The 71,411-nt window shown below is 46.2% G+C and overlaps 3 protein-coding genes across 7 annotated transcripts; 1 reads left to right on the top strand and 2 right to left on the bottom strand.

The window, feature by feature from the left end:
* Positions 1–46,259: 46,259 nt before the first annotated feature.
* On the bottom strand, positions 46,260–49,007 carry LOC123080137 (amino acid permease 3). Of its 2 annotated transcripts, none has more exons than XM_044503026.1 (4): positions 48,874–49,007; positions 48,064–48,207; positions 47,394–47,936; positions 46,260–47,299 (listed from the first exon to the last, which is right to left on the bottom strand). In XM_044503026.1, exons 2-4 carry the CDS (start codon positions 48,182–48,184, stop codon positions 46,515–46,517), a joined length of 1,449 nt encoding a protein of 482 aa, XP_044358961.1. In that variant the 5' UTR covers positions 48,185–48,207; positions 48,874–49,007; the 3' UTR covers positions 46,260–46,514. The 2 variants fall into 2 exon arrangements, with proteins under 2 accessions (XP_044358961.1, XP_044358960.1); XM_044503025.1 differs by having other exon boundaries at positions 48,064–48,204.
* Positions 49,008–51,820: 2,813 nt separating this feature from the next.
* On the top strand, positions 51,821–54,942 carry LOC123080136 (uncharacterized). Of its 2 annotated transcripts, none has more exons than XM_044503023.1 (4): positions 51,821–52,075; positions 52,191–53,508; positions 53,617–53,701; positions 54,573–54,942. In XM_044503023.1, exons 2-4 carry the CDS (start codon positions 52,247–52,249, stop codon positions 54,576–54,578), a joined length of 1,353 nt encoding a protein of 450 aa, XP_044358958.1. In that variant the 5' UTR covers positions 51,821–52,075; positions 52,191–52,246; the 3' UTR covers positions 54,579–54,942. The 2 variants fall into 2 exon arrangements, with proteins under 2 accessions (XP_044358958.1, XP_044358959.1); XM_044503024.1 differs by having other exon boundaries at positions 51,830–52,075; positions 52,226–53,508.
* Positions 54,943–56,032: 1,090 nt separating this feature from the next.
* LOC123075167 (uncharacterized) lies at positions 56,033–61,566 on the bottom strand. 3 transcript variants are annotated; one of them, XM_044497833.1, is made up of 11 exons: positions 61,499–61,566; positions 61,311–61,382; positions 58,858–59,475; positions 58,711–58,785; positions 58,550–58,624; positions 58,184–58,354; positions 57,759–57,830; positions 57,596–57,670; positions 56,767–57,058; positions 56,590–56,664; positions 56,033–56,488 (listed from the first exon to the last, which is right to left on the bottom strand). In XM_044497833.1, the coding sequence occupies exons 1-9, from the start codon at positions 61,523–61,525 to the stop codon at positions 56,885–56,887; spliced, it is 1,359 nt and encodes a 452-aa protein (XP_044353768.1). In that variant the 5' UTR covers positions 61,526–61,566; the 3' UTR covers positions 56,033–56,488; positions 56,590–56,664; positions 56,767–56,884. The 3 variants fall into 3 exon arrangements, with proteins under 3 accessions (XP_044353768.1, XP_044353769.1, XP_044353767.1); XM_044497834.1 differs by lacking the exons at positions 61,311–61,382; positions 61,499–61,566 and having other exon boundaries at positions 56,035–56,488; positions 56,767–56,896; positions 56,984–57,058; positions 58,858–61,156; XM_044497832.1 differs by lacking the exons at positions 61,311–61,382; positions 61,499–61,566 and having other exon boundaries at positions 56,037–56,488; positions 58,858–61,156.
* Between the last annotated feature and the right edge of the window lie 9,845 nt (positions 61,567–71,411).

The following is a 71,411-nucleotide window of genomic DNA, read 5'->3' as shown; positions in this document are numbered from 1 at the left end:
GGGCATATCTCCAACAGTCTCCCACTTGCACTAGAGTCAATCATTTAGGCATCGTATGCCCGTGGAGCTCATGTGCGCCTCATGCTTCGGACGTGGGAGAGGCTTCGTCAATGGATCAGCAACATTTGCATCCGTGTGTACCTTGCATATGTTTACATCACCTCTTTCGACAATGTCGCGAATAAGGTTAAAACGCCTGAGTATGTGTTGGGTTTTATGATGGTTCCGTGGTTCCTTGACTTGCGCAATGGCACCACTATTATCACAATAGAGGTCCAATGGATTAGACGCGCCCTCAACCACACCAAGATCAGAAATAAAATTATTCACCCAAACACCTTCTTTTGCAGCTTCAGAAGCCGCAATGTACTCGGCCTCTGTTGTAGAATCAGCTACCATATCTTGCTTGGAGCTCCTCCAGCTCACTGCTCCTCCGTTCAGAATGAACACAAACCCAGATTGCGATCGACTATCATCCCTATCTGTTTGGAAACTGGCATCGGTGTAACTATTTACAACGAGCTCATCCTCACCTCCATAAACCAGAAACATATCCTTAGTCCTTCTCAAGTACTTAAGGATATTCTTAACCGCTGTCCAGTGACTCTCCCCTGGATCAGCCTGGTATCTGCCCACCATGCTAAGAGCAAAACTAACATCGGGACGAGTACATACCATAGCATACATGATGGAACCAATAGCCGAAGCATACGGAATCCCATCCATGCGTCTTCGCTCATCAGGAGTCGTAGGACTCTGAGTCTTGCTAAGACTAATGCCATGTGACATGGGCAAGAAACCTTTCTTGGCATCTTGCATGTTGAACCACTTCAACACCTTGTCAATATACGCACTCTGGCTTAATCCAATAAGCCTTCTCGATCTATCTCTATAGATCTTGATTCCCAAAATGTAAGTTGCTTCTCCCAAGTCCTTCATAGAAAAACTATTTTTCAATGAGTCCTTGACAGATTCAAGCATTTGAACATCATTTCCAATCAATAATATGTCATCCACATATAAGATCAGAAATGCAACTGAGCTCCCACTGACCTTCTTGAATACACAATGATCATAGTCATTCTTGATGAAGCCAAACTCTTTGACAGCTTCATTAAAACGAATGTTCCAATTTCGAGATGATTGCCTTAATCCATAAATGGATCTCTGAATCTTGCATACCATGCTAGACTTCTTTGGATCGACAAAACCCTCGGGTTGTGTCATATACACATCCTCGGTTAAATTTCCATTAAGGAAAGCCGTTTTGACATCCATCTGCCATATTTCATAGTCGAAATATGCTGCTATAGCAAGAATGATCCGAATTGATTTAGGCATCGCTACCGGTGAGTAAGTCTCATCGTAGTCAACTCCTTGAACTTGTCGATAACCTTTAGCAACAAGTCGAGCCTTATGGACTGTGACATTTCCGTCCATATCAGTTTTCTTCTTAAAGATCCACTTGCACTCAATGGCTCGAACGCCATCTGGCAGATCAACCAAGTTCCAAACTTGATTGTCATCCATGGACTTTAATTCGGATCTCATGGCCTCAAGCCATAACTCGGAATCAGGGCTCTCCATCGCTTCCGCATACGTAGTCGGCTCATTGTTCTCCAAGAACAACACATTGCAGTCATGCAAATTGCGTAACCTTTCCGACCTCCGTGGAACCGGTGTCGACTCCACTACGGGTTCCCTGACTAACTCCGGTGTGACAGTATCACCTACCGGAACGTCCCCGTGTGGTTCTCGAATTTCTTCTAGTCGGACCGTCCTCCCACAAGCCTTCCGATTGAGAATCTCTTTCTCAAGGAAAACTCCATGTCGAGCGACAAACAATTTGCCCTCTTCACGGTTGTAGAAGTAATATCCCAAGGTTTCCCTTGGATATCCCACGAATATGCACTTGTCCGATTTGGGTGTGAGCTTATCCGACTGGAGTCACTTGACATATGCTTCACATCCTCAAATTTTCAGAAAAGACAAACTGTGACTCTTCGCAGTCCATATCTCATATGATGTCTTATCTACGGACTTAGATGGTACCCTGTTAAGTGTGAAAGCTGCAGTTTCTAGAGTGTATCACCAAAATGACAAGGGTAAATCCGACTGACTCATCATCGATCGGACCATGTCCAACAGGGTCCGATTCCTTCGTTCTGACACACCATTTCTCTGTGGCATACCCGGAGGAGTCAGTTGTGGAACTATTCCACGATTCTTCAGATGATCATCAAACTCCTGGCTCATATACTCACCGCCACGATCAGATCGTAGAAGTTTGATTTTCTTGCCGAGTTGGTTTTCCACTTCGTTCTGAAACTCCTTGAACTTTTCAAAAGTTTCTGACTTGTGCCTCATCAAGTAGACATATCCATATCTACTCAAGTCGTCGGTGAAAGTCACGAAGTATTGGAAACCACCTCTGGCTGCCGTGCTCATTGGTCCACATACATCACTATGTATAACTTCCAACAACTCGGACGCCCTCTCGCAACTCTTTGCAAAAGGAGTCTTAGTCATCTTACCAAGTAGGCAAGACTCGCATGTCTCGAATGATTCAAACTTAATCGAAGTTAGAATTCCATCATCATGGAGCTTCTTCATGCGCTTTTGACTAATGTGTCCTAATCGACAATGCCAGATGTAAGTCGGATTTATCTCATTAGGCTTATGCCTCTTGACATTAATGTTATAGACTGATTCACCTTCAAGATCTAGGATAAATAACCCATTTACAACGGGTGCAAAGCCATGGAACATATTATTCAAGTAAATAGAACCACCATTGTCCTTAATACTGAATTCATAACCTTGTCTCATCAAACATGAGGCAGAAATAATGTTTCGACTCAAAGCAGGAACATAATAACAATTATCAAGTTCTATTACAAACCCTGAAGGTAAATTAAGTTGCATAGTGCCGACGGCCAATGCAGCAACTCTTGCTTTATTCCCGACGCGAATGTCAACTTCTCCTCTTGCGACATTCCTAGTTCTGCTTAGCCCCTACATCGAGTTGCATATGTGAACAACCGATCCGGTATCATATACCCAAGAGCTACTAGAAACATCAGCAAGATAAATGTCTATAACATATACAACAAGTGTACCTGAAGAAGAAGTCATACTTCCAGTCTTATTTCCCTTCTCGGCAAGCCACTTGCTACAGTTCCTTTTCCAGTGTCCGGGTTCCTTGCAATGAAAGCAAATACTCCCCGAAGCCGTCCCTGACTTAGGCGCAGCGGCTGTAGTTGGAGTTGCCTCCTTCTCTTTGCCCTTTGCCTTAGCCTTTTTCTTGGACCAGCTCTTCTTGAACTTAGCCAAGTTCTGCACCATCAACACTTGACGATGTGTACCTTTCTTGATATCCTGCTCTGCCACTTTGAGCATCCCATGCAATTCAGTGAGCTTCTTTTCCATCCCATGCATATGGTAGTTCGAGATGAACGGCCCATAGCTGTCCGGAAGAGAACCCAGAATTGTATCTGTGGACAACTCATCCCCAAGTGGGAAGCCCAGCCTATCCAGAGCTTGCATGTACCCGATCATCTTGATCACATGCGGGCTCAGTGGATCACCCTCTTTCAGCTTACAATCCATCAAGGATCGCTAGACGTTGAACCTTTCGGTCCTAGCCTGCATTTGAGACATGCTCTTAAGGTTCTCGATCATATCGAAAGCCTCAATATTTTCGAACTGCTGCTGCAGATCGGGCTCCATAGAAGCCAGCATGAGACAGCTGATCTCGTTTGATTCATCAACGAGTTTCTGGTAGGCATTTCTGGCTGTGGCATTAGCATTATCGGCAGGTTCCTCTGGAAGCGGATTCTCTAGAACTTGTTCCTTTTTCCCATGCCTAAGAACAATTCTTAGGTTTCTATACCAGGTGGTAAAGTTTGTTCCATTCAATTTATCTTTTTCCAGGATTAATTTCAATGCAAAAGGGGTAACTTGAGCAGGTGGTGCCATTGATCTACAACAGAAATATGCAAAACACTAAGACATGTATTCATGAAGAGTAATTCATATTAAACATTTTAATAAGATCGTTACTCCCACTAAAATCAACATCCCTCGGTTGATACTTAGTGATTCAAGATCCAAGATCAACATGTCAACTAGTGAGCTTTTGCATCACCGCTAGAGGACAAGATCACTCGGTAAGCAACTCTTGCTAATCATATCTCCATACGACTCTTGTTGTTGGGGACATCTCATGCCTCGCCAACTCCTATGCCTCGTAGCCCAAAACTGTTTTGATAGCCACGACAAGTCAACCAATGCTCCGCGTGTAAGTGTCCGACACAAACCCATCACTTCAAGGAGATCTAGTGGCACCCTAATTTCATAGGCCCGCCACTAAATATACTTGACATGTGAAGGTGCAGCAATTGGGGAGGCATTTGTACTTGACATTCTTTGAGGGATCACCCTACTTAAAACATCTACCATGCAAAAGGAAGGGTGCATAAAAGGGATAAACTTTCACAGGCAGGTTATGTATGTGTCATATGGTATAGCCCCTTTTCACAGCGCGTGGTGATCTCCATCTCCATGTGCGCAGTCTGCCCATGCATGGTTGTCCTCGTGGTGATCTCCATCTCCACGCCATGGTGTCAACCGCCAAGTGTTACATAAGATACTATGCTATTAAAAACTAATAGCTACTGAAAGTAAATTACATTACATGGCTTCTCATGCTGACACGCGGGTCATTAATACAATAATGGGACAACCATATGGCTCCTGCCGGTTGCCACACTCATGACACGCAGGTCATGAAATAATAATATACAAGCAACATACATGGGCTATACCAAATCACAGTCATTCCCTGCAAAAACGAGTCAGACGTTCTACCGCCGAAGATAAAACCTCCTGAAACTCTATCTTCCAAGCGGATTTTGGCCTAGCCAGAAGCGCCGAAATCCTGTTCTAGGATTTCTCCGCTAATCCAACTTTTCGTTAGCTTCAGTTTGTGTAACATCCCAATTTTTCAATTTGGTATGTTATACATAGATCATCATTGCATATCATATTTTATTGCATTTTGACAAATCCTCGATAAATCCTAAGCAACTCAAGGACCCTCGGAGAGAGTTGGGGATTTTCTCGAATTTTCATATTTGATTTCTATCAAATAATAAAACGAGCATTTTGGTTTTAATTATTTTCTCTCCGGGAAAAATATTTCATTTAAAAATAAACGAGAGGAGAAAATATGACTTCTCCAAAACAATTGAAATATTGGAGGACAAGTGTTAAAATCATTTATTGGATTTTATTCGGAGTTTTGTTTGCAATTTTAATTGCATTAAAAAAATATAGCATGTAAATATTTATTTTGTGTCAAAAAAAATGTTCACCCTGTTCTAAATATTCTAACTAGACGGGAAAATTTGTTTTATCTTTTTTGGATTTTTATTTATTTTTCTACGAATTTTTCGGCGGAACGTTTTAAAAAAAACCCGCCGCGCCCGACCGGGCCGAGGCCCAGCCGAGCCGCCGGCCCACCCCCACGTCTCCTCCCCGCGTACGCCAGCGCCGCCACCGCGCCCGAGTCCGCCTCGAGCACGGCCGCCGCCGCCTTGCCCCTTCCCCACGCCACCAGCCCCCCCTCATAAATACCCCGCCGCCGTCGCCGCCCTCCCTCTCACCCGAGCCCGCCCGAGCCGCCGCCGCCCCGCTCGCCGCTCGCCGCTCGCCGCCGCCGGAGCCGCCCCGCCGCCCCGAGCCCCACCGCACCCCGCCGCCCCTCGCCGGAGCCAGCCGAGCCCCGCCGGAGCCCGTCCCGACGAGGTATTACCTCGCCGTCGTTTGCCAGTTTTGTTTTAAAAAAACCGTTCATTTTAAAAAAAACCTAGATCGTTTTTTCTTCGGTTTTGTTATTTTGTGAACGTTCACCGACTCGTTCGTTTTAACGAACGCGTTCATCGGATTTTCTCTGTCAACGAACGTCCGTTCTTTAACCATTCGTCCGTTTTTCTTTTTCGTCGGATTTTTCCACGATTATCTCAGATCTCGATTTCTGATCGAATCTTCGTTTCTGTTTAACTTTTCGCTCGTTTATCGGAATCAGGCGATTCAAGCGCCTAGAGTTTCATCTCGAAATTCTCTTTCCGTTTAACCTACTCAAACAAGTTTTTGCTACTGTAAAATTTGACCTAGATCCAGATTAGTAAACGAAGCTTGTTTCTTTCGCAGTTTGACTTTCGTTGCTTCGTTCGAGTTGATTCTTTTTGCAAACCGGAGTTCTTAAGTTGAACTTTCTGGTTGGATCTTTCATTCGAGTTTTACCTGTGCATTAGATGAGTACTAATTGTTTGCTTGTTTGATTGCGATAGAGTACCCGGAGTGTGCCGCTTGTTACTTCGAATCGCTAGGTTTCGCGGATCATCAGCAAGGCAAGTAACACTTTGATCATACTTTCCATACCCAGTTTTATTGCATTAGATCTATTCCTCAAACAATTGCATGATTAGGATCTAATCAAATTGTGGGATTTTGGGAAGTAGTTGAGGTAGTACCTATTACCTGTTTTCTTATCAAACCCTTGGGAGTTACTTCTACGTTGCTATTATATTTCCATGCTATGCTCGTAGACGTGGATTGGGTTTGAGAGATATTCATGACAGATGTGAGATTGTTAATAATGGTTTACCTAAGGTGGCAACTAAAACTCACATCTAGGTGGATTGAGGCACCTGGAGAATCCAGTGTTGTCTGTTTGTATAAGGACCGTCACCCAGGCTCAAAGGGATCATAAGATTATTCAAGCTAGAAACTTCCGTGTGCAGCCACAAGCTATTATGGGCTCTAGCATAGTTGAGTAGGTTACATGATCTCTTGAAGAGGTGGGCTAGCAGATGTAGGGGAAAGTAGGTGTACCGGTCCACCCGGAATAAAGAGTGATTGTTCCTGAAAGACTGTGTCTCGGTCATCCGTTTCTCAAACATCATGCAGTGCGAGAATCAAGCGGAGGCGATCGAGTCTTGTGGGGAAAAGTGCGCAAACCTCTGCAGAGTGTATAAACTAATCATGGTTAGCCGTGTCCCCGGTTATGGACAATTTGGGTATCTAGTACCTGGATTATCATTTGAATCTCATCACCATGTTACTTTTAATTAATTTTGTTGGGTAATGATGACTTTTAATTGGGATTGAGATGCTGTCAACCATCTCAATGTTTCACAACCACCATGATAGTTAAATAAAATTTATTCCTTTGAAGTAGGGAAAAATTGGCTTTTCGCAAAAACTTAACCGTAGAGCTTTCCACCAGCCATATATGCATGTAGTATAGCATTATTATTGTTCATTATTCTCTATGTGTTACATTGCCAGCATATTCCATGTGCTGACCCGTTTTCGGGCTACAACGTTTCATGTTGCAGACTTTTCAGACGACGAGTAAGGTGCCTTAGGTCGTGGTCTTATACTCAGTGATGCCGCTGGAGTTGATGGACTCACTTATCTTCCAAGTCTTCCGCTGTTATCGTTTTAGATGGCCTTAAGCCATATTTATCATACTTAATCTCTTTGGAGATATTCGATGTAATAAGTGTGTGATTGCTACTCTGTTATAAATCCTCCATTTGTACTGTGCGTGTCAGCATTACTGATCCAGGGATGACACTGGTGCACAGCAGCACAGACCATTTGAGGTCTGGTCGCTACAAAAGGTGGTATCAGAGCACACGCTGACTGTAGGACACGACCACTAAGCTTAAGCCCTAGAACACTTCTCTCTTCTCATTTCTGACCCCTCTCCACTTTCTACTCTTTTAGGAATGGCAGATGCAAGGAGCAAGTTCATGCAACCATATGAGGACACGCCTTTTGGTCGACACTTGAAGGAAGTCATCAAGTATTTGAACATAGGAATACCAAGCATCACCGGAACCTACAACGCCACATTACCCGAAGAGGAGAGCTGGAAGATTCAAGTTCACATTCCAGGAAGGACGTTTGTGCCAGTTACTGAACCCATAAGATTGGTTTTCGAAGCACCAACCTGGAGTTTAGGGAAGAGCATGGCCGCTCACATCGCTATGGGACGCATTGGAGAAGTCTACCACCAGGAGCTTAAGGATACAATTTATCAGATTTGCGGACGCCGAGACGCGCAATGGGAGATGATCAGAACCAAGAAGGATGGATCAATTGCAGCTTTCATCCAGGAGCAAAACCAACACATTCGTCGCCAGGAGAACCAGATGTGCACGGACAAGGAAGAACTGAAGAAGGCATTAACCAAGATCAAGGAGCTGGAGGAAGAACTCAAGGCTACACGCGAGGATTATATGGAGGAAATCATCGCACTAGTAGGGAAGAATGACGACCTGGAGAAGAAGATTGGAGTATTCATGGGAAATCCAGTGCCAAAAGCAAAGGATGACGAATGCACTTGTCCGGATAACTACATCATCATCGATGACACTGACTCGGAACCAAGTGAAGATGACTTTGTTGATGAAGCTGGAGCAGACATCATGGAGTCTTCAACGGATCAGAATTTCTAGTAGACCACCATATCAGTAGTAGTTTTCCCCCATTTAATAGTATAGTTCAAGCACATTGTAACGCTAGTTAGATCGATTGTTATGCCTTGTTTGAATTGATTGAGTGATATTGATTGTATTTGTCTCATGAGCATATGGGTAGTGTTTTCCCTCTAGACCTCATTCTATTCTTAACTCTCATCTTTTCTAACCTATCAGATGCCTCCGAGACGTGACACCGGATTTGTTTTCCCACCGGAGATCACCCAGTTGATTCAGCAACAGAATGCCCTGATGCAAGTGTTAGTGCAGAACCAAGGCAACAACAACAACAACAACCCACCACCACCACCACCTGTTGACCACTTAGCCCGTTTCTTAAGGCTAAACCCGCCGGTGTTTTCCAGTAGCACCGAGCCGATTATTGCAGATGATTGGCTCCGCAAAATTGGAAGGGAGTTGACCACTGCAGGATGCACAGATGCGGAAAGAGTGCGTTTTGCCGCACATCAGCTTGATGGACCCGCAGCATCATGGTGGGAGAATTATACAGCCACGCACCCTATTGACACTGTCACATGGGACCAGTTTCAGCAAGCTTTCAGTACAGCTCATGTTTCAGCAGGAGCTATGGCTATGAAGAAGCGCGAGTTCCGCAACCTACGCCAAGGAGAACGCACCGTAGGCCAGTATGTGGAGGATTTCAGTAAGTTAGCACGTTATGCACCAGACGACGTTGCTACAGATGCTGCCAAGCAGGAGAAATTTTTGGAAGGACTGAATGATGAACTGAGTATGTAGTTGATGGTAGCAACCTTCAACAACTACCAGGAGCTGGTAGATAGAGCTCTCATGATTGAAGGGAAGCAACAGCAGATTGAAAATCGTAAGAGGAAGTATGGACAAGGGAAGTACAATTCTGGAGCTCAGCAGAAGCCACGATTTGCCCCGAAACTGGGAGGACAGTTTCAGCATACCCATGGAGGAGGTAGTTCGCACAACCATAATGGCTCCAAGAATGGTAATGGGAATGGAGGAAGCAACGGACAGAACCATACCAACCCATCTACCCCAGCCAAGAGGGATCTAAGTCATGTTACTTGTTTCAAGTGCCAGAAGAGTGGACATTATGCAACTGATTGTCCTGAAGCCCAGAATGGAAATGGTAATGGAAGCTCTGGGAAGAAGCCGAACCCGTTCAACAAAGGACATGTGAACCACGTGAGCGTGGAGGAGGTTGAAGCTCAGCCTGATGCAGTAATAGGTAAGTTTTTGGTTAAGTCATTTACTGCAACCGTTCTTTTCGATACTGGTGCATCGCATTCATACATATCAAGGGGATTTGTGAATAAGTTTAAGCTGTCCACCCAAGTTCTCAAAACCCCTATGTTAGTAACCTCGCCAGGAGCAGAGTATATGGCAAGCCAAGGATGTTTTCAGATACCATTGGCCATTGGTAGGCATGTTTTCCCCTCAGACCTCATAGTTTTGGAGTCGCAAGGTTTGGATGTGATTTTGGGAATGGATTGGCTATCGTTGTATGGAGGAAACATCGATTGTGCCAGCAAGACGATTTTGCTTACCACCCCGGAAGGAAAAAGGATCAAGTATGTATCCAGGCATATGCCGAAGAGGACCCAAGTAAATTCCTTATCAGGAGTTGTACAGGAGGAAGTACCAGTGGTGAAGGATTATCCGGATGTATTTCCAGAAGAGTTGCCAGGCATGCCACCAGATAGAGACATTGAGTTCTTGATTGAACTTTTGCCAGGCACAGGGCCAATATCTAAGAGACCGTACAGGATGCCCGCAAAAGACTTGGAGGAAATTAAGAAGCAGATCAAGGAGTTACTGGATAAAGGCTATATTCGCCCAAGTTCGTCACCTTGGGGATCACCAGTACTTCTAGTGGAAAAGAAAGATGGATCACTAAGGATGGTTGTTGATTACCGTGGATTGAATGAAGTGACCATCAAAAACAAGTACCCACTGCCGATGATCAATGATTTGTTTGACCGCCTACAAGGAGCTAAAGTATTTTCCAAGATCGATCTACGATCAGGATACCATCAGTTAAAGATTCGAGAGCAGGATATACCTAAGACGGCTTTTACCACCAGATATGGATTGTATGAGTATACCGTTATGTCATTTGGTCTGACTAACGCACCTGCCTATTTCATGAACCTGATGAACAAAGTGTTTATGGAGTTTTTGGATAAATTCGTCGTGGTGTTCATTGATGATATTTTAGTCTTTTCCAAGAATGAGGAAGAGCATGAGGAGCATTTGCGATTGGTACTTGAGAAGCTCAGAGAACATCAGTTATACGCCAAGTTCAGCAAGTGTGAATTTTGGCTGAAGGAAGTTGGATTCCTTGGACATGTTATTTCTGGAGAAGGAATAGCAGTAGACCCTGCCAAGGTTGATACAGTGACAAGTTGGGAATCACCCACGACAGTTGGAGAAATCCGGAGTTTTCTTGGACTTGCAGGATACTACCGGAGATTCATCGAGAATTTCTCGAAGATTGCTAAGCCCATGACTGAGCTATTGAAAAAGGACACCAAATTCAATTGGACTGAGGAATGTGAAGCTAGTTTCCAAGAGTTGAAGAAACGATTGGTTACATCACCAGTGTTGATTCTGCCAGATCAACGCAAGGATTATGAAGTTTATTGCGATGCTTCATATCGAGGACTTGGAGCGGTGCTTATGCAGGAAGGAAGAGTTGTGTCATATGCTTCACGACAACTTAAACCCCATGAGAAGAATTATGCTACGCATGATTTGGAGTTAGCAGCCGTGGTGCATGCACTGAAGACATGGAGACATTTTCTCATCGGAAACCATTGCGAGGTGTATACGGATCACAAGAGTTTGAAGTATATTTTCACGCAGAAGGAGTTAAATCTCAGACAGAGGAGATGGTTGGAGCTCATTAAGGATTATGATATGAGATTGCATTATCACCCAGGAAAGGCTAACGTAGTAGCAGACGCGTTGAGCCGCAAGAGTCATGTCAACACCCTCATGACAGGAGAGTTACCTCAGGAGTTAGCCGAGGACCTTCGCGAGCTATGTTTGGAGATAGTCCCAAGAGGCTATTTAGCGACATTGGAGATTCAGTCTACCTTGATGGAAAGGATCAGAGAAGCTCAGAAGACAGACAAGGAGATTGAAGAGATAAAGGAGAAGATGAACAAAGGAAAAGCCAAGGGATTTCGTGAGGATGAGCACGATACCTTATGGTTTGAGGACCGCGTATATGTGCCAAATGATCCGGAGATCAGGAAGTTGATTTTGCAAGAAGCCCATGATTCACCGTACTCGATTCACCCAGGGAATACCAAGATGTATTTGGATCTGAAAAATACTTTCTGGTGGACCGGAATGAAGAAGGATATTGCAGAATATGTAGCAGTTTGTGATGTATGTCAGAGAGTGAAGGCAGAGCATCAGAAGCCAGCAGGATTGCTACAACCATTGCCGATACCCGAATGGAAGTGGGATAAAATAGGCATGGATTTTATCACGGGATTACCCAGGACTCGTTCGGGCTATGACTCAATATGGGTTGTAGTCGACCGTTTGACGAAAGTGGCTCATTTCATTCTAGTGAAGATCACTTACACCAGTGCTAAGTTGGCAAAGATATACATGACCAGGATCGTATGTTTGCATGGAGTTCCGAGGACCATTGTATCAGACAGAGGAACCCAATTTACCTCGAAGTTTTGGAAGCAGTTACATGAAACATTGGGAACCAGGCTAGAATTTAGTACAGCTTTTCACCCACAGACAGATGGACAGACCGAGAGAGTCAACCAGATTTTGGAGGACATGTTAAGAGCTTGTGCACTAGATTATGGATCTAGTTGGGACGACAACTTTCCATATGCGGAGTTTTCGTATAACAACAGTTATCAGACCAGTTTGAAGATGGCCCCTTTCGAAGCCTTGTACGGAAGGAGGTGTAGAACACCGTTGTTATGGGACGAAGTTGGAGACCGTCAGTTGTTTGGACCAGATTTGATTAAGGAGTCTGAACAGAAAGTAAGGTTGATTCGCGATAGGCTCAAGGTAGCCCAGTCCAGGCAGAAGAGTTATGCTGATTCTAAACGAAGGGAGACAGTTCACGAAGTCGGGGACCGAGTTTATCTTTGAGTATCACCACTTCGAGGAGTGAAGCGCTTTGGCGTTAAGGGAAAGTTAGCGCCCCGTTTTATCGGACCATACAGAGTTGTGGAACGTATGGGAGAGGTTGCCTACAAGCTGGAATTGCCCGAGGGATTGTCTGGAGTTCATGATGTATTTCACGTTTCCCAGTTGAAGAAGTGCCACGCAGAGATGGCTGAGATACCACTGAGAGATACTGTGCCGCTGGAAGCGATTCAGCTGGAAAGTGATTTGACCTATGAGGAGAAACCAGTTAAGATTCTTGAGTATGCCAGCCGAGTTACCCGCAGTAAGGTTATCAAGTTTTGCAAAGTCCAGTGGAGTCACCACACGGAAGATGAAGCCACCTGGGAGCGAGAGGAAGATCTATGGAAGAACCACTCCCACCTGTTTTCTAGCCAACCCGAATCTCGAGGGCGAGATTCATCTTAAGGGGGGTAGGTTTGTAACATCCCAAATTTTCAATTTGGTATGTTATACATAGATCATCATTGCATATCATATTTTATTGCATTTTGACAAATCCTCGATAAATCCTAAGCAACTCAAGGACCCTCGGAGAGAGTTGGGGATTTTCTCGAATTTTCATATTTGATTTCTATCAAATAATAAAACGAGGATTTTGGTTTTAATTATTTTCTCTCCGGGAAAAATATTTCATTTAAAAATAAACGAGAGGAGAAAATATGACTTCTCCAAAACAATTGAAATATTGGAGGAAAAGTGTTAAAATCATTTATTGGATTTTATTCGGAGTTTTGTTTGCAATTTTAATTGCATTAAAAATATAGCATGTTTTCAAAAAATTTATTTTGTGTCAAAAAAATGTTCACCCTGTTCTAAATATTCTAACTAGACGGGGAAAATTTGTTTTATCTTCTTTGGATTTTTATTTATTTTTCTACGAATTTTTCGGCGGAACATTTAAAAAAAACCGCGACGCGCCCGACCGGGCCGAGGCCCAGCCGAGCCGCCGGCCCACCCCCGCGTCTCCTCCCCGCGTACGCCAGCGCCGCCACCGCGCCCGAGTCCGCCTCGAGCACGGCCGCCGCCGCCTTGCCCCTTCCCCACGCCACCAGCCCCCCCTCATAAATACCCCGCCGCCGCCGCCCTCCCTCTCACCCGAGCCCGCCCGAGCCGCCGCCGCTGGGAGCCCGCGCCTTGCGCCGCTGCCCCGCTCGCCGCTCGCCGCCGCCGGAGCCGCCCCGCCGCCCCGAGCCCCGCCGCACCCCGCCGCCCCTCGCCGGAGCCAGCCGAGCCCCGCCGGAGCCCGTCCCGACGAGGTATTACCTCGCCGTAGTTTGCCGGTTTTGTTTTAAAAAAAAACCGTTCATTTTAAAAAAAACCTAGATCGGTTTTTTCTTCGGTTTTGTTATTTTGTGAACGTTCACCGACTCGTTCGTTTTAACGAACGCGTTCGTCGGATTTTCTCTGTTAACAAACGTCCGTTCTTTAACCGTTCGTCCGTTTTTCTTTTTCGTCGCATTTTTCCACGATTATCTCAGATCTCGATTTCTGATCGAATCTTCGTTTCTGTTTAACTTTTCGCTCGTTTATCGGAATCAGGCGATTCAAGCGCCTAGAGTTTCGTCTCAAAATTCTCTTTCCGTTTAACCTACTCAAACAAGTTTTTGCTACTGTAAAATTTGACCTAGATCCAGATTAGTAAACGAAGCTTGTTTCTTTCGCAGTTTGACTTTCGTTGCTTCGTTCGAGTTGATTCTTTTTGCAAACCGGAGTTCTTAAGTTGAACTTTCTGGTTGGATCTTTCATTCGAGTTTTACCTGTGCATTAGATGAGTACTGATTGTTTGCTTGTTTGATTGCGATAGAGTACCCGGAGTGTGTCGCTTGTTACTTCGAATTGCTAGGTTTCGCGGATCATCAGCAAGGCAAGTAACACTTTGATCATACTTTCCATACCCAGTTTTATTGCATTAGATCTATTCCTTAAACAATTGCCTGTTTTCTTATCAAACCCTTAGGAGTTACTTCTACGTTGCTATTATATTGCCATGCTATGCTCGTAGACGTGGATTGGGTTTGAGAGATATTCATGACAGATGTGAGATTGTTAATAATGGTTTACCTAAGGTGGCAACTAAAACTCACATCTGGGTGGATTGAGGCACCTGGAGAATCCAGTGTTGTCTGTTTGTATAAGGACCGCCACCCAGGCTCAAAGGGATCATAAGATTATTCAAGCTAGAAACTTCCGTGTGCAGCCACAAGCTATTATGGGCTCTAGCATAGTTGAGTAGGTTACATGATCTCTTGAAGAGGTGGGCTAGCAGATGTAGGGGAAAGTAGGTGTACCGGTCCACCCGGAGTAAAGAGTGATTGTTCCTGAAAGACTGTGTCTCGGTCATCCGTTTCTCAAACATCATGCGTGCGAGAATCAAGCGGAGGCGATCGAGTCTTGTGGGGAAAAGTGCGCAAACCTCTGCAGAGTGTATAAACTAATCATGGTTAGCCGTGTCCCCGGTTATGGACAATTTGGGTATCTAGTACCTGGATTATCATTTGAATCTCATCACCATGTTACTTTTAATTAATTTTGTTGGGTAATGATGACTTTTAATTGGGATTGAGATGCTGTCAACCATCTCAATGTTTCACAACCACCATGATAGTTAAATAAAATTTATTCCTTTGAAGTAGGGAAAAATTGGCTTTTCACAAAAACTTAACCGTAGAGCTTTCCACCAGCCATATATGCATGTAGTATAGCATTATTATTGTTCATTATTCTCTATGTGTTACATTGCCAGCATATTCCATGTGCTGACCCTTTTTCAGGCTGCAACGTTTCATGTTGTTGACTTTTCAGACGACGAGTAAGGTGCCTTAGGTCGTGGTCTTATACTCAGTGATGCCGCTGGAGTTGATGGACTCACTTATCTTCCAAGTCTTCCGCTGTTATCGTTTTAGATGGCCTTAAGCCATATTTATCATACTTAATCTCTTTGGAGATATTCGATGTAATAAGTGTGTGATTGCTACTCTGTTATAAATCCTCCATTTGTACTGTGCGTGTCAGCATTACTGATCCAGGGATGACACTGGTGCACAGCAGCACAGACCATTTGAGGTCTGGTCGCTACAGTTTGACAGGTCGTGGAGCAAAATTGGAGTTCGTATGCAAAAGTTACAGCCGTTTTACCGAGACCGCTCCAACAGATTTCAGCACCGCAGAAATCACATTTCCAAGGTGTTGATCTATGTTCTGATTCGATCAATCTCATTGATCTTCGCGTGCTGCATCCGGATTTACGTTCCACTGTCTACCCCGATGACGGACAACCGACCGGTAGGGGTAAGTCGTGTCACGACCTCTGCATCACGATCACGGAAACAAGATCACGAAACCAACCTTCAACACTGACATTCGTGACCGGTCTCATCGACCCGCACCTGAACTGATCTACATATCTCATATGCATATCATCGAATCTATTACCACACAGCGGAGGCTCTGATACCACTGTTGGAACACGCGGTACGCTACGCTAGCGCCAAATAAAATTTTCTACCGATTCCCGGAACCATGATACAGATTCCCGGACTAGGTTAACACTTAACCCAAGTCGCATGGCCATGCTTTCCGAATCTGATCACTCGAGAGGGCCCAGAGAATATCTCTCCAAATAGGAGGGGCAAATTCCATCTTGGTCAACCAGGTCTCGCGGCATGTCTCACAACTCACCTGAAATCTACCTTTATAACTACCCAGTTATGGAGTAGCGTTTGATAGACCCTAAGTGAGTCGATCCTCATCCCGAGAACATGCGAGAACCTCAGGTCTAGGACATGGCATAGACATTGCACTTGAGACTAACAGATGACTATATCTCGCTGCGTCTCAAAGTGGGTCTGTCCGGCTTGGTGATCTCCATCCCCGAGCCCATACTATCGGTTTAGCATCTCCATGCACATGACTTGTGAAACATAGTCATCAACCGAGTCGTATACTAGTCAAGGATATGTGTCCGCATAACCTTATCAACTAGGGACCATTAAAACAATCATCATACAATACATAGTTCCACAAACAAGTCACATACTTATTGATACATATCATTGATGATGTTCAAGGACAATACAAAGGACTCATGAATACATATGGAAATATCATCATCACATGATTGCCTCTAGGGCATATCTCCAACAGTACGCCGCACTAGAGCCAGTCCACCGTCGTCGTCGTACACGGAGCCTCTTCCCCGGCACCGTCTTCCACGGTCTCGGATCTGCTTCCCAGAAGCCGACGCCAAGCGCAGAAGCACCACCGTCGTGGACAATGAACTAACTCCCGTTGCCGACCATGACTCACAGAGGCCGCCGCGACCATCGTTCTCCTCCTCAATTGGTAATGTGTGTATTGAATCACTTAGCAGTACATGTGCAGTTCCAATTTTGTTCATACCTACCCTTCAAATTTCCTGGGTGCTATTGTTCCCGTAAAAGTAATTTGTTATAGCCTCCATTGTCCAACAGAATATCAGCTTGTAATTGTGCGTCGCTCCTGTATCGCGCTATGCTTGGGTAGGTATTTCATCTGCAGCCAGTAGTGTGGCAAATGATGGATAGTTTTTTAGAACTAGCAAGATGCCCATTTTTTGCACGCATCAAGATGCATTTGTATGAGTAGTTTATATTGTGGGAGAAAAGGATGAACAAGGGAATGCCTTATCTGCAAATGCGGAGAGGGGTGTGGGTATCTTTTTGCAAAATTGCCACAGTTTCCTTCCTATCCGTCGGATATAAATCGGATGGCCTATATTGCAGGACGGTAGGAACACCATCATCACCAACTCTGTTTTTTATAAGAGTAGGGAAAAAGTAGAGAGAGAAAATAGAGAGTAGAGAAGTAGAGATAAATATTAAATATAAAATAAATATAACAGTAGAGAAGAGAGTAGAGATAGCAGAGACGTCGGGAAAGGATTGCGCGCGCGCGGGAAAAGGCGGCCGGGCGTGCGCTCGTTTTGGCGCGCGGCGTCCGGCGCGCTTTATAAAATCCAACGCCCTCCCACCGCTTTGTGCCTTGCCACCGCTCTCTCCCCGCTCTGTGCCTCGCCACCGCTCTCTCCCCGCTCTTTCTCGCCTCGCCGCCGCCGCGTCACCATGCCGCCGGTCGCCGGGAAACTTGGGGATACCGCGGCGTCGGCGCGCGCCCCTCCGGCGGCTTCTTCGCCGAGATCCAGTTCCGCGGGATGCGCCTCGGCCTCGGCAATTTTGACACCGCCAACGAGGCCGCCCGCGCGTACGACGCGGCGGCGTGGCGCCTCCGGTGGCCTCATAGAACACTGAACTTCCCCAACGTGCCGACGCGGGAGCGGGCACAGGAGCTCGCACCTCTGCCGCGGCTTATCACCGACGAGGATCGTCGCGGCAACCAGAGGCGGGAGCACCGTCTCGGCATCGCCGAGATGGACGAGGAAGCCATGGCGCTGTGGCGCCAACGCTTCCCGCAGGACATCATCAATGAGCGCGAGTTCTACGAGCAAAGGAGGGCGGAGTGGGATAAGAGGAGGGCGGAGCGAGCCGCCTATCGCGAGGACAAGCGTAGGTGAAAAGCGTACACTCAATTCAACATGAGGCTAGGAGCAGCGTCGCCCTGGGAATCCGACGACGATCGGTATCTTCACGCCTACAGTCAGACATCGGAGGAGACATCACCGAGGAGGAGTCGGACGACGAGGAGTAGTTGAATAATCTATTTTTTTATCTATCTATGCTGAGAACTATCCTCTACTCTCTATCTCTACTTCTCGATCTCAGCACTGTAAACGCTTTTTTAAAGCGCCGCGCGTTGCGATTCTGTTGGAGATGCTCTAACATGGCAGACGAGTGCTTTAATGTTGCCCACAAGATGCGCGAGTATTACTAGTAGTATATTTTTCTTGCCATGTTGAGATTTTAAAACCACGAGTGCGAACATGCAGAGGAGCAATGAAGACCAAACACGGGATATTGGGGACATCTTCAAGGAGTGTAGCAAGTTAAAGAGGAGCTGCACCAAACCTGTAAAACGAGCTTTGGTAAGTAACACCCTTTAATTACTTTCGTTTAGCCTCGTGTTCTTCGATGTGTATATGTTGTAGTTTTTGTTTCTCTTAAGCCTCGTGTTCTTCGATGTGTCATAAAAAGAGTCTTAATCGTCCTAATGCTTTCGTTTTTAGCTTGATGTAGGAAGTGGGTGTTCTCACCTTGTAGTCTATTTTTATATTTTTTCCTTTTGAATTCACTTCTCCCAGTTCTGTTTATCTGGCTTCTACTAAATGGATCTGGGTTGCTCTGAGTAATTATCTAAAAAAGAAGAAACTTCATGTCAGGATGCAGTTCCTGCGAGGAGGGAAGTATGGTCAACCTCGAGATCATGTTTCCAGAATGAGGTTGGATTACACACAAGGTGTCAGTTCCCTAATGATGCTGGATTAGGCACAAGGTGCAAATTCCCAGATGATGTTGGATTACACACAAGCCAGGTGGAGTCGTCAGCTGTTGGTGTCCTCGTGGCTCTAGTAAAGGCTGAAAGAAAGCGTGTAGCAGCCCTTGAGAATGTAGCTGAGTTCCTGAAGAAGCGAAAAGAGCAATCAGATGCTCTCTTCACCCATGCAAAGAAGAGATGGAAGAAGCCAGAAATAAGCTAGCAGAGGCAGAGCAGGCTAGGCGTCTCCTGCTATCTAAAACTGTTGTCAATACAAAATTTCCTTCATAGTAGCTAGGTTCAAATGTTTATCCAGTCCGCATGCCTATTGTGATGTCTGTGCATCTACTGATGTGGCACAATTTTTTTTTCCGGGTCATGTAATAACAGCAATTACTTTCCAAACAATAACAAACGAAGCATTGGACATGGTATAGTTCATGCGCAAGCCCGACATTCCAAGTTCAACTTCCACATCAAACTCATGTTCACAGATATCTCCACATTCATGCGTAATGTCCACAACCATGATTCACTTCAAAGCCAAAAAAATTTGAGGAGAGTTATGAATAAAGAAAAACCTCTAGTTCCTGCTACCAGTGCGAGCACAACAAGTCAAGACCATGCGTAATTAATTATATTTTGGTCACTTTTTGTGTTCTAAAATGCCGGCCGGCTCGCGGGAAGACGTGTTGCCAGCACACGCGCAGATTCAATGAAGGCAGGCGGGGCAGTCTGAAGCCGGTTGCATGCGGCGAGGAGGCGTGTTCGGCCGGGCCTGCAGCGAGTGGGGCCCTCTTGGCCAGCGCGCCGGTTCAATGCCTGCGCTATGAGAGGTCGCGTCCGTGTCAGAGCAATCACTCCCTCTAGTCCTTTTTTGTTTGCGTATAACAAAATCTCGTTTTCCATTCACATTTTACAAGTAAAATTCATGGACAAACTTTGACCCAAAAAACGATGGGGACTAGTAAACCAGACGGAGGTAGTAGCTTTTTCTTTAATCAGAGAAGGGTTTCCCCCTTCCGATTTTCATTACTGAAAACCAACATCTAAATCTAAACATAGTATTTGCCCTAGAACTACCAGGTTCAACATCTCGCAACATAAACCCATACAACCATACGCCAAGGAGGTACGTAGTACTATGAATTCCATTTTCGCTCCACACCAATCATTCTAAAAACTACTTAGTACTTATAACGCGCCATTGAAAATCGGAACTCTTAACCCCGCTAAAAAATGATATTTTAAACGTGGCTACTTGATCTGTGGCAACTGGCGAGCCACCGCCTCCAAGTCGTTCACCTGTGGTCCCGACCATCAACTCCTACGGATCAAATTATCATGCGAGCTGACTATTCCTACAAAGGTGCGCTCCACCACATACCCGGTACCCATGAATGCAGCAATCGTGCACCTAGGGTTTTAGGGTTTATTTGTTAACGTTGCCTTTACGTAACACTCATGTGTGCGAGACAGCGAGAGACCGACTGCGTGCGTGCGCCTCTTCTCTTAGTATATGTACTCCACCGCTTGTCTAGTGTCCAAAAAATTATAATAACTACTAGCAATGTGCCAATGTGTTGCCACACGATCAGAGTAGATCAATACATATTCAACGATTTGATAGAAAAAAAGTATAGTTTTGAAATACGTATATCACTAAAAAATGTTATGTTTCACTCAAAATATATTCCTTTGGTGGTTTTGATGAGATAAGGGAGCAATGTTGTTGGTTTCAAAATTCGAGAAGTGGTATATGTCTTACTAGCAAGATGCTCGTGCGTTGCACGGAACATCAAGATCTTGTGGGAGAAAAGGATGAACGAGGGAAGGCCTTATCTGCAAATGTGGAGAGGAGTGCGGGTAAATTGCCATAGTTTCGTTCCTATCCATCAGATATAAATCGGACGGCCTATATTGTAGGATGGCAGGCCCACCATCATCACCAACTCTGTTTTTTATCCCTACTCTTATAAAAAGCATAGTCGGTGATGATCGTGTGCCTGCCATCCTGCAATATAGTCCGTCCGATCTATATCTGACGGATAGGAAGGAAACTATGGAATTTTGCAAAAATATACCCACACCCCTCTCCACACTTGCAAATAAGGCCTTCCCTGGTTCATCCTTTTCTCCCACAAGATAAACTACTCATACAAATGCATCTTCATGTTCCGTGCAACGCATGGGCATCTTGCTAGTTGTTGCAAAAAGCCCATGTGTGTGTGAGAGAGAGGGAGAGAGGAGGAGGACGGAGTGCATGTGTGACAAAGACACAAAGAGTGTGTGTGCGAGAGGTATCAGCTTAAAATGAGGCGATAGTGTGTGTGTGCACGATCGAGAGGGCGTGTCTCAAGAAGGGAAGAAAAATCTACATAGATACAAGGAGCGGGAGAGAGACATGAATGCGATAGTGGAAGCACGAGTGTGCGGGTGTATAAACCTATCTAGAGGCTAGTCGATAAATGTTTGTGAGAGAAATACGAGTCGGGGATGCGAAAGCGAGAGTTTTGTGTGTGAGAGAGAGAGACGGTAGTCGGGAAGGGGAGTGGAAGCAGGAGTTGTGTGTGTGTGAGAGAGAGGGGTAGGAGTTTGTCTAATCGGTAAACAAATGAATAATGTCAGTCTGGGATGGAGACGAAAAGGAGACTGCAACAAATGTTGTGTCTATAGGAGAGAGAGAGAGTAATTTTAGTGGTATGATTCATATCTAGAGACATATAGGGTGTGTGAGAGAATCCCATAGAGAGAAACACAAAGTGAAAGACGAGTGGAGACTGTGTGTGTGGCGGTGAAAAAGAAAGCTTAGGTACCTAGTGATACGAGAGAACAGTAGAGACGTGAGAGATAATGAAAACCGTGTAATGTATAATGATAGGGAGAGTGTGACACTTCTCAAGGGAGGCGTCGAGAGACCATGTTTGCGAGGATAGGAGAAACATGGAGTGAGCGTGCGGGTGAGCTGGAGAAAAGAGAGTGATAGCTACATGAAGGAGCATGCATGCGAGAGAGATGGCCATGAAAGGAGTGAACATAAAAGGGATTCAAATATTTGAATTCGAGATGATGATACATGTAATCCATACTCGAACCAAAATTGATCTATCAAACATGCATACTCATATGAATTCACGCGCATCTATGTTATTTAATATGTAGATATTACTGATCCATACATTTTAGTAGAACATAATTTGGTTTAATTTTTTGAATTCAACCTTATGATTTTGAGATCATTGTATTTGTAAATCATATTATACATATAAAGGAGCAGTATTCTTTGTTGTGCTTTTGAAAGTATATATAAAAAATTGATGTATATAGAATTTTATTCCAATCGAAAATGGATCCCGCCCAAAAAAAATAGAATACAAACGGGATTCGAATTGAGTTGGCACGGTAAACGTGCACTCTGCAAAATTTGAACGAAGCGGGGAAAGTCGCAGTAACCACCCGAAACCAAAATCTGCGAGATGGAAATTACTACTGCCTATCCCTGCCACGCAAAGCCTATCTGCTCAATTTCTATAGGTTTCGATAGGGGTAGGTTTGTAATTTCACTCAAACGTGACATAACCGCCTCTCACCCGGATTCATACACGGTGGGCGCCAAAACACAGTGTGTCCTCGGCCGAAATCGACTCCCTCCCTGATTCATACACGGTGGGCGCCAAAAACAAACTCTCGTCGGCAAATATTGGGTGTATGCGAGATTACCGTCCTATCCCCAACCGACTAATATTGTTTTGATGTAGGAAATTTGAAACGGGGGCTAAGTTTATAAATTTCCTCGCATTTGAGACAAGCGCGTCCTGAAGACATGGTTCCCCCCTTCCTCTGCACCTCCATTTCCCCATTCGTACTCCGTGGGCGCCAAAACACCCTCTCCACCCCAGCCTCCTCCGTCCGCCACCCCATCCACCGACGTCCACCTCCACCATGCCGGAGCTGATACCCCGACGCCGTCGTCCATTACAAAAGATCGACCTCTCTCATCCATGGCTTCGGACCGGGATCCTTGCATCCCGTCCTCTCGCTTCATCCCCGCCGTCGTCCACCTTGCCGGCGCCGCTCCTACAACCGTCTCGTCCACCGCGCCCCGCCACCACCGTCTACCGTCCTAGATCCTTCCACGCCGCCGACAGCCATCGCTACCGCAGCACCGTCAAATTCTCAGCAGATGCATACACGGCGCCGCACCAGAGGCGGTACTCTTTCGTATCTGCTCAACTTATTTATCGCAGCAAGAAAATAGATCGCCACTACTTTACTCTGATTTCTTGTCCATCACTTACTTGCTAGTTGAGAGCAAACATTGGTTGCGAAGTTGCCTTTGTCCGGTTTGCACCTTCAGATCTGCCATGGCACGCTCAATACTATACTCCCAATGCTTATGGTTTTCGCCTTTTATATTCCACACTAGTTAAATCACAGTAGACTAAATTTCAAAATTGGGTTAGTCGATTTTTCAGAGCTCGCCGGGGTTCGCCGGTGCGAACGAAGGGGCTCGGGTGGGGACTTTGGTTGTGGGGGCGGTGGTGGGGCCTCGCCGAATGAAGAAAACTCGATGCGGGTGGGGGTGGGGGTGGCGGAGGAACACAGGCGGTGGGGGCCGATGGTCCGGCCGGCGGCCCGTGCGGTGTTTTGTATGGGAAGAATCAGAGACGAGGAAGAAGAAGGGTTAGGAGACGTAGGATCTTCATCCAACCGCCTGAAATGGTCGACTGACCCAAATGCAGACATGCCTTTACATTCAGTACCATCATCGTACCTGCTTAGCACTGCTCCTGAATCCATCAAGCTAAACAATGTGCCACTCATAATTCCAAACTTGTTGCTCAAGTACGAATCTGATATGATGCAGATATTACTAAAACAGATAACATTTAATTGGTCAGCTAATGTTCCTACTTTACTTTTGAAAAAGCACGTGCACCACATATAGAGAGACAGCAGGGAATTGCTTTCTTAATGCGCTCTGGTTCATCATGTGTGGGCACTGCGCAACGAACATTTTATTATCCAAAATCTGCTTGCTCTTCTTTAGCATGTTCCTCTTCCGTTCTTCTTTAATTAGTACTCTCTCCGTTCCTAAATACAAGTCTTTGTATAGATTCCACCATGGATTACATATGGAGCAAAATGAGTGAATCTACACTCTAAAATGTATCTGGATACATCTGTATGTGATCCATAGTGGAAATCTCTACCAAGACTTATATTTTGGAACGGAGGGAGTATTGTGACGCCCCCGATTTGACCGTACACTAATCATGCACGCAAATGTGTACGATCAAGATCAGGGACCCACGGGAAGATATCACAACACAACTCTAAAACATAAATAAGTCATACAAGCATTATAATACAAGCCAGGGGCCTCGAGGGCTCGAATACAAGTGCTCGATCATAGACGAATCAGCGGAAGCAATCATATCTGAGTACAGACATAAGTTAAACAAGTTTGCCTTAAGAAGGCTAGCACAAACTGGGATACAGATCGAACGAGGCGCAGGCCTCCTGCCTGGGATCCTCCTAACTACTCCTCGAAGCCGAACTCCAGGTAGAATCATCCTCCGGATCTCTAGCTCCTGGACTCCAGCATCTGGTTGCGACAATCAGGTATACAAAGGGGAAAAGAGGGAGAAAAGCAACCGTGAGTACTCATCCAAAGTACTCGCAAGCAAGGAGCTATACTACATATGCATGGGTATATGTGTAAAGGGGCATATCAGTGGACTGAACTGCAGAATGCCAGAATAAAAGGGGGATAGCTAGTCCTGTCGAAGACTACGCTTCTGGCCATCTCCATCTTGCAGCATGTAGAAGAGAGTAGATTGAAGTCCTCCAAGTAGCATCGTATAGCATAATCCTACCCGGTGATCCCCTCCTCGTCGCCCTGTTAGAGAGCGATCACCGGGTTGTATCTGGCACTTGGAAGGGTGTATTTTATTAAGTATCCAGTTCTAGTTGTCATAAGGTCAAGGTACAACTCCGGGTCGTCCTTTTACCGAGGGACACGGCTATTCGAATAGATAAACTTCCCTGCAGGGGTGCACCACATAACCCAACACGCTCGATCCCATTTGGCCGGACACACTTTTCTGGGTCATGCCCGGCCTCGTAAGATCAACACGTCGCAGCCCCACCTAGGCTCAACAGAGAGGTCAGCACGACGGTCTAAACCTATGCGCGCAGGGGTCTGGGCCCATCGCCCTATGCACACCTGCACGTTGCGTACGCGGCCGGAAGCAGACCTAGCCCCCTTAATACAAGCGCGAGCTTACGGTCCAATGCGGCGCGCACCACTCAATTGCTGACGTCAAAAGAGCTTCGGCTGATACCACGACGTCGGGATACCCATAACTACTCCCACGTAGATGGTTAGTGCGTATAGACCAAATGGCCAGACTCAGATCAAATACCAAGATCTCGTTAAGCGTGTTAAGTAACCGCGAACGCCGACCAGGGCCAGGCCCACCTCTCACCTAGGCGGTCTCAACCTGCCCTGTCGCTCCGCCACAAAGATCCACTCGCGGGTACTCCTACGAGCCGACCCGACTTTAGTCATCACATGTGTCATGTATATAGTATATAAGTATATACCCGTGATCACCGCCCAGGTGATCACGGCCCGATAGTATAGCACAGCAGACGGACAAGAATGTAGGGCCACTGATGGAAAACTAGCATCCTATACTAAGCATGTAGGATTGCAGGTAAAGGTAACAACAGTAGTAGCAAGGATAGGCTATGCATCAGGATAGGATATCGAAAGCAGTAACATGCTACACTACTCTAATGCAAGCAGTATAGAGAAGAATAGGCGATATCTGGTGATCAAGGGGGGGGCTTGCCTGGTTGCTCTGGCAAGAAGGAGGGGTCGTCAACTCCGTAGTCGAACTGGGGGTCACCGGTAGTCTCGGGGTCTACCGGAAAGAAGTAACGGAGGGGGAACATAATAAATAACAGAGCAATCAAAGCAACACAAAGCGTAACATGACAATACGCGGTGCTAGGTGTGCCCTAACGCGGTAGTAGGTGATACCGACGAAGGGGGGAAACATCCGGAAAGGTATTCCCGGGGTTTCGCGTTTTCGGACAGATGAACCGGAGTGGAAAGTTGCGTGTTTGCTATGCTAGGGAGGTGTGGCGGATGAACGGGCTGCGTATCCGGATTCGTCTCGTCGTTCTGAGCAACTTTCATGTACAAAGTTTTTTCATCCGAGCTACGGTTTATTTTCTATGATTTTTCGAAGTTTAAACAATATTATGGAATTCCTGAAAATTGGCTAAGTCTAAGAATTGTTCAGTTTTTTTCTTAAACTTCACTTGGCTGTTTTCCGAAGGCTATAACTAACGTTATGTAGATCTAATGAAGACACTACATATAAGTGTTTTACTCTATATCAACAGCACTACAAGGCCATGCCATTAGATAGCCTAAACAGCTTCTGTAACAGGTCCATTTACAGCTCTGAAGTAGTTAAGACAGTAAATCTGTTTTTCAGTTTTCTCTCTTAACAGAACATAGACTTTTGTCATTTTTATAGGAATTAATCCATGCTGTATTTGAATTTGGTCCAATGGAATAATTTGGAGGTTGTCATGTGTACTCCCAACACAAATTAATTTCAATGAAGTTAGACTTTGTTTGACCATAGTTTTGTTGCCATCCAGAGAGCTAAGAAGGTAGAAATAGCAAAAGCTAGCCAGCGCTACAGTAACATTCAGTTACTGTAGCAGTGGCAGCAAAGCAGCGAAACCCAGCGGCAGGAGCGGCCGCAAGCGCGGGCGGGCAGCTGCGGGAGTGGGCACGCGCGCGGACGGACAAGGGAGGCCACGGCGGTCAGGCACAGCGGCTAACGGCGCACGGGCGCCGGCAGCAGCAACAGCATAGAGCAGCGGCAGCAAGGAGCAGAGAGCAGTAGCGACAAGCGCGGGAACAGCGGGCGACATGCGCATACAGCCGGGGCGTGGCGGCCACACGCGCAGACGGGCGCGGGGCAAGGCCCAAGGCGCGGCCAGGGAGCAGCAGTGAGCAGACCGTAGCAGTGGCGGCTCCAGCACGCATGTACGCGTACGCGTACGCGGGGGGTTCGGACGAACTCGGGGACGGCGTCTACGGCGACGAAATCGACAGGGGGAGAGGGGGTTTTGGAAGAAGAGCTCACCACGGTTCCAATGGAAGTGACGAGGAGGCCTGAGGTGGACCGGAGACGAGGCAATCGGCGACGGCGGCCGGCGATGTACGCGAATAACTCGAGCTTGATGGCGAGCGTACAGGCCCTCCCGGCTTGATTCAATGGTCGGGGACGAAGGAGACGACGACGAGGATGCTTCAAGACAAATTCGTACGGCGCGGGGAGCACGGTGGCCGTGATGGCGTCGACGGCCATGGCGTACGCGAGCTCGGGCGAGCGGGCGCGTCGAGGGAGAGCGAGGCGCGGCGCGAGGAGGAAGGGGGAAGAGGCAGGGGCGTCCTAGGGTTCGAGGGGGAGGGGCGCCGTGGTCTTGTAGGTGAGGGGGAGCCGGCACATGGCCTCCACGGCGTCGGTCGGCCGACGGATGGCCTCCACGCCCCCTGCCCTCACTGTAGCGAGGTAGCAGAAGGGATGGACGTGGGCTGCTGGGCCAGCAGGCCAACTGGGCCAAGTGGCCCAGGGGAGGGGAGGGGCTTTTCTCTTCCTTTTTTTTAACGTTTACTTTTATTGTATTTTAGTTTCCTTTTGTTTTTTTTGTATCTTATTTCTTTTCTGTTTTATTTTAGTTACATTTTTTTTAGTTTTGTAAAATGCCAAATGAGCACCTAATTTAGTATTAATAATTAGTCCACTGCCACAATTAACTTGGCACCTAAAATAAAATATTTTGTAATTGTTGAGTATTTAAAGTATTTAAATAATAGTTTTGCTACTGTTTTATTACCATTTGATATTATTTAAACATTTTATAAAGGTGTAGTTTCTCCACAATAATTACCTATGCATTATTTGGCAACACCCCAACATTTTAGTTTTAATATTTGGAAACTTTTGTTGTTTGCCATATTTTGAATTTGAATTTTGATCCGGTTTTGAACTAACGCGAGATTATCAACTCTAACAGAGGTGACGTGGCATCATTAGCGTAGGTTTACTGTAGCATAATTATCCGGGCGTCACAAGTATGATAGTAGTATAGTATGTTCCTTGTAGTGAATATGAGCAGGGACATTTGTAGTGTAGAGGTCTATACGGTCGGTTGGTATGGACACTTTGAACTCGTCGGGCCTCTTTGATTCGTAGGATTTTGTAAACATGGGAATAGGATTTGTAGTGGCCTACCCACTTGAATCCTACAAGAATAGCAAGGAAATGCGGGGAGCTGTGTCGCCTTTGAGAGTTACACTGATATTAATAGTACCGCACCTTCAGTTGAAGAGAGCTCGTATCCGAAGCCTTTCTAGCCGTACCGGCAATACTAGCACATATATTCCAGCAAGTTCCACTTTGCTGATTTTACTCTGATGCTTACGGTTTTCCCGTTATATCTACACTATGATCTGTGTAGCTGCTTTGTGTCGCACTAGCAGCAGTCCACTCTTGAAGCTAAACACCGCAATGACTTACAAAATTGGCACCAAGGCATTGAGTGCCATTCTGGATGAAATGAAACTCATACGCTCACCACCTGTTGATTCTTGTTTAGAATATGATCCTAATGACTATTCTAACCTCGAGGAGTCAAAGGCAGATGGCCTGTCCTGTTCACCCATCAAGGTGCCTGTTCTAATTTGGCAAGGTTTTATTGATTGCGCGTATCTTGCATATGTTGTCTTGCATTTCTTCTACTTTGTTGCACCGCCATCTGCTTAGTTTACTCATCATATATGTCGAGATGCCATGCCCATCCATTATCAATACATATTCCATCTGTCATCATACCATGTTTTTTCACTCAAATGCTGTTCTTGTGCATCAGACATCAAAAAGGAAGAGGGTGATTGCTGAACCTGAAGGAGCACCAGCAAAGTCCTTGAAAAACGTGGTTATGCCAGAGAAATTAGACAACACCCCACTTATATTGGTTGTACAACCAGTGACACAAAACGTAGGACCGACTCCAGCAGACTGTACCCATACTTCACTGGCCACACCACTAGCCGCACCACACAGGACCTGCACTCCAGCAAAAGGTATGCCGATTTCAGTTGCCATAGCACCAGCCGTACCACAGAAAAATCCCACTCCAGCAAAAAGTACAGCAAGTCCACCGGCCGAAGACCTATCCCGACTGCAGAGACGGCCAATTCCTGCAGATTGGAACCCCATTCCAGTTATTCCCAGTTTAAAAGACAATGCTTTCAATGTTGTTAGGGACTACGTGCATATATTCCCATCATGGGAAGATTATAGTGAAGACAAACACCATTTTCACATCTTCCTGTCCCACTTACGTGTAAGTGCTATTATTCATGGTGATTATTTTCCTGTTTTCTGCTGACTGAACACATCAATGATTTACATTACATTGTTGTGAGTAGGCAAGGGTCAATCTGGATAGTCATGACGAGCAAAGCTTGCTTGCGCTTTTCAAGGAAGCATTGCAGCAGTATTGGTGTTACCTGAGGAAATCACACTTTGATGGCAAGTCTATAAACGAATTTCTGGTGAAGTCTCTGTGCTAAATTTAGAAGACATTGAATGGAAAAACTTTGTTATGCGCTGGTCTCGTTCCGAGGATGAGGTACTGTCTATGATATCGCATGACAATTTGAACTTCTACTTTTCCGCATGTGCCTTACGGATATTTTTTGCAGGAAATCTGCTCAAAAAAGAATTTTGGTTTGAAAAGAACGACAGGATATCGCAAATATGCTGCCCGCTGCTTTGCTCTTGTTAGTACTTGTTGTCCTGTATCACTATACTTGCATACATACCTGGTTCATTATGTGACAGCAGTATGCATGATAGCTTGCTTATCAATTGTTCGCTCCAAATTATCTAATATGTATGAATGGTTACATTAGTTTAGAATATATCCAATGCCAATGAAATTTTTTAGCTCTGCATTGTTCTTGTAAGTACCTGCTGTCCTTTATCAGTGTACTTATATTGAAAGGTAGTTGTTCATCTACCATCACTCTGCAGCTTATTTTCCTTTGCCCTCCATTTTCTACACATAAGATCTATATTTAATATTACCATAAGGTTGGATAACACCGATGGTACTGAAGAAGTTTAGCTCTGCATTGCTCTTGCCTGTACCTTTTGCCTGTATCATTGTACTTACATTTATAGCTACTTGGTTATGTGGCATCACTCTTCATCTTATCTTAAATATTCTCCATTTTTTCTTATATTGTCACATCTATATTTACTCTTAACAAAATGTAGAATAAAGGCAATGCTTATGAAGAAGATTCTGTGGTAAACTTCTTGAATTGCCCCTCCCCCCCATCAGCATGGACAAGGGCTTTATAGAGCCTGCCTTCACCAATAATGTAAGTTTGTCCTTCTCAAGCCTTCAAACTTTGTTGTGTATGTTTGGTTAGGCATGACTGCAACAGTTGTTTATTTTTGGTGTTTGCATTAAATTGCATGTTTAAAGTTTATTATGTAGTTCATAAATAAAAGTTTGTCCTTCTCAATTTAAGTTTTCAGTTGTACAACCAAGTTCCTTCTTCATACCATGTAAATTAAACTATACAGAGCAAGTGATCTTCTTTTGCACTGCATGTATGCTTCTGTTCTTGATCCGTAATCCAGTGGTGTGGTGAACCTACCCACTACAGCACAATGTCATATTCTGCAATGTCTTAACTATGAACAATGTCATATCATTCTACTATTATTTAAACCGTCTCTTTATTTGCCAATCTGAAATGGGATAAATTGACAGCACACTAACCATTGATACTTATGAGTCTTGATCTGTAATCGAGTGGTGTCGTGAAGCTGCCAACTCCTTCACAATGTCATTTCCTGCCATGTCTTGACCTGAACAATACCATATTGTGTTAATGCAATTTTAAACTGTGTCACTTTATTCATCAGTAAGAAATGTGATGAATTGTCAGCACTGATACTTTATGTGCAAATCATGTCATCTGTCTGCTTGTTTATCTTTCAGAGTGAGGAGGATATAAGTGTTAAACAAGCGCAGTCTCATCAGCTTGCTCAGCTACTTGTGCTGCAGCTCCCCATCAGGGCTAACCTTTCTTGAACTCTATTGAAGTGATGTCGGTTTTGTATATTATTTTGTCGGCGTGTTTAGTTGCACCGGTGGCGATCCTTGATGCCCCGTGTATGTAATCAGCTGTCTGCTTGTGCTTTATTATCATAGTGGCGAACTTTGATGCCCAGTGGATGTAATATGCCGTAATTTCTTTATTGTATAGTCTAGGTTTTTTTCTTATTCACGATGCTGCAGTTATTTTACTGTATATATATCCTGTCTTCGCAGTAAACCGGCCAAACCGTAAAATTACGGTACATAATCGGGCTGTCATGCAATCACGATGTATGATCCGCATCATGGGCCCCGTCATCTTGGTATGTTAGAAGGCCTAAATGTAAACTAGCCCACTAGTAGAGTCGGGCCTTTAATAGGCCGTGTAAACCGTCGGCCCTCTTTTCGCAAGAAAACTCAATGGGATTTTAGGAGGCTGAGAAGTAGGTTGGGCCTGAAACGTGCCGAACAGCTCACGAGCCGGCAGAAGCCCGAAATGGACCCCGGCCCATGATTGTGCCAATCAAATCACGGGCTTTTAACAGGCCAAAATTGTCTCGGTCCTTGTTTGGCCCAATCAGATTATCGGCTGCGAGCACGCCGGATGCAAACCGGGCCGTAGTTAGGCCCAACTATATGACAGGCTTTTAACAGGCCGAAATTAATATAGGGCCAAAATGTTAAACGGGCACTTAACAGGCCGAAACTAATATCAGGCCGAACTACTAAATGGGCCTTTAGCGAGTGGGCCCAAAAGCATAGCATCCAGTTGACGGGCCGAATCTGATATGGGCCATAATTTAGCCCAAAGCCTCTTAAAGGGCCAGACCTGATCTGGGCCGTAATTTGGCCCAGAACGTGGTAGGCTTTTAACGGGCCGGATCTCATATGGGCCATTGTTAGGCCCGGAATGTGGCAGGCCATTAATGGACCGGATCAAATATGGGCCGGCATTTGGCCCAAAACATGGCAGCCAGTTAATGGGCCGGCCTACTAGGGTCCTCAAAATCTTGTGGGCCTACAGCTGGGCCATCCCATTAATGTCAGCGAAATCTCATGGGCCTTTAGCTGGGTCGGCCCATTATGGTCCACAAAAATCTTGTGGGCCTTCACCTGGGCCGGCCCATTATGGCCCACAAAAATCTTGTGGGCCTTTACCTGGGCCGGCCCATTATGGCCCGCAAAAATCTTGTGGGCCTTTAGCTTGTCCATCCCATTATGGTCCGCAAAATCTCATGGGCCTTTAGCTGGGCCGGCCCATTATGGTCCGCAAAATCTTGCGGGCCTTTAGTTGGGCCGGCCCATTTAAACTTTATGGGCCACTTTTGGGCCGGTCCACGTGTCAACATATCATAGGCGCATCTCGCCCATTGGATGATTGACACATGTGCCAACGCGGAGCTGACACGTGTTTCCGTCAGCCAATCAGAATTTTACACGTGGAAAACCCCCATTGGTCCGGGCTGTTAACGGGTTATCGGATCCAAAACCGAACTCGATAGCTTAACAGCGTTCCGTTATGGTGGATGCCACGTGTCGGTCACCCTTGACGAAAGCACTTCTGTGACGCGCGATTTATCGTCATGGAAGTGGACACTTCCATGATGATAATTTTAGTAATGTCATGGAACACTTCTACGACAGCACAGGTATGACTATCTTGATTCTGTCATAAAATTGTCATGGATGTACATGCATGACAGAAAACGTGACCTACAGTGACAAACACGTATCATCACGGAAGTGTATTTTTTTGTAGTGCATGCACATACAGTCTCTCTTTATGCTATGAAGTTGGAGCATGATTTATTATTGATTGTCTTCCTTATGAGTGGCGGTCGGGGACATGGTCTTTTCCTACCAATCTATCCCCTAGGGGCATGCGTAGTAGTACTTTGCTTCGAGGGCTAATAAACTTTTGCAATAAGTATATGAGCTCTTTATGACTAATGTGAGTCCATGGACTATAGGCACTCTTACCTTTCCGCAATTTGCTAGCCTCTATGGTACCGTGCATTGCCCTTTCTCACATCGAGATGTGGTGCAAACTTCGTAGGTGCATCCAAACCCCGTGATATGATACGCTCTATCACACATAAGCCTTATTATATCTTCCTCAAAACAACCACCATACCTACCTATTATGGCCTTTCCATATCCATTCTGAGATATATTGCCATGCAACTTCCACCGCTTCCGTTTTGATGACTTGAGCATTCATTGTCATATTGCCTTGCATGATCGTATAGTTGACATAGTATTTGTGGCTCAGCCACCGTTCATCATTTTTCATACATGTTACGCTAGATCATTGCACATCCTGGTATTGCCAGAGGCATTCATATAGAGTCATACTTTGTTATAGGTATTGAGTTGTAAGTATATAGAAGTGTGATGATCATCAATTATTCATTTTTGGAGCATTGCCCCAGTGAGGAAAGGATGATGGAGACTATGATTCCCCCACAAGTCGGGAGGAGACTCCGGACAATGAGAGAACAAAAATATGATAAAAATAGAAAAGAAAAGAAATAAAGAGAAATAAAAAAGAAATAAAGAGAGAAGGGGCATGCTAGTTCCACACTTGTGCTTCAAAGTAGCACCATGTTTTTCATATGGAGAGTCTCCTATGTTGTCACTTTCATATACTAGTGGGAATTTTTCATTATAGGATAAGATGCACACCCACTTAGTTTTCATATTGAGCTTTCATACACTTATAGCTCTTAGTGCATCCGTTGCATGGCAATCCCTACTCCTCAGGTTGATATCAATTGATGGGCGTCTCGATATCCCGTTGGTTAGCCGCGTCGATGTGAGACTTTCTTACTTTTTTGTCTTCTCTATATTTACCCCTATCATCATACTCTATTCCACCCGTAGTGCTATATCCACGGCTCGCGCTCATGTATTGCGTGAGGGTTGAAAAAGCTGAAGCGCGTTAAAAAGTATGAACCAATTGCTCGGCTTGTCATCGGGGTTGTGCATGATAAATACTTTGTGTTAAGAAGATAGAGCATGACAAGACTATATGATTTTGTAGGGATAGCTTTCTTTAGCTTTGATATTTTGAAAGACACGATTGTTTGTTGGGATGCCTGAGTATTGATGTCTTTATGTCAAATTATAGACTATTGCTTTGAATCACTTGTGTCTTAATATTCATGCCATGATTAGATATATGATCAAGATTATGCTAGGTAGCATTCCACATCAAAAATTATTTTTTTGTCATTTACCTACTCGAGGACGAGAAGGAATTAAGCTTGGGGTGCTGATACGTCTCCGTCGTATCTATAATTTTTGATTGTTTCATGCCAATATGATACAACTTTTATACACTTTTGGCAACATTTTATATGATTTATTGGACTAACTTATTGATCCAGTGCCCAGTGCCAGTTCCTGTTTGTTGCATGTTTTTTGTTTCACGGAAAATCCATATCAAACGAAGTCCAAACGCGATAAAAATTAACGAACAATTATTTTGGAATATATGTGATTTTTGGGAGTTGGATGCACCGCAAACGGAGGCCCACACCCACCACAAGACACCTGGGCACGCCCCAGGGCCCAGGAGTGTCGTGGTAGGTTGTGCTCACCCCGTACATCGGTTGGAGCTCTACTTCGGGCGCAAGGAAGCTTATATCCGGAAAAAAATTGTGTTAAAATCTCAGCGCAATCGGAGTTACAGATCTCCCGGAATATAAGAAATGGTTTTCAGCCAGATCTAGGGAACACGAAACAGAAGAGAACCGAGAGGGAGATCCAATCTCGGAGGGGCTCCCACCCCTCTTTCGCCATGGAGGCCATGGACCAGAGGGGGAACTCTCCTCCCATCTAGGGGGAGGCCAAGGAAGAAGAAGAAGGAGGGGGCTCTCCCCCCCCCCTCTCTCTCCTGGTGGCGCCGGAACACCGCCAGAGCAAGGATCGTGACGGCGATCTGCATCAACAATCTTGCTACCGTCAACACAAACTTTCTTCCCCTCTATGCAGCGGTGTAACACCTCTTCTCTCCACTGTAATCTCTACTTAAACATGGTGCTCAACTCCATATATTATTTCCCAATGACATTTGGCTATCCTATGATGTTTGAGTATATCTGTTTTGTCCTGTGGGTTAATCGTGATCTTGGTTGGTATGATTGTATATTTTATTTATGGTGCTATCCTATGGTGCCCTCCGTCTTGAGCAAACGTGAGGGGGCCCCGCTGTAGGGTGTTGCAATACGTTCATAATTTGCTTATGGTGGGTTGCGAGAGTAACAAAAGCTTAAACCCGAGTAGGTGGGTTGTTGCGTATGGGATACTTAATGCTATGGTTGGGTTCACGGCCTTAATGATCTTTAGTAGTTGCGGATGCTTGCTAGGGGTCCAATCATAAGTGCATATGATCCAAGTAGAGAAAGTATGTTAGCTCATGCCTCTCCCTCATATAGAATTGCAAGAATGATTACCGGTACTTGTTATCGATAGCCTAGGGACAAATGACTTTCTTGTTGACAAAAGCTATCCACTTTTATTACCTTGCAATTTATTCGTAGTTTTATTCTCGCAAAGTACTCGTAGTTTTATTCTTGCAAAATAGTTTCATACTTGTTTTAGGTAAAGCAAACGTCAAGTGTGCGTAGAGTTGTATCGGTGCTCGATAGAACTTGAGGGAATATTTGTTCTACCTTTAGCTCCTCGTTAGGTTCGACACTCTTATTTATCGAAGAAGCCTACAAACGATCCCCTATACTTGTGGGTTATCAGCTAGCCCATCCTGCCTTTCCCTCTCATGGGAGAAAGGAAAGTGCGGGGGGGCACCCTCCCCTACCTTTCCCTCTCATGGGAGAAAGGAAAGTGGGGGGCCACCCTCCCCTGCCTTTCCCCGCGCTCCAAATAAGGAAAGGGAGGGCGCAGCTTGGGAAAGACCCCAAGTAGGATTCCTCCTACTTGGGCGCCCCCTTTGGTTTCTCCTCCCTCCCACCTATATATATATGTGGGAGGAGGGTGCCTAGCACACAACAGATAATTGCCTAGCCGAGTGCGGCGCCCCCCTCCACCGTTTACACCCCCGGTCATATTTTCGTAGTGCTTTGGTGAAGCCCTGCGGAGATCACTTCACCATCACCGTCACCACGCCGTCGTGCTGACGGAACTCATCTACTACCTCAACGTCTTGCTGGATCAAGAAGGCGAGGGACGTCACCGAGCTGAACATGTGCAGAACGAGGAGGTGTCGTGCATTCTGTACTTGATCGGTTGAAGCGCGAAGAAGCTCGACTACATCAACCGTGTTGTGAAACTCTTCCGCTTATGGTCTATGAGGGTAGTAGACACACTCTCCCCCTCGTTGATATGCATCTCCATGGATAGATCATTGCGTGTGTGTCATGGTATTCTCACGGGGGGGTGTGAGGCGACAGATGCCACAAGGGCTTAGCGTGAGGGTAAGACTGCTGCTGATAGGCCCGAGAGCGGGTATGCGAGTAGCATGCGCTAGTTTACCCAAGTTCGGGGCTCTCCGGAGAGATAATACCCCTACTCCTGCATGTCTGTGTATCTGTAGTATATCTGGTACAGAGTTGCTCCTGGAGCTGTATCTGAGATCAATGCCAAGTGCATCTGATCTGGTATATGCATGCGTATGGGGCATGCTAGTGGCCGGCCATGCTCATGGCCGTGAGCATGTGGGTGCTCATGCGTGAGTGTGTGTGAGAGTGAGTCCATCCTCCTTGGATGGATGGATGTGTGCCCATATATATAGGCATGGCTAGCTTGGGAAGTAAGCTAAGTGGTGGCATGGGCAAGGCATGGTGGGGTGTCATGCTTGTCCCCTGGGTCACTTCATAAATAGTGCCAGGGGACAAGTGACACTATACATGATGGCTGGGGTGACACGTGAATAGTGCTCGGGTACGACCGTCTCGTCGGTGTCTTGTCGGTGTCGAGTCGGGCTGAAGCCGGCAGCCGGCTAGTTGGTGCAGTCGACAGCCGGCAGCCGGCCAGGCAGAGCAGTCGGACGGGGAGCCGGCAGGAGCAGCCGGGCAGTCGGACTGAGGGGCTTTGCTAGCCCCGATGTCTTGAAATATTGTCTTGCCGTCTTCGGGATACCCGTGGCCAATTACTCCGACAGTGTGCGTAGAATTGTTTTTGTTTTCCATGCACCGATTCCCAATAGTGGTATCAGAGCCAGGTTTATGCGTAGATGATATGCACGAGTAGAACACAAAGAGTTATGGGTGGTGATAGTCATACTGCTTACCACCAATATCTTATTTTGATTCGGAAGTATTGTGGGATGAAGCCGCCCGGACCAACCTTACATATCCACGCACATGAGACCGGTTCCATCGACTGACATGCAACTAGTTTTGCATAAAGGTGGCTGGCGGGTGTCTGTTTCTCCTACTTTAGTTGAATCGAATTTGACTACGGCCGGTCCTTGAAGAAGGTTAAAACAACAAAGTTCACGAATCACCATTGTGGTTTTTGGCGTAGGTAAGAACGGTTCTTGCTAGAAACTCGTAGCAGCCACGTAAAACTTGCAACAACAAAGTAGAGGACGTCTAACTTGTTTTTGCAGGGCATGTTGTGATGTGATATGGTCAAGATATGATGTGATATATATTGATGTATGAGATTATCATGTTTTGTAATATCGACAACCGGTAGGAGCCTTAGGGTTGTCTCTTTATTGTATGAAGTGCAAACACCATGTAATTGATTTACTTTATCGCTATGCGTTAGCAATAGTTGTAGAAGCAATAGTTGGCGAGACGACCCCGATACAATGATAGAGATCAAGGTGTCGAGCCGGTGACGATGGAGATCATGACGATGCTTTGGAGATGGAGATCAAAAGCACGAGATGATGATGGCCATATCATGTCACATATTTTGATTGCATGTCAATCTTTGATGCATCTTATTTTACTTAGTACAGCGGTAGCATTATAAGATGATCCCTTCACTAAACTTCAAGGTAAAAGTGTTCTCCCTGAGTATGCACCATTGCTAAGGTTTGTTGTGTTGAGACACCACGTGATGACCGGGTGTGATAGACTCTACGTTCACATACAACGGGTGCAAGACAGTTTTGCACATGCGGAATACTTGGGTTAAACATGAAGAGCCTAGCATGTACAGACATGGCCTCGGAACACTGGAGACCAAAGGTTGAACGTGAATCATATAGTAGATATGATCAACATAGAGATGTTCACCATTGATGACTATCCCATCTCACGTGATGATCGGACATGGGTTAGTTGATTTGGATCACGTATCACTTAGATGACTTGAGGGATGTCTATTTAAGTGGGAGTTCATTAGTAATTTGATTAATGGAACTTAATTTATCATGAACTTAGTCCTGATAGTATTTGCAAATCTATGTTGTAGATCAATAGCTCGCGATATAGCTCCCTTATTTTTGATATGTTCCTAGAGAAAAATAATTTGAAAGATGATAGTAGAAATGATGCGGACTGGGTCCGTGATCTGAGGATTATCCTCATTGCTGCACAGAAGAATTATGTCCTTGATGCACCGCTAGGTGACAGACCTATTGCAGGAGCAGATGCAGACGTTATGAATGTTTGGCAAGCTCCGTATGATGAATACTTAATAGTTTAGTGCGCCATGCTTTACGGCTTAGAATCGGGAGTTCAAAAACGTTTTGAACGCCACAGAGCATATGAGATGTTCTAAGAGCTAAAATTGCTATTTCAGCCTCATGCCCGTGTCGAGAGGTATGAGACCTCTGACAAGTACTTTGCCTACAAGATGTAGGAGAATAGCTCAACCAGTGAGCATGTGCTCAGAATGTCTGGGTACTACAATCGCTTGAATCAAGTGGGAGTTAATCTTCCAGATAAGATATTGATTGACAAAGTTCTCTAGTCACTATCACCAAGCTACTAGAACTTCGTGATGAACTATAATATACAAGGGATGAAGAAAATGATTCCCGATCTCTTCACGATGCTGAAATCGGTGAAGGTAGAAATCAAGAAAGAGCATCAAGTGTTGATGGTTAATAAGACCACTAGTTTCAAGAAAAAGGGCAAGGGAAAGAAAGGGAACTTCAAGAAGAATGGCAAGCAAGTTTCCACTCCCGTGAAGAAGCCCAAAGCTGGACCCAAGCCTGAAACTGAGTGCCTCTGCTGCAAAGGAAATGGTCACTGAAAGCGGAACTGCCCCAAATACTTGGCGGATAAGAAGGATGGCAAAGTGAACAAAGGTATATTTGATATACATGTTGTTGATGTGTACCTTACTAGTATTCATAGTAGCCCCTGCGTATTTGATACCGGTTCATTTGCTAAGATTAGTAACTCGAAACAAGAGTTGTAGAATAAATAGGGACTAGTAAAGGGCGAGGTGACGATGGGTGTTGGAAGTGATTCCAAGGTTGATACGATCACCATCGCACACTCCCTCTACCTTCGGGATTAGTGTTAAACCTAAATAAATGTTATTTGGTGTTTGCGTTGAGCATTAATATGATTTGATCATGTTTGTTGCAATACGGTTATTCATTTAAGTCAAAGAATAATTGTTGTTCTGTTTACATGAATGAAACCTTCTATGGTCATACACCCAATGTGAATGGTTTACTGAATCTCGATCGTAGTGATACACATATTCATAATATTGATGCCAAAAAATGCAAAGTTGATAATGATAGTGCAACATACTTGTGGCACTGCCGTTTAGGTCATATTGGTGTAAAGCGCATGAAGAAACTCCATGCAGATGGACTTTTGGAATCACTTGATTATGAATCATTTGATACTTGTGAACCATGCCTCATGGGCAAGATGACTAAAACTCCGTTCTCCGGAACAATGGAGCGAGCTAATGACTTATTCGAAATAATACATACCGATGTATGCGGTCCGATGAGTATTGAAGCACGCGGTGGGTATCGTTATTTTCTGACCTTCACAGATGATTTGAGCAGATATGGGTATATCTACTTAATGAAACACAAGTCTGAAACATTTGAGAAGTTCAAAGAATTTCATAGTAAAGTGGAAATTATCGTAACAAGAAAATAAAGTTTCTATGATCTGATCGCGGAGGCAAATATTTGAGTTACGAGTTTGGCCGTCATATAAAACAATGTGGAATAGTTTCACAACTCACGCCACCTGGAACACCAAAGCATAATGGTGTGTCCGAACGTCATAACCGTACTTTATTAGATATGGTGCGTTCTATGATGTCTCTTACCGATTTGCCACTATCGTTTTGGGGTTATGCATTAGAGATAGCTGCATCCATGTTAAATAGGGCACCGTGTCCGTTGAGATGACACCGTATGAACTGTGGTTTGGCAAGAAACCTAAGCTATCATTTCTTAAAAGTTTGGGGATATGACGCTTATGTCAAAAGGCTTCAGCCTGATAAGCTCGAACCCAAAGCGGAGAAGTGCGTCTTCATAGGATACCCTGAGAAAACCATTCGGTATACCTTCTACCACAGATCCGAAGGCAAGATCTTTGTTGCTAAGAATGGATCCTTTCTACAGAAGGAGTTTCTCTCGAAAGAAGTGAGTGGGAGGAAAGTAGAACTTGATGAGGTAGTTGTACCTTCTCTCGAATTGGAAAGTAGCACATCACAGAAAACCGTTCCCGTGATGCCTACACTAACTAGAGAGGAAGCTAATGATCATGATCATGAAACTTCAGATCAAGTTACTACTGAACCTCATAGGTCAACTAGAGCATGATCCGCACTAGAGTGGTACGATAATCCTGTTCTGGAAGTCATGTTATTAGACCAAGGCAAACCTACGAACTATGAAGAAGCTATGATGAGCCCAGATTCTGACAGATGGCTTGAGGCCATGAAATCTGAGATAGGGTCCATGTATGAGAACAAAGTGTGGACTTTGGTGGACTTGCCCGATGATCGGCAAGCCATAGAGAATAAATGGATCTTCAAGAAGAAGACTGACGCTGATGGTAATGTTACTGTCTACAAAGCTCGACTTGTCGCAAAAGGTTTTCGACAAGTTCAAGGGGTTGACTACGATGAGACTTTCTCACCCGTAGCAATGCTTAAGTCCATCTGAATCATGTTAGCAATTGCCGCATTTTATGATTATGAAATCTGACAAATGGACGTCAAAACTGCATTCCTTAATGGATTTCTTAAAGAAGAGTTGTATATGATGCAACCAGAAGGTTTTGTCGATCCTAAAGGTGCAAACAAAGTGTGCAAGCTCCGGCGATCCATCTATGGACTGGTGCAAGCATCTCAAAGTTGGAATATAGTCTTTGATGAGGTGATCAAAGCATATGGTTTTATACAGACTTACGGTGAAGCCTATATTTACAAGAAAGTGAGTGGGAGCTCTGTAGCATTTCTGATATTATATGTGGATGACATATTATTGATTGGAAATGATATAGAATTTCTGGATAGCATAAAAGGATACTTGAATAAGAATTTTTCAATGAAAACCTCGGTGAAGCTACTTACATATTGAGCATCAAGATCTATAGGGATAGATCAAGATGATTAATAGAACTTTCACAAAACACATACCTTGATAAGATTTGAAGAAGTTCAAAATGGTTCAATCCAAGAAGGGTTTCTTGCCTGTATTACAAGGTGTAAAGTTGAGTAAGACTCAAAACCCGACTACGGCAGAAGATAGAGAGAGAATGAAAGTCATTTCCTATGCCTCAGCCATAGGTTCTATAAAGTATGCCATGTTGTGTACGAGACCTATTGTGTACCTTGCCATGAGTTTGTCAAGGGGGTACAATAGTGATCCAGGAGTAGATCACTGGACAACAGTCAAAATTATCCTTAGGTGCCTTAAAGAGGACTAAGGAAATATTTTTCGGTTATGGAGGTGATAAAGAGTTCGTCGTAAAGAGTTACGTCGATGCAAGCTTTGACACTGGTCTAGATGACTCTAAGTCTCAATCTGGATACATATTGAACGCGGGAGCAATTAGCTAGAGTATCTCCATTCAAGGCATTGTAGACATAGAAATTTGCAAAATACATACGGATCTGAATGTGGCAGACCCGTTGACTAAACCTCTCTCACAAGCAAAACATGATCACACCTTAGTGCTCTTTTGAGTGTTAATCACATGTCAATGTGAACTAGATTGTTGACTCTAGTAAACTCTCTGGATGTTAGTCACATGGCGATGTGAACTATGGGTGTTAATCACATAACTATGTGAACTAGATTATTGACTCTAGTGCAAGTGGGAGACTGAAGGAAATATGCCCTAGAGGCAATAATAAAGTTGTTATTTTATATTTCCTTATTCATGATAAAAGTTTATTATTCATGCTAGAATTGTATTGATCGGAAACCTAAATACATGTGTGAATACATAAACAAACACTGTGTCCCTAGTGAGCCTCTACTAGACTAGCTCATTGATCCAAGATGGTTAAGGTTTCCTAAGCATTGACATGAGTTGTCATTTGATAACGGGATCACATCATTAGGAGAATGATGTGATGGACAAGACCCATTAGTTAGCTTAGCATAATGATCGTTCAGTTTTATTGCTATTGCTTTCTTCATGTCAAATACATATTCCTTCCACTATGAGATTATGCAACTCCTGGATACCACTTGTGTGCTACCAAATGTCACAACGTAATTGGGTGATTATAGAGATTCTCTACAGGTATCTCCGAAGGTGTTTGTTGAGTTGGCATAGATCGAGATTAGGATTTGTCACTCCGAGTATCGGAGAGGTATCTCTGGGTCCTCTCGGTAATACACATCATAAGCTTGCAAGCAAACTACTAAGGAGTTAGTCACGAGGTGATGTATTACGGAATGAGTAAAGAGACTTGCTGGTAATGAGATTGAACTAGGTATGAAGATACCGACGATCGAATCTCGGGCAAGTAACATACCGATGGACAGAGGGAATTATGTATGTTGCCATAATGGTTCGACCGATAAAGATCTTCGTAGAATATGTAGGAGCCAATATGGGCATCTAGGTTCCGCTATTGGTTACTGACCGGAGAGGTGTCTCGGTCATGTCTACATAGTTCCCGAACCCATAGGGTCTGCACGCTTAACGTTCGTTGAAGATATAGTGTTATATGAGTTATATGTTTTGGTGACCGAATGTTGTTCGGAGTCTCGGATGAGATCACGGACATGACGAGGAGTCTCGAAATAGTCGAGAGGTAAAGATTGATATATAGGACGATGGTATTTGGACATCGGAAGTGTTTCAGGACGTACCGAGAAGGAATCGGGTCACCGGAAGGGGTTCCGGGCACCTTCCCTGCAAGATATGGGCCTTATGGGCCAAAGGAGGGGACAGACCAGCCCACAAGGGAGCTGGTGCACCCCATCCCTTTGTTGGCCAGCCCTAGGGAAGGAAAAAGGAGAGGGCTAGCCCTTCCTGCCTTTCCCTCTCATGGGAGAAAGGAAAGGGGGGCGCCACCCTCCCCTGCCTTTCCCCGCGCTCCACATAAGGAAAGGGAGGGCGCGGCTTGGGAAAGACCCCAACTAGGATTCCTCCTACTTGGGCGCCCCCTTTGGCTGCTCCTCCCTCCCTCCCACCTATATATATGTGGAGGGGGGTGCCTAGCACACAATAGACAATTGCCTAGCTGTGTGCGGCGCCCCCCTCCGTCGTTTACACCCCCGGTCATATGTTCGTAGTGCTTAGGCGAAGCCTCGCGGAGATTACTTCACCATCACCGTCACCACGCCGTCGTGCTGACGGAACTCATCTACTACCTCGACGTCTTGCTGGATCAAGAAGGCAAGGGACGTTACCGAGCTGAACGTGTGCAGAACGCGGAGGTGCCGTGCGTTCGGTACTTGATCGGTTGAAGCGTGAAGAAGTTTGACTACATCAACCGCGTTGTGAAACGCTTCCGCTTATGGTCTATGAGGGTACGTAGACACACTCTCCCCCTTGTTGCTATGCATCTCCATGGATAGGTCATTGTGTGTGCATAGAAATATTTTTGTTTTCCATGCAACGATTCCCAACATAAAGCTGGCGAGCTAAGTTACGATGACGCGGACAGGGAGCTCTTTGACATGATCCGCATTGGAGCTGGGGGAGGAGGTTGCTGTGAGGATGGTCAGGTCGATGACTCAGAGCCCATCCAGGCCGGCTTGTACACCCAACCAGGCTACACCCAGACCGACACGTACACCCAGCCGGGCACCCAGCTGAGCTACATCCAGTCTGGCACGTACACCTACCTAGGCACAAACATGTAGCAGTAGGATTTGGCCACCGGACAGCAGGAGCAGGTGGAGGGCGATGATTTGGATGAATTTGGTGCCGATCCAAAGAAGAAGGGTAGAGGAGAAAGCTTGAACATGTGGGAGGACGAGTTGTCGTGGATGCATGGTTGGGCACTAGCATCGATCTGATCCATGGCACGAAGCAAAAGGGCTCATCATATTGGGCCAACATTCACTCTTGGTTCCATGAACACTAGCATTTCGAACCCTACTCCGACGGTCTCATCCGCAACCGTGGCGCAAAGTGTCTCAACCATTGATGGTACATCATCCAAGAGGTCGTCTCGAAGTATTGCGGCCACTTGAGGCAACTCATCACACATTGGCCAAGTGATGCGCAAATCTCTAGGCAAGTAAGTGTGTTCATCATTTGGCCAGATATGCACTGTTGTCTAGAACATTTGGCCGGATATGCACATTGTTGGCCAGATATGCATCATTGTGTTGGTCATTTATAGTCATTGACAACATTTTATTTTGTATCCTTCCCGTGCATGCAATGTGTTTTTGAAGTTGGAGAAGAAGAGTTTCATCGTCATGCATTGTTTGTTGAAATTGAACGGACAACCCAAGTGGAATCTATTCATTGCCAAGACCATTGCCCATGGAACCAATGAATAACCGATGATCCAATTGATCCAACAAAAGATCCGCCCAAGAAGGTTAGAATAGGATTCTGGGGATAGAAGTGGGAGGAGGAGAAGGAGAACAGAGAAGGGTCGTCAGCCAAGTTGACAGAGAGGTTCGAGGACATCTTGGCGAAGAAGGAGGAGGCATACTTCAAGCGCACCGACATCAAGGAGGAAAAAAGGTCGAGAGGTTTAACATGCTGATAGCGCTGACCGAGAAAAAGATCAAGCTCATAGAGAGGAAGGCCATGCTCGAAGAGAAGAAGGTTGAGATTGCAGCCGCTTCAGAGGACACGAAGATGTTGACCATGACGATGGAGGATTTAGATGACGACAGAAGGATGATCGTGCAAGCCGTCCATTTCAAGATGTTGAAGCGGCAGTAGGAAGAGCTGGAGCCGGAGAAGGAGGCAGCCGAGGCGGAGGCGGCGACAGATTGAGTGTGGAGTCTCGGATTTTCGATCCAGCAGGGCAAAAAATACAATATTTCGCACGGACTACCGAACTTATATTCTTTTGTGACCAGGCATGTAAAAACTATGGATAGTGGCCCCTTTTTGGTTGTGACCGGGGCTGATGTGATCCGTCGCGCGTGTTATGATCGGACAGATTTGAATTTCAAATTATCCATACTAATGGACATTTAGGGGATAATTTTGGATGGTCGGCTCACATACCAGTGTCCCCGGACTGGCCCGGTCCGTTGACGGATGCGGCGTCCGGTTAGGCGGGTCATCGTTGGAGATGCCCTGACCATTACAACTACTTTGCTAGAGGTTACCGTCTCCATCACCCAGTTAATGTATCTATCAGGAAATCCTTTTCTCGCAAACCAACATGTGGTTGGATGGTTAGGAGGACAGTGGTATCCTCAACCCACTAGGGTTCAAGTCCTACGCATCTGTGGCGACTTCGTCAATCTCAAGATGATGTGCCGGCTCAGTCCCTCGGAAGTGATCATAGGGGTAGGATGTGCGTGCGTTCATAGGTGTGAGTGTGTGTGCATATGTATGACCGTCTGCGTATGCATTGTGTTAAAAGAAAGGAAATCATTTTCTCTCTAATACAATTTTTTTAAAGACCACTTAATCTTATCATGCATTTTAAAATCACTACTATAAAGAAACATCATTTAGTTTTTTTCTATGGATCACATGCATGACTACATGAAGTAGTACAAGTCCATCCAGGATGTATTTCTTTGAATTGTTTGAAGGCCAATAACTTCTTTGTCTTGAATCCTACACCTTGATGTATTGTTTGTACGTGCACGATCGTCAACGTCAATTATGTCTTGAATGGGTGGTACACCTTGAGGTCGGATTTGATGCCGGCGATGGATCCGGCGGCCGCCGCAAGGGAGATGGCGAGGCATCCGAGGCTGAGCATCTGGAGGCACACCCACTGCGTGCTCCACTTAGGCACCTTCTTCTGCACCACGTACATCTCCACGGGAAAGTAGACGGTGAGCGGCCAGAACCCCAGCGCACCCAGGAACCCCACCACGTCGTTGAAGAAGGGCAGCATCATGGACACCACCGTCGTCGCCACCACGAACGCCGTCCGCCACGTCGCCCGGAACATGTTCACCTTGTACGTCCGGAAGAGCGGGACCTCGACCTCGCCGGTGACGAACGTGGACTCCGGCCACCTCTTCGCCGCCCATTTCTCGACGAAGGCAAACAGGGGCTGGCAGTACACCTGGTACGCGCCGACCAGGTGGACGACGATGGCGGCGTTGGCCACGTCGAGGAGCCAGAAGGGCTCGTAGAAGCCGAACCCCGTCAGGAGGTTCCCCGGCGCGGCGTCGCCGAAAGCCGCGTAGCCCATGCAGCCGCAGAGCATGTAGAAGACCGTGGTCACCGCGACGCTGACCATGGTGGCGCGCTTCATGACCGTGGACTCCGACGGCGGCGGCGCCCGGATGGTGTCCTGGATCTCGATGAGGATGAGGGAGTAGGAGTAGGCGAATGCGATGTCTCCGAACGCCTGGGTGCTGCGCCACACCTTCTGCATCGGCGTCACCGTGCCGATGCTGATGCCGGTCAGGCTACCCTTCACGCCTCCGTTTGCTGCATGCATGCAGACATCATTGGTTAACACATTGCTCAACAGGATCTAGGGATTGCTTTCGTCGATCTATCAATGTGTATAAGAGTCACCTACCTATGACTTGTACGATGCCGAGGCCGAGGCCGATGGAGGAGTAGGTGAAGGACATGGCTGCGGCGAGCATGGAGAGCCATGAGATCTGGTCGAAGTCGGGGATCTGGGAGAAGAAGACCTGAGCCACGCCGAAGATGATCATGTAGGGCACGCTGGAGACCTTGCAGGGGTCGGCGTGGCCATTGCCGTGGAAGCAGTTAGCCCTCTTGATGGCCAGCATACTGATGGAGGCGGCGATGGTGTAGCCGATAGACACCCCGACGATGTTAGCATACTGCAGCACCCCGCAAATCTGGACCTTGATGCCGCTGAGGTTGGCGTTGACGGCGTCCATGTAGGTGTAGTTGCGCTTGCCGGTGCTCTGGTCGCCGGAGCGGTAGCAGTCGGCGAGCAGTGAGGAGGTGAAGTAGGTGACGAGGGAGAAGAGGAGCATGACGGCGGGGCCGGCCACCCAGCCGAGCTGCGCGATGGCCCAGCCCAGCGACAGCACCCCGGAGCCGATCACCGCCGTGATGATGTGCGAGCTCGCCGTCCACATCGTGCCTGCCCACACCGGCCAGTACGTACGTGCGTCAGAGAGACCAACACCGCAATTAAGTACGCTGTACGTACGTACGCACGCACACCATGAGTCCATGAGTGAGAGATAAGGCGCAGGAGTTTTACGTACCGGTGCGCTTGTTGCGGCCATCGTCGTCGAGCTTGGAGCCGGCAGTCTGGCCAAGCTCGGCGGCGGCTACCTCCATCGGCGGGTAGTAGTAGGTGGCCACGACGTTGTCCGCCATCGCCATCGACCTGTCTCTAGGGTTAACTGCTGCCAACAGAAGAGAGAGAGTAGGCGCGCAGGTGAGAACTAATTAAGAGGAGGCCAGGCCACAGTAAGTGCAGTGCACTCTGCGCGCTAGAGATGCGATCTTGTGCAGCGTGATCTGCAGCAGAGAACGAGTAAATGCAGAGCGCGAGGTGGTGGTGGGTGCCCGGCCTGCCTCTGGTGGGTACCCGCGGTACCGGTGCAATTTATAGGAGGAGCCTGCGCACTGAGCGAAGTGGCTGGCGGGGACGCGGGAAGCTGCTGCTAGTGCTCGGGCTGGAAATCCAAACCCTCTTTTGAAACAGAGTTGACGCATGCATGTAATCTCAGCATTTGCTAAGCATGGTGGTGGTGGTGGACATGATCACATGACAGGGTACGTAGTCTTCCGAGAAGGAGCCAACCATCACCTTTTGCCCTACCTCGTCGGCACAACAGTCAACAGAGCAGGCGACTAACTATCATACCTAAGCCCACCACCCGTAGCTTTTTCAGCCAGTCAATGGTGAAACAGAGTATACCTACCTCTCCACAGTGCTCTAGCACGATGCACGAACGATCGCTAGATGTGATAAGTGATGATAAGATCGCAGCAGTGCCGGCAACTAAGTAACTAGCTAGCTCGCTCGACCCTGGTGAGTGCATTTCGAGTTAAAACAGTTACAGTACCTTTCACTGCAGGGAACTCCTGGAGCAAGAGCAGGGCGCAGCACCGGAGGCACGCACGGCCGGTCGAGATGGCTCGGCGAGAGCTGATCGCTCGTTGCTGCTGCGGCGGTGGTGCTTCGTCTGCATCGACCGGCTGGGTCTTTTATAGGGAAGAGCTGTACGTGCGGCGCCGGCATTTCGGGTCCATCCTTTTCCCCTTGGGCATCTCTTCCTTTCTCCGCCCACTCGCATCGCATGGATCCCAAAGTGGTCCGGCGATCATACGCGGGTTGGATGGCTCTCCGTCGTCGTATCACGAATTCTTTATGACTGCAGTACCATGATTTTTCAGTGCTCAAAATTGATGCCCGGTTCGTGGAACCACTCATTGCGCCCGGTTTTGACCGGTCCAGAACCTGTGGAGGACAGGCGACGAACATTTCCTTTGCGACGGAGGCCCGGAGAGCCGTTCCTTTCCGCGGCAGAGGTTCGCGTCTGTATGAATTAATTAGCTAATCTCCGTTTGAACATGAACATGCTACACATTTTGTAGACTAAATACAGTTAACACGAGCGGTTGCTCGGTCTAGGAATCGCCTGTGATATGATTTTTTTTAGCAAATCGTGTGGTATGATGATGGCCTTAGAAGCAGCGTTTAAACTAGTTCAGTCTCGTTTAATCGTGTGTGGGTCGACAATGGCTTTTCGTTCAGAGAAAGAAAAGCAGCGGCTGGAACTGTCCCTGGCCGGGCCTCTTTTTGTCCTGACCAGCATTTGTGCCCGTAGAGCTGTACTCGAGTGGCATGGCTATATTTCAAGATAACAAAACTGGGCAAGATCTGTGAAGGTTAAATTAACTAGTCCAGTGAGCGGCTTGCTAGCTTGTACTTTTTTGGTTATCCACGATCGAGGGTTGGCAAGTTAAGAGCACAACAAAATAGAGAAGTATCCGGCCGAATAAAGCTTAGTGAATTTTTTTTTAGGGAAGTAAATTTTGGCTGGATCTAACCGATCCTCTAAATTTAGTGGAGTAATTTTTTTGGTCAAATGCATTTCATTTTCGGGCACCGAAATAAATTTCATTGTTTCCTTATTTCACTAAACGATATTTTAATACATCATAGTACATAATTCACCAATTCTTCGCGAAGAGATCCGAACCAAAAATATAAGAACCACAATTAGACACTTAATAAAATTCTAACTTTCATAACTGCTTGCACCAGTTGGATTAATATTTTCTCTATGTCTTTATTTTGAACATTGATGATTCTCTCAACTGGCTTCTCAAGTTTGCACACTTCTTTCTTTTTCAGTTCTGACCAATTCGACATTGTGTTGCCTCTAGTCTCAACTTTAGTCTCTACTCTAGCAAGGAGTGCACGGACATCTATCAAATTTCTCACTATCAATAGATCAATGTAACCTTCTTCCAAATACCAGCACTTGCATCCATTCTACACACAATTTTGAGCAAACAATGAGCCACAAATTGTGACTAATCTGATGAACAACCGGATAAACAAGCATTGATCCCATCTTTTTTGCACTTGAAGAACACCCATCAGGATGTTCCGGCGTGGTCAAAACTCGGCGCATCACCTGCCGCGGGCAGTCATCGCACTTGATGACCGGCAACGGGGAGCCGACGAGCTGGGCCAGTGCTGAGCCCGACCGACGGCCGGGTGTGTTTTTGTCGGTGGTTCACCCATGAGTGAGATTTGAGCGGCTAGAGGAGAAGGCCATACCTAAATGAGGTGTAGAGTCATTGACAGGTTTGTGCGGTTCGGTATCGGTCAATCCATGACAAAGTGGCTGGATGCGTTAAATCCAGCGACAGCGACAGTCGTAGATCTTCCGATTTTCTGCGCCGGCGACAGCGAGAAAGAGAGGCTCAAATCCGGGTGGGCGAGGACCGCGGCAGGGCCTACGAAGCATCGACGGTGGCGCGTGGTGGCCGGCGGAGGCGGGAAGGATGGTGCTGGCGTAGATGCGGCGCGAAAGTGGGGTGAGTGAGACTATCGAAGGGAGCAGAGTTTTTGCTCGAGCGATGGGCGACCGACTAAATATAAGAGCAATTAGGCGACGGAGTAAAATTTTACTCCACTATTCGATTTAGGGAATCGACTAGGTGCGGGTTAAAGAAATAAATGTAAAAAATTACTCCTCTATAGCCGTCTAGGGGATCGGCGGCTAAAGTTGCTCTAAGCACCGTTCTGGTGAGCGGCCTGCCAGATCTGTAAAAGGTATTGTAGAGTTTGTATTTTTAAAACACACTAGCGAAGGCTAGGCAACCTAAGCATTGTTCTGATTCATTTGTAAATTTGTAGAATTTTGTGAAACCTAAGCTCCTGAGGCCATACAAGCTTAGAACCTGAAACGATAAACTTACATAGTTTTGAGACTTAAAAGTGCAGTTTCAAAGTTATAGGACTAACACACCTACAATAGTTTTAGGGCCTATAATTACAGTTTTAAAGTCGTAGGACTAAATTGACACACGTTTTAAGACTTGCTCCCCCGTCCGGATTTATTAGACCTCTTTTCATTTTGAGTCAAAATTTAACCATTAATTTAACTAATAAAACCTTAGGTATATGTCATCATAGAAAACGTCTTTCAAATACAAATACAACAATATACTTTATGTAGCATATACTTTATATATGTAGTCAAATACTTGGTCTAATTTAAACCTAAAATGTAAGGAGGCCCAATAAATTCGGACGGAGGTAGCATGATGCATTTTACTCAATATTCAATGGCTAAAATACAAAGGATGAATGCTTGCCTCCAATGAAAAAAGTCCAAATAATAAGTGACAGCCCTAACGTTTTTTTACAACTAAAGTTGTCATCCAAAAAGAAAAACAAACAAAAAAACTGAAACTTACCATCCAGAAAAATGTTATCATACTTGACAACTAAAGTTGCCATCCTTGGGTCACTAAATTTGCCATAAAAAAATTAGGAGTTGCCATGTTTTCATGCCATGACACTTATGGAGGTAAAAAAAGAAAAAGGACGAAGGCAGAGAAGACCTAGCCGCCGCTGAGCTTCGCCTTTCCCAAATCGAAATTGAGAACGAGGATCTCCTAACTCGGAAGCAATGGCCGCCGGTCATGCCGAGCAGTGGACAAGCGTAGCACGAGGCCGCCGATGCCGGTGAATCCCCTCAAACGTGCTCCAGAGGCATTCACCATCTCAACTTCTCAAGTCCACAGGTACCGCGCCCCCTTCATCTGTGTAATTTATCCCCTATAATCTGGATATATAATCTGGGGATGGCCGTCGACTATTTCATATTCCTCATCATTAGCGTTTCTTTCGTTTGTCCAGAGGTAAAATTCGTCATCTCTTAATCGGTGCATCAGATCTGCGAGTTGGGACTCAGGATGCCGCCGTCGAGATCTAGAAAGCGCACTTCGGCGCCGCCGGCCACGACTGCGCGCGCAAGGAGGTGCCGCCGGCCTGCGGCGGTGCCATTGGATGATGTCGCTGGCGCAGTGGCGCCCCCGTTTTCTTCCCCCCTCTGGGCGTCGCTTTCAGATGATTTGGTTTGCGAGATAGCCTGGAGAGTGCTCTCGGGCGATATTCTGGACTACGTGCGCTTCCGCGCCGTCTGCACCCGTTGGCGGTCTGGCACCGTCTGCCCGCGCGGCCGCGGCGTCGCCGATCCGCGCTTCCACCCGCGCCGCTGGATGATGCTGCCGGAGGGCCATGGCCTCTACCCCGGCCACAGCAGGCTGCGCGGCTACGTCCGCTTCTTCAACCTTGACACGGGAACTTTTGTCCGTGTCAAGCTCCCGCTGTTCAACAGCCACTGCGCTCTTGACTCGGTTGACGGCCTCCTCCTCCTCCAGAGGGACGAGGACACCGGCATCCGCCTCGTCCACCCGTTCACCGGCGACATCGCCGAGCTCCCACCACTCGCCACCCTGCTCGCGCAGCTAAAGAACGACCCATCGGTCCCTCATGGTTCTGATCCTTACTGGTGGTGGTCCTTAATCAGATACTGCGTCTGTGCTACCGTGTCCTGCAGTGCCGGAGCCATCACCGTGATGCTTGTGTTCCATCATCTGCGACGTGTAGCCTTTGCTACCTCCGAGGACCGGCAATGGGCAATGCCAAGCTGGGAAATCCCAGTAAACATCGCACCCTTGTCGCTCCAAGGCAAGCTATACTTGGTGCAATTTCCTTGCGCTAATGGCTCGCTGGTCTTCCAGATGGAGGTTGGTTCGCCGCCGCTGCCGCCAAAGATGATTGCCACATGCCCAGCAGATAAGCTCTACGGCGGCTACCACCTTGTAGAATGCAACTCGCAGATCCTGCTTGCCGGGTATACCGACAGCTCCATGTCTCACATTTTGATCTATAAGCTCGAGGACCTCATCTTGGAGAGGTTTGTCCCGGTAACAAGCATCGGAGACCGAGCCCTCTTCCTTGAAGATCGGAGCCTGAGCGTCTCGTCCAAGGCACTGCCAACCATCATCGCTGAGACAGTTGTGTATACATGTCCACTCAACCGTTGTTTTGCGCAATACCGTCTCACTACCGGTGCTTGGTCTCAGCCATTCGATGGATATAGCGACGGCTTCAACCCAGGTCCTTATAGCCTCATCCAACATGTCATTAGCTGCTGCATTCGCAATGTTTGGTATGTCAGTGGTCCTACTCTGTGTGTCCTCGCACCGTCCCCCGTCGTCCGCAATTGGTCCTTGGATCATCTTATTTACTGGGCCATTCTTCTTGTGATCCTTTTTAGGAACAAAGGGCTGGTATATTCTGAAAAGGAAACCAAAAAACCCGGATGGCTTTGTTGGAAGGTGAAGAGAAAGCTTCGCATTTGGGTAAATCTTACTCACAATTAACACTTGGTCTTTTGTACTAACATCATGATAGTCTTAGTAACCACCTCTCCTTTTATTCTCTTATAATAAATAACCAATCAGCCAGCCAGCCACAATAGTTTATGCCCTTGATCAATACCCAGGTGAAAAAACCTCGACAGTCAGAATACTCCCAGTTCACAAGCAGTTCTGAAGAGGTGTTTGTGCTACTTACAAACCCATTGTTTTCTGTTCAGATGATATGCAGCATTGATATTTGCCCAGCTGTTTTAAAAGAAATTCTGCACAATAAATCAATCGTTCATCCACTGGTACTTACTTTAATATGCAATTTGACTTGCATAATTTCAGCTAGCAATTTAGCAGCTGCAGATGACATCTCACTATAGAACTTGCAATCATGTACTCCCTCCGTTCCTAAATATAAGCCCTTTTAGAGATTTCAATAAGGACTACATACGGAGCAAAATGAGTGAATCTATTGGAATCTCTAAAAGGGCTTATATTTAGAAGCGGAGGGAGTAGAAGTGTATTTATGCCTTTGGTAGCTTATTTTACTGTTCTATTTGTGGCGCGCACATTTGTTCGTGAGGTGTCTTGCTAAAGACCATTAGATTCTTCTTTTTATTACTAAAACAAGCTAAATGATTCTGCAAGGAGAAACATGTTAGAGAAAGCAAACATGCAAATGATTATGCTAGTTAATTACCCTTGAGTTATTACACACGCAGCAGCTAGCTTTTTTATTTCTTTTTTGTACATGTGCTCAATGATCTTTGTACATGTGTGTTTCTGCTTTTACATTTGATCAGATTGTTGTAATTAGAATAATCCCTGATCTTACATCTCCTTTTCTACTTTTTATTGCTAGGCGTGAATGGCCTGTATATATCCAGAAGCCGGTGGATTGATTTTCTTTGCACCATCAGATGGGGAGATCAAGCTGGATGTTTTTATCCATGTCCTGTTTCTTGCCAGCATTTAGGTTCATATATCTTTGGTTCAACTCTCGTGTAGTTAACGGGTGCTTTCACATTAGTTAGATCCTCGACCTTACTACTGAAAATTACACCCGTTCATTAAAGGATGGGGTTTCTCAAGGTTTGCTTTGAGAGTTTGGACATTTTAGATGTGAATCATTTATCCGAAGATCGGTCATAGATCCTTCTGGGACTTCGGATGTCTCTGGGAAACGGGCATCGGGCACAATCAACAAGACTAGGCGTAAAGCAGTTTGATTCTGTTCGTTGTAGATCATTGCAAGTTGGTTTTTTTTTTTTTTTTTTTTTTTTTTTTTTTTTTTTTGCAAAAACGATCCAGATATATTATCAAAGTTCACTACAAAGCACGTCAGACATAATAAACATTACATCGAGATTACTATAGTTGTGAGAACACGCTTTGCTGCTCCCCTATCGGAGCTGGCTTGACCATGTCAATGACGGTCAGGAAGTCTTCATGCACGTGCCTCTAAGGACCAGCGCCCGGGAGCCGAGTATCACCATCGCCCGGGAGCCGAGTATCTGACACCAAATCTCCCCGGTGAGATGGTAGGAATCTACGACAGATGACACCAAATCTCCCCGATGAGATGGTAGGAATCTACGACTGAGCTCGATGAGATGGTAGGAATCTACGACTGAGCTCGGGGCGGCGGTCGCCTTGCAAGGAGCCGAAGCGAAGGACGGCCCGGTCAAAAAAAGCAAGTAGACAACTGAAGCCTTGCGAGAGTCGCAACACAAGCCGTGGTAGATGGTAATCCTTGGAACGCCCTTCGGTTCGGCTCCTTCAAAATGATTCACATGATGTAGATGGCTACCTCATTGAAATGGCACGGACAAAATTCATGATCACTGCTGGGATTGGAGGATGGTGCACTCATCTCACGCTTGTATATGAACCGTGCTATCTTACTACATAGACAACAGAGATCTCTCGCGTGTTCTTGGAAGAAAAGAAAAGTGTCATCTATGTACCTTGGGGATGATCTCTGGCCAGAATATGATGGTGCTTAAGTTATCTACTTGGCCTGCTGAAGATGTTCAGTTTGCGAGTTTTTTTTAGAAAAAAAGGCGCTTGCCCGGCTTTAGCGACCTGAAGCCCTTAAGAGTTTACAACAAGGTACGAAATAAAGAGGTTCTAAGATGAGCGAACAGAATCCCAAATATTGCATCACAAGCGAAGGAGGAAGGCAGCATGCAGCCAGCAACACACACAGTCAGGTTTGTCGGTTTGTCGCGGCCTCGACTGCGAGGAACTTGTATTGAGCTAAATGCCAGCTGGCCAACTGAACATACACCGTTCTAACATGTACGAGTCACAGTTAACATAAATGCAATCTAGAAAGTAGAAACTGAGAAAAGGAAGCCAGATGAATCCAGGTAAAGCCAACTGACAGATAGTTCAAAGCACTGATAAGTTGAAGTCTAGGCACGGACAGAGTCACAGGACAGATAAGTTCAAGTCTAGGCTAGGCACGGATAGAGTCACAGGACAGATAAGTTCAAGTCTAGGCTAGGCACGGATAGAGGCAGTCATAGGACTACTTAAGCAAACAGATCCAAATAAAGTCTTGGGTTTTCAACCAGGTCGCCTGATCTCTCATTTTGGGGCTGGAATTGGATCGGTCACGCGCCCTGCCTGGACAGCATACTCCCCTGGCCAGCCGGAGCTCCGCTGTGGTTCTTGCTCCTCCACTGGCTCCTCCTCTCTTGCTCTGTCACCTTCAGCTCCCGCCACAGCTTTTGCCAACTCCATCTTTTCTCCTGTTTTTGCCTCCAACATATGCTGTGCAAGTTAAATGAGTCATTGTCCACTCAGTCTGCTACTATATGTTGCACGACTTAAGATAAGGTGTGCCTTTGTTGATGATCTGCTACTATATGTACCTTAAGATGCGGTACCCCTTGGTTGATGATCGCCAAGTTCTTAGCAAAGTCGGTATTGTCCTTAACCATCATAAGCTACAACACAAACAAAGAAACAGTTATTAGACCAATTGACACTTTGCTCCCTGTCATGCCAAAAGCGTTACATACAGCATGGATACAGACAGGGTTAGCTACCTCCGAAGGTGCAGAGCTGCTGGAGCCATCAAGCATTGCCACCCTTTCTTTTACAGAGACCATGGGGAGACAAGATTCAAACTCATCTGCGGTAGTAGTATATGCTTCCCTTGAACCATCATCTTCCAAGCTTACGATCCGTGCAAGGAATGCAAATATAGTTAACTATCTGCCACCATTGATGTTGGGGCATGCCATGTGTCTGAGGTCTACATACCTTCAAAGATAAGAAGGCCCTGGACAGAGCACCCACATGTTCCCTGATCATGGACATCACAGGCTCATGGTTGTCCTGAAAAAGAAACCCAACAATCTTTATGCCAAAAAATGATTATGTGCATTATCATAGATATCCTAGCATTGGTTAACCGTTATACTTTCTACCGTTCCAGATCAACCAAAACCAATGCACTTCACAGTTAATAATGGTGACTACAATGAAAGGTCTGGTACTACCTTGACAACGAGCACATCATTCACCCCCCCCCCCCCCCCCCCCGGAGCCTTCGCCGTCCTGCTATAAACATATAAAGTTCATTTTTATTTGCAGCCAAGAAAGCATGATGAACGATGAACATTTTATGGTCCTTACGAAGCTAAACTCCTTCGATGGAAATCACAGTGTAACAGTGGTACACTAGTGTGGCAATATAATGCTATACTAGTAACTAGGTCAATATGGTTAAAAATGCAAGATTGCTAGAGAGCACCTCATCCTCCCTGACATTAAATTTAAACATGCAAGGTTCATTTTAGTGATGTAACAGGTAGGCAGCTAAGAAATAATTAGAAAATCATGAATATTTTGTGATGAGGGTTCTGTAATCACCTTGGAAGATGAGGCATTGTTCACAATCATCTCGTTCATCTTCATAACATTCTCACGGAGGCTTAGGATCATGTCCTGCAATCGAACAACAAAATGTTATTTACAAAAGCAACGTATGATAAGTTCGTGTGCAAAGAAGATATGTTTATACTGCTACATATACCTTTAAAACCAAGACGTCGCTGGAGAGGGAGGTCATCTCCTCATTCTTTGCATCAGATGTTTCACCTTTGTCCTGAAAATTAAAAGGTTCTTGTTGATTTGTACTTACTAGAATAGTACCCATGCGTTGCTATGAAGCTATAATAGAAAAAAGGAGAATAGGAATTTGTCAAATGAGGAAATCGATTGGCATTGGCTCGGCGATCAGTTATATGCAACATACAAGCAGTGGTTTGATGCATGAATGTAGAGATAACAACCACATAATAGTTGAATGCATGAATTTAGAGATGGAATGACCAAATGAGTACACAGACATGCAAAAGTCGTGGCCATACATGTGTAAAGTAGGGGAAGTGAAGCCACCACCAACTCAAAATTAAGTAGGAGGAAAGATACACAGTGCAAAAGAGCTAGTGAACGTACCAAGGTTTGGATTGCTGAAGCCTCCGAATCAGAAGCTCTGTTCTTTTCACGGTTATGCGGTGGCACATAGCTTGGAACAATTGGAGGTGGCACATGGCTTGGAACCACTGAAGGTGCTGGGCCTTCCCTGGTCCATGTCATCTCATTCAGCCTCTTGGAGCCATCTCCTTCCTGGTATAAGCATGATACCGTTAGATAGGAATCACAAGGGGCGTCTAAGAATGATTAGATAACTATGAAATGATGATCAACTAAACTGATCGCACAAGGTTCATTTTTCAGTGGTATCTAAGAAAGAATTATAAAATGTTGAATATTTGTGATGAGGGTTCTGTTTAGGTATTCTCAACCAACTTATGTAATCACCTTAGAAGATGAGACGTTGTTCACAATCATCTCCTGTGTCTTCGTTACATTCTCATGAACGCTGAGGAGTAAATCCTGTAATCGAACATCAGGATATGTTACAGAGATGAACCGTATAATCAGCTCGTGTGCAAAGAAGATATGCTCGTACTGCTATGTACCTTTAAGAGCATGATGTTGCTGGAGAAGGAGGCCATCTCCTCTGCATTCTTTGCATCAGTTGTATCACATTTTCCCTGAAAACAAAAAGATTGTTATTGATCTGCACTTCACACAGTGCAAAAGAACAACTGAACTCGCATACATACCATCTCCTCCAAATAATCATGTGGCTGTTGAAGAGGAACCCCATGCTGCGGCACATTGGCTGGCTCGGGAGCTTGTTGGTATTTCCTGATCAATGGCATTGCCATTGTCATCCCTCGAGGAACAGGTGGGTCATTCCCTGCCTCCAGTGTTATTCTTCTTTGGTCAGAGTTCATATTTGGAAGCATGAAATACTGCAATATCATGATTCTGGGCATAGGCAATGGTGTGCCGGTGATGCTCTGAAATGACTCCGGACAGATGAAATATCTGTTGCGCCTCCGCTGTTTCCCTGTGACCACATGATTTTTGACCTTAATCCTGGAGTTGGGATCGACATTCTTCTTCTTAGGTTCCATCAGATCATCCCCTTCCGATTCTTGTGCTGGATTCGAGTAACTTTGATATTCGAACCACATACGATTTCTCACCCTATTGAACATCTCGAACTCAAGGAACTGCTGTTCCGTCAACACAATGAAATAAAGGTGGTGATTGTCGAAGGCACGGTCGTTCAAGTAGGCTGATGGCTGAAGAAATTGGGCGTAATTAAGTGAAATGACAATGCACTGCTTGGCTGTTAATTTTAACCATTTCTGACGAGTATTTTCCAAGGACCTCTGAGGGAAAACAAAATAAACCCAAATATTGTTAGGCCCTGTGAGATATAGAATGTTATTTGATATATAGAGCAATTGGCAATTGGCAAAAGCAAAAATTGCAGTAGAAGGAGGACATCCAAATACGGTGAATTGCATGCAGTGAGAAGAAAAACTAGACCGTTCACTACTCAGTACTACTGCCGATAAAGCCTCCCAAAACGAATAGCGGATACAGTTGTGTGCTTACACTACTTAAATACTAAATATCGCAATAGATAATTAATATATGTACAGTTGTGTCAAGCCATTTTGCGTAACGACATTAACCTAATCTCCAGTTACTGATGGAATCCATACTGTGACATGTAACAGAAACCATGGACCTTCAGCATTTCAAAACAAGAACATGCTCTAACTGTGACAGACGCATAGTTATGAAGGACACTAACTGCAGAAGAAAATATAATGGACATGATCATTGAGTAAAAATATTAGCCCGCAAATGCATCATGAACATCACATAAAGCCGTGTACCTTGATCAGTAGCAGTTGTCATATACACGTATTATCCAAAAGTCATTCAGCCCTACTTCCATAAACATTACGCCAGTACAAGATGAAAGTACTAAGCACTAACTCAACCATACATGGATGTATAGAGATATACTATCAAAGCAGATGATATGATACGGTAACCAAACTTCAGTGGCAGAGCAGTAACTAATTTATCACGGACGTATTTCGAATTTAAGTACCAACGAGGCCGGTCTAGAAGATTTCTGTGCAAACGAGCTGCAGGAAACTAACCCCGCATGATATATACCAAGAAAGTTTGCCACAAACCGAAGCCGAGCCAAGAAACACCGTAAAAGAAACCAAGAACGAAGAGGTCCGTCGGAAAAAAATAAATTAAACTTACGCAACTACGCATACACACACACATAAAGAACTTCACAGAAAAAACCAAGAAACAAGATCAATGGCGGCCCATCTACAAGATCTATACAGAAAGTTTGCCACAAATCAAAGCCCAACCAAGAAACACCGTAAAAAATCATACCATATAAAAAACACCTTTTCCTTGAAAAAGAAACCAAGAACAAAGAGGTCCATTGGAAAAGAAAACCCAAGGAACTCACGCAAATATATATATATACGCAAAAGAATAAACAAGAACGTATATCAAGAAACCCACGGAACGTAGGCGCATATATATCTCCAAAAAGAACTTCCACAGAAAAAAAAAACCAAGAAACAGATCAATGGAGGCTCAATCTCTAGAAGATCTGTATATGTGCGAAGTACCTGCACAGGACAGCCACCACAGAAATATACCAAGACCGGGAGGAAAACATGCCCAAATCAAGAAAATCCGGGCTTGAAGAGCAAACCAAGAAACTTAGGGAACGGGAAAAATCAAGAAACGTACGGAACAACGCACGCTAGAAGAAAATCAAGAAACAAGAAAGGGCGGTGCGGCGAGCGATGGCAGCTACACCGGCGCACGCCAGCGGCTCCTTTTCGTGTCATGCATAGCGACCGGGGGTGGCCGCCGGCTCCGCCTCCGCCTCGTGACACACAACGAGGTAGCTAGGTAGGGTTTTATACTCCCGATCTACACATATCCGTGCCATAAAACCAGGTTCAGATCTTCCCTTAAATCACTCGCAAAAAAAAAAAGATCTTTCCTTGAATCAGAATGCAGCAGTCCACCCCCAAAAAACACAGCCCCAAATAAACGTGAGAAAGGAAAAACGCAACCCAAGCGTAACTAGACGAGTCAGCCTGATTTCCCCAACCTTTCAAACAAGGGCAACGAAAGATTAGCGGGACGCAAAGGAGGGCCGGCATACCTGCAGGTCGCTGTTGTTGTGGAAATCGTGCCATCTCGCATACATCAGCGGCGGGTCGTGCGGCGGGTTGGCCTAAGAAATTAGGAAAGGCAAAACCGAACGTGTGAGACTAGAAACCTAGAGAAAGAAGTTCAAAAAACGGAGAACGAGAGAAAGAACACGAGAGTGCGAGATAGAGAGAAATCGACCTGTCCCGGTGCTGCCACGAGCGCCATTGAAGCTTGCTCTCCTAACTTGCTTGCTCAAGCAATGGCTCCTGCTACAGGAGGGGGGCTTATATGGGGGCAGCTGGAGTGGGAGGCTTGGGAACTGGGAGCTCGTCTATAAATCACGTGAACCTAGTCCATGAGACCGACCACAACTATCTCAGCTGATCGGCAGAGGGTGTACGAGTCCACGAGGCTCTCTTCACCACCTAAAAGCTTTTCACCTTTTACCTTAAAAATGTGATGGGAAGTGCATGTTCCGCTGGGTCAGACATGGCACACACTTGCCGCGGGTTTTGCTACATTCACTCAAATTCTATGGCTCGCTGGATTCAAAGGAATTATATACTAGGTTTTTTAAATGATTTTGGAAAAAAAAATCTTAGGGATTATTTTGCACGCTGTTTTGGAGTTATAAATTTCTATCCACTGTAACCTTTTTGTATATTTTCTTATATTTTCATGACGCATCAAACACTTTTTTTATCTAAATTTCTATGGTTTCTAATTTTATATAGGACTGAAAAGGACATGTCATTTCAATCTTATTTTTAAGTTTTTTCCATTATTTAAGTGTGTCGCTTTAAACTAGCTTATTAATGAAGACACAAGAAAAGCATTTATCATCTTATTTAAGCAAATGATTCCCTTAAAGCAACTCCAACGCAGTGACCCAAATAGCGTTTTGTTTTTGCATGCGTTTTATTTGTTTGGGTCGCCCGGGCGGACGGTTTGTCCGCTTTTTCGTTTGGGTCAGACGGTGCGTCCAACGGCAGCCGAGACATTTTTGACATGTTCGCCCCGACATTTCGTCAAACACGTAGCAGGCAGGGGAGCTCGTAGCGGCTGGGCATAGGGAGGCGAGGCCGACGGCTGCAGTAGCACTGGCCCAGCGCGAGTGTGAGGCGAGACCGGCGGGCGAGCTTGAACTCCACGGCGGGAGCGGCACTGAGAGCATGGCACGGCTGGGCGCCGCGAGGCGGCGGCGCCTGCGGCCTGGCCAGCGCAGCCACGAGCTTCATCGGCGGCGAGGGCGGCACAGAGAGCATGGCACCGCTGGGCGCGGCGAGGCGGGCGCCTGCGGCCTGGCCAGCGCGGCCACAAGCTTCATCGGCGGCGGTGTGCAGCGGTAGAGAGAAACAATAAATAAATAGGTGGGTGGGTGGATGGCAGGTGGGCCGGGCGGGGCTTGCACCGGACAAAGGCGAACGAAGAGGATAGCGAAAATGTTAGGTTTGTATCCACCTCCGACCCAAATCTATCCCAACGTTGAGACGTAAATCGGTCTGAGTGAATACAAAACGGATAAAAGATAAAAATGGATATGTGCGTTGAACAAAGGATTTTGGCAGTATAGACACGAGCGGACACAAACAGACAAAATGGATCCGCGCGTTGGAATTGCTCTTAGAATGCAAAGTTGAAGGGTGAATGCTCCACCACACATTTTGATCCATTCTAAGAGCATGTACACCCGACTCCCCAAACGTCCTATATATGACTGTACGTCCGTTCACTTACCGGTCAAAAACCTCGACTTAGACGGACGCCTGCGGCATGTTTACGATCAGTCAAAAAACCTCGACCCAAACGGATTCCTCATACCGTCCCAAACGCCCGGGCTGACCGTCAAGCCTCATATCCAGCCCAAATCTGGGGCGGATATGGGCGCGCCCGGATGGATGGCCCGGTCCCTAACCGTTCAAACAAATTCGACCCAAACGGACGCCTCATACCGGCCCCAAATGCCCGGGCTTGATCAGCATCCTTCATATCCAGCCCAAATATGGGGTGGATATGGGCGCACCTGGGCGCGTCTGCCACGTCGGACCAGACAGTCCGACTACACATCAAATTGCACCAAATCCCCCTTTGACCTTGTCGATTTGTCCTTACCCCTCTCCTCTCTTCACCCTCGTCCATGTCGGCCCGCCCCTAGGTAGCGTTGGAGTATCTGAGAGAACCAAATCTGCAGGGTACAGAAAGGTTGCTGGATATCGGAGAGGCAAGAGGTTTCCTAGGTATGCTCGGTTCAATTGATTGCGTGCATTGGCAATGAAAGAGCTGCCCCAAAGATTTGCGCGGGATGTACCAAGGTCACGTCAAAGATGCCACCATCATACTGGAAGCAGTGGCATCACATAACTTGTGGATTTGGCATGCTTTTTATGGAATGTCTCGTTCTCACAACGACATCAATGTGCTCCAGTGATCTCCCGTGTTCGGGAGACTTGTAATGGGGAATCGCCGCTAAACCATCCCCTTTGCCTTTACCCGAAACAGTAAACACACTTTTCATGCCCAATTGATACCGTAAACTCTTGACATATTCTTTATTTTGCCTTGTTTCGGGAAGACACTTCGACTCGTTGCAAGCACATCTTAACGGGTGTCTTCCAGAGCACATATTAAGATCATGATGATCCCGATCACAAATATATGGTTGTAACAATCAAGTCCTCATAACCATCCATGTCCTTATTATAAGTGTTTCAGAAGCAAAGGTGATAACGATCCAATCTAAAAACTGGAATTTAATTCTCTCGCAAAGGCTTTGTAGAAACCTTTGTCATAAGTGCACGTCATCTCATGGGTTCAATTACTCAGAGTCACAACTTAGGGAAAGAGGTTGGGAACCTTTCTGCTATCTGTTACCGGATCACCAAAGGGACTCATCAATGGAGTTGCCCAAACCCATGATTTTGACAAGCGTGGAGAACAAGTCCACATCCCGGAACAATAAGATGTAGATCAGCTTATCAAATTTCTGCAGATGCATCAAAATCTTCAAGACCATCAGTTGTGTTAGGGCTTTTCTCTCTCTAATTGATTTTGGTGTTGATGATAATGCGCTTTGCGGAGTAACCGTGTGCATTGAGCATTTCAGAGATTCATATCTATGACACATGATGGTTTGATTCACCTCGGTGAGGAAAAGAGCGAAGACGGGTTCTCCGGCATTTCTTTTTTGTTTGATTTGAGTCATAGGAAATCCGTGCTATCAAGAGGAGGTTCACATTGGAAGGCATGGGTGGATTCAACACGTACACAACCTAAAATACACCCACGACACCTTCCCAACTTCGGAGCATTCTTCTGTTATGTTCTGGCTTTCCTGAGGGTAATTGGCGGTAGTACCACTGGCCACCACGATAGTACTGTTTGTGCGGCACTTCCACTGGTATGCCGCGGCTACTACCGGGAGGGTCTCTGTTACCTTTCTGGAATTCATGATTTCGCTAGAGTACCCCACGCACTACCGTGGATTTCTCTGTTACCCCTCTGGGATTCGTGGTAGTACCGCTTGCTCCTAGCGATAGTAACGCTTGTGTGGTACCTCCTCTAGAGTACCGCGCGCACTACCATGGAAGTATCTATTACCCCTGGCTAATTCGTGGTAGTACCGCTTATTAGAGGTGGTAGTACCGCTCCGGCAATACTATCGCGCCAGCTCCGCGCTGGTCCATTGTGGGTGTCAGCAAGTACCTCTGTGCTTAGCGTTGGTACCGCTTAAGGCAAACCAGGAACATGACGGTTGGACTTGCACACCCACTAAATAAAGGGAGTCTTCTTCCCCATGAAAACTACCTTCTTCCCCCTCATTTTGCTCCATTGTTTCTCAAGCTCATACCTGCCTGATCTCCTTTGCTAGCTAACCAAACTTGTTGATTTGCTAGGGATTGAGGGAGGAGACCTAGATCTACACTTCTACCAAAGGAGATTTGGATCCCACTTACATTCCTTGTGGATCTTGTTACTCTTGGGTGTTTGGGCACCCTAGACGGAAGATGTCACCTCGGAGCTACATTCCACTTTGGTGAAGCTTCGTGGTGGTGTTGGGAGCCTCCAATTAAGTTGTGGAGAGATCCCCAACTTTGTTTGTAGAGGTTCGTCGCCACCTTCAAGGACACCACTAGTGCAATCACGACATCTTGCATTGTGCGGGGCGTGAGGAGAATAACGTGGTCCTAGTGACATTTTGGGAGCATTGTGACTCCACACCTCCCCAACGGAGATGTACCTCCCACAAAGGAGGGAACTTCGGCAACACATCCTTGTCTCCATCGACTCCACTCGCGGTTACTTCGTGCCTTTAATTTGTGCAAGCTATTATTGTGTGTTTATCTTGTGATTGCATTTGTTGTTGTTAAGCTTGTCATATAGGTTGTCCACCAAGTTGCATATCTAGACAACATGATTTCTTGTTGAGCCTTAATATTGCTAAAAGAAATTAAAAAAATTAGTCGCCTATTCACCGCTCCCCCTCTAGTTGACCATACTGATCCTTTCAAGTTCCACGCGCAGGTACTCAGTGATCTTGTGGGGCATATGTGGACCCATAATGGAAACCAAAAGGCTAATGTTTGAATTGTGCACTTCAAATGATTTTTTTTGCTCAAGCTATGTATTTTTGCTACCAACAAGTATTTATTTACGTGTGATATTCACATGTATGATAGAAGTGCATGGATTTGAGGGTTAGCATTTGATGAGTGTGGCTTCTCACCAGCCAATATGAGGAGCCGTCAGAGGCCGTCCGCGATCGCGCCCGGGTGCGCTCGTAGATGTTTAAGCAGTCGGATTTGCCAAGTATGCATACAAACGTGCATGGACCTAGCAAAAGTGAGCCCTGAAACGTTCACGGACGCGTCCAATCGCGTCCGCCCAATCACCCCTCATTTTTCACACATTGCAACCACATTTCTCATTTCCAAATCCCCATTTTCATACAATGCCATGCAGCATCCATAATCTACATATATAAAATAAAGTAGCAAACTAACATACTGACTACTCTTCATTTGAAATGTTGATGACCTCCTTGTTGGAATCGCTGGCCTCGTGGTCATTGGTGGCCGGGTGAGACGCCGAAGCCTCCTTTTCATCCTCCTTGTCCATGAAGAGTTGCTCATGCTTCATGTCCACCTCGTGGATGAAGCGGTGGTTCGACACCACCTTTGCCTCAGACGGGATGGACTCAAGGATGGTCTATTGCTCTGCTGTCTCCTGCGGTTAGGTGAGCTTGGACTCCACCAACGCATCCTCCATGTCGAATCTGTCCTGCAGTTGGTGCCTCCTCCTCGTTCGATGATGGCTCCTCTTATTTCGCCTCTACCATCCTTTCCGATGCCTCCACCTCCTCCTACTCCAGCACCTCCTCGTCCGAAGTCTCCTATTTTGGAGGCATGCATCTCTGCCAGGATCGCCACCCAACACTCCGGGGTAAGTAGCTTGTAGTATGTCACCTTGGTGCGGATCATGGCATCAGCCAGACGACGATAGCGACGGTGAGCTCAGATTGGAAGCAAGAGAGAGAGAGAGGAGGGGGCAATGGCGGCGCGGACGAGAGGAGTGGAAATGATGACGTGGCTAGGGTTACCTAGTTGTCCGGCTTAAATAGCCAAATTGGGCGGCACGCTGGAACTGCGACATGAATGCGTCCTCATCGTAATCGGAGGAGGCACTCGTCGGACCGACAGGTTTTGGCACGGCCCTTGCTCATCAGTTCAACATGGCCGATGTGTCCGGGACATATAGGCTGCGTACGAGGGTGCCGGACAGCCGGATGTATAGGCCGGTTCGAGGGGTTCTGTTGGTCGCAAAAAAGTGACCATGCCGTCTGCCTGGACGTATAAGGGGGCTTTGAGGGCTCAGGTTGTAGATGCTCCAAGTCGCCGATATCTCAGGTTGTGTTTTTTTTTTTCTTGAAAAGGAATATAACCTCCTAGCTTCTGTAGTGTTTTATGATGGTCATATATTATTAATTATTAAATAATGGCAATCAAAGCCAAGTATTTGCCGGACAAAATCGGCTACAATAAAGAAAACCGAGTCCATATAAATCGGATCTACTCCCTCTATCCCATAATATAAGAGCGTTTTGAGTGTTTTTACATTACATTAGTGTAAAAAACACTTATATTATGGGACAGAGGAAGTACCTCCCCGCAGTATCTCCACACATCTACCATGAACCCCACGGCCATGGATCATAATCCACCGATTGACATGTAACCGAACAACGAAAAATACCCTTATTGTGGTGTTTTTTCGACAATATCCATTTCACAGTACCGCATGCATCACAAATTTGAGTACGTCTCAAACATATCTATATAATCTTTTTATTGTTTCATGCTATGTTTATATTATTTTGGCATCATTTTAACATCAATATGTATATTATTTTCTAGACTAACTAATACAATGTTCAGTGTCAGTTGCTATTTTCTGCATGTTTTTGAATTTTCAGAAAAGAATAATTTTATTAGGCTCAAGAAATCCAAAATAATAAGCGAAAGTTTTTTATCCCGAAGCTTCCTATGGCAACCGCCATAGGTCGGGGGGCACCCACAGGCCCCACACGCCCTCTCCACGTGGGGGCAAGTGGTGGGGCCGCATGCCCCCCTGGTGCTCTGATTTACCGACTCTCGATTCATGTGCCTCTATTTATACATGGAACTCTCGAGGATTTTTCAACCCTAATTTTTCCACCCTCATACACCTCTGTTTCATGACAATTCAATCTGGAGGCCTTGAGGCCTTTTTCAGAGTTCTATCGGAACGGGAATTTTTCAGGATGGCCATCTCCAATCAATTTGAAGGCCATCACGATCACCCGTGAGTAGTTTCATTTGGACTACGGGTTCATCGACTTGACGATCGCATCGGATAATTCTCTTCCCATATCTTTTACAATTTATTTTTTGGAGATCGGTTTGGTGTACACCATTGTAGATGCCCTTATGTGTGATTTTTTTTCTTCTCCAAAAGCGGCTATGTGATATTATCACCGTAAATATAGTGGGTTTGTGTAATATTTTTACTTCTTGCTCTTTTTCCCCCAAGAATGTTTCTCCTTTGGTATCGCAGGTGATGTGCGTGTAGCCTGTGGATCGTAACCGCTGCATATCGACTCCTCGGATTCTCCTGATCCATTTTTCATCCCGTGAAGAGAGAGAAAGAGTGAGGTACTCTGTCGCCCCGGATGGAGTAGCAATCTTGACCGGTCTCTCCTACGCGATTCTCTTCTTCTCTGCTTTTGAGGGAGAGACGGTGAGCCGCGGCAGCGGATGGCTGCTCGCCCTGCGCGAAGCGGAGAGGTTTCTTTCCGTTCTCTCTGTCTCTCTTCGTCTGCTCCCACTTTCCCTTTTGTACGCGGGCTCCCCCATTGTAGCATGGGTTCGGGAAGGCTCGGACAGGTACGGTGATGGGATCTCCGTCCTGTCTCATCTGCAGATATGGGCTGGAGTGTGTGTGGGGGTCAATGGTCATGGGCGTACGTGATATCGGTGCCACACCCCACAAGCAAGCTTCACTTCAAATTTTCAAACTTCCCGCCGGAAGATTAACTACGTGCATAAGTCAGAAATTTGACCCGGTCTTTAGATTAATAACCTAATCATTATGTGTGTATGTGGCTAAGTGGCTAGTAGATGGGCGCGCGCAGAGAGTAGTAAACCGGTGTACTAGTACTACTCAAGAAAAAAAAATGTAGTACTCGAGAAGAAGGCAGCCAAGCCAAGCCAAGCCAAGGGCTTGTTTAGCGGAAAGGCGATCCAGCTACAAGCCAAGGAATCGACTAAGGCGGGGATCCCAACGACTCGAGTCCACCACCACCACCCTGCCGCCCTGCCATTGCTTGCACGACATGGTTTGCACAGTACGCCCGTTGTCCAACGGGCATGCACCCTCTCCTCCCTCCCCTCTCATTTGTTCCTACCCTGTCCTCCTTCCTTTTCTCTAGCTTTTATCTGGTCCATGTCTCCATGTTGATCGGTGAACAGTAGCAGCAGACGAGACGGCACAGCACAGGGGTCACAAGCGTGCGTCGTGGCTGCCGTTAGGCTCGAGGAGGGAAGACGGAGGTCAGAACATAGGGAATGGAGCGCTCCATCCCGCCTCTCTCGTCGTGTAGGCGAGGTAGGCCGTATCCGTATGATGGGCACGCTACAAAAGATTCTCCGGATTTATACGTATCCTTGGGTAACATTTGCGCACAAGAAAGTAGGTCCAATTCCATTCGACCCAGGCTGATGCCTCTGTAGTTTCTTGGCTCTGCGTAGGCAAAGCCTTGGCCAGCTGCTGTAGCTCTTCCTTGGGCGCTGTTGTTTGCCCCCTGTTTGTGTTTCCTTTGCCCAGTTCTTTTCTGGGCTTCTCTCTCTACTCGTCCATCTCGGCCCTTTCTTCTGAAATGGAATCACAGCAGTTCTCCTGCTGTCGTTCAAGAAAAGAAGAAAGTAGGTCCATGAGTTCATTTCAGCTGTTTTTTTTTCATCTTCATTCATTTTTTCTCCGCTTTTCTAATTGAGTAATTGTTGATACTTTTTAAATCTGTCAAGCTCGTGAAACCTAACAATGGTGCCAAAAATCGAAACATGTAAGGTTTAAAAAAAGGAAATATGTAAATGATGGTACGGTGGCAAAATAGAGACGAGTGTGGGTTCAAGTTTCACAGGAGAAAAGAGCATAGTTTCCACAGTTTCTGATTGTATTTTTTTCCTAATAATAATAATTATGATCATGAAATGTGAATTTTGTGTCGCTCAGCACGGATGGATTAACTTCATAATTCACCAATCTTGCTACGAAGCAAACAGTTGGACCCCTTAATTTTGTTGCTGTGGTCAAGCATATTTGTTCTACTCAAGTGGGGGGAATGGCCAAGCAAAAGCACCCAGAAAATGAAGTCGCTTGCACTATTAACATACATTTTCCATACAGTAGGTGCAACTGCAATAAGTGTCCATTTACATAAGAAATTTGTGGAAACCTGATTTAGTGCACACCAGAATTGCGGAAACCTGATTGGACCTGTAATAATCGCTTCACGCAGGAAGCAAAGAGAATCCCTTAATTCCGATCACAGTTGTGCTTAGAGTACTCTCTCCCTAAAAGCCAGAACATCCGTCCGCTCAGTGGCCAGCCAAAAAAGAGTGACCAACCGAAACCTTGAATTCACCCCTAAATGTCCAGACCAACCGGCATACCTCAAACTCGTCTTACTTAGTAGAGGTGACCGACTCCCGCTCGGCCCCCGCGTCGCCTACCCTAGGCGACACGGGCGGCAGCCCCCAACCACGCCGCCGCCGGCCCCCCATGCTCCAGCTAATCCCCTCGCCGCCGCCGGAGGCCACCACCGGGCGAAGCCCGCGTCGTGGCGGCGGCGGCGGGGCCTTCCCCCCGTGGCGCGGCTCTCTCTCCTCCCGCGGGGCCCCGCGGCTGGCGGCCCGCCTGCGGGTGGCTCATCGGCGCCCTTCCCGGCGGCCTGGCGGCTGGCGACGCTCCTCCTGGTGGCGGATCCGGTGATCCCTCCTCCCCGCGCCTCCTGGTTGGCCGTCCCGGCGGCGCCCCTCCGGTGTCAGATCTGGCGCCGCCGCCGCAGTCCCTCCCCGCCGTCGTCACCAGCGGTGCCCTGGCGCGGCACGTCCCCCTTCCCCGACCTCCCCTACGCACCACCTTGCCCGGCCACCCGACCCCCCTATCCTTGGCTGTCCGGCGTCCTCCCGGCGGCAGGACCTTGTCCCGGCCGTGCCTCCTCTCTGGCTGGCCGGGGTGGGGCTGATTCCCCCTGGCCTCTGGCTGCCCGGCGTCTTCCCGGGGGCGGAGCCTCGTCCTAGGCTCCCAGCCATGCATCTCCCTTGTGCTGGTTGTGGTGTGCCGTGAGCGGTGGATCGAGCCCCGTGGTGGCTGTGTGTGGTGGTGTGTCCAGCAGTGCCCAATGTCATCTTCCCGGTGATTGGCGCGGCTCTCCTTCCGGTGGTTGTGGTCTCGGCCTGCTTTGGTTTCCTTGTCTCTGAATCCTGATCCACCAACCTTTGGGATTGTGCGGAATTTGGCCGGGCGAAAGCCTTGCTCGGCTTCCCGATGCTGGTGGCAGCAACACATGCGTGTG

Source organism: Triticum aestivum, chromosome 3D (genome assembly GCF_018294505.1).
Source record: "Triticum aestivum cultivar Chinese Spring chromosome 3D, IWGSC CS RefSeq v2.1, whole genome shotgun sequence".
Lineage (NCBI taxonomy): Eukaryota > Viridiplantae > Streptophyta > Magnoliopsida > Poales > Poaceae > Triticum > Triticum aestivum.
The sequence above is the reverse complement of the archived record's forward strand: the minus strand, read 5'-3'. Positions and strand labels throughout refer to the sequence as shown.

What these genes read in the sequence shown, in the direction of transcription:
- LOC123080136 (XM_044503023.1), top strand. Translation starts at nt 52,247, where the DNA reads ATGCCGCCGTCGAGATCTAGAAAGCGCACTTCGGCGCCGCCGGCCACG. An exon ending in TGCTGCATTCGCAATGTTTG is followed by an intron (nt 53,509 to 53,616) that starts GTATGTCAGTGG and finishes GATCCTTTTTAG; the next exon opens with GAACAAAGGGCTGGTATATT.
- LOC123075167 (XM_044497832.1), bottom strand. Translation starts at nt 59,613, where the DNA reads ATGCAATTCACCGTATTTGGATGTCCTCCTTCTACTGCAATTTTTGCT. An exon ending in GCGACGTCTTGGTTTTAAAG is followed by an intron (nt 57,671 to 57,758) that starts GTATATGTAGCA and finishes GTTCGATTGCAG; the next exon opens with GACATGATCCTAAGCCTCCG. An exon ending in ACAATGCCTCATCTTCCAAG is followed by an intron (nt 57,059 to 57,595) that starts GTGATTACAGAA and finishes TTTCTTTTTCAG; the next exon opens with GACAACCATGAGCCTGTGAT.
- LOC123080137 (XM_044503026.1), bottom strand. Translation starts at nt 48,184, where the DNA reads ATGGCGATGGCGGACAACGTCGTGGCCACCTACTACTACCCGCCGATG. An exon ending in TGGCCGCAACAAGCGCACCG is followed by an intron (nt 47,937 to 48,063) that starts GTACGTAAAACT and finishes CGGTGTGGGCAG; the next exon opens with GCACGATGTGGACGGCGAGC. An exon ending in CGGCATCGTACAAGTCATAG is followed by an intron (nt 47,300 to 47,393) that starts GTAGGTGACTCT and finishes GCATGCATGCAG; the next exon opens with CAAACGGAGGCGTGAAGGGT.